Source organism: Zea mays, chromosome 2, assembly GCF_902167145.1.
Source record: "Zea mays cultivar B73 chromosome 2, Zm-B73-REFERENCE-NAM-5.0, whole genome shotgun sequence".
In the NCBI taxonomy this organism is placed as follows: domain Eukaryota; kingdom Viridiplantae; phylum Streptophyta; class Magnoliopsida; order Poales; family Poaceae; genus Zea; species Zea mays.
Genome location: NC_050097.1, coordinates 237,505,978 through 237,566,925, shown reverse-complemented (window position 1 = coordinate 237,566,925; position 60,948 = coordinate 237,505,978). Strand labels below are relative to the sequence as shown.

General features: G+C 45.1%; 2 protein-coding genes and 2 long non-coding RNA genes across 4 annotated transcripts; 3 read left to right on the top strand and 1 right to left on the bottom strand.

Moving 5' to 3' along the window:
- Nucleotides 1-1,584: 1,584 nt before the first annotated feature.
- LOC103648210 (uncharacterized) lies at nucleotides 1,585-1,948 on the top strand. The gene is made up of 3 exons (XR_563327.2): nucleotides 1,585-1,617; nucleotides 1,746-1,785; nucleotides 1,856-1,948. It is a non-coding gene; the product is annotated as an uncharacterized lncRNA (long non-coding RNA).
- A 3,394-nt stretch (nucleotides 1,949-5,342) lies between these two features.
- LOC103648209 (protein ODORANT1-like) lies at nucleotides 5,343-6,883 on the top strand. Its single transcript, XM_020549226.1, has 3 exons — nucleotides 5,343-5,435; nucleotides 5,518-5,549; nucleotides 6,352-6,883. Exons 1-3 carry the CDS (start codon nucleotides 5,343-5,345, stop codon nucleotides 6,881-6,883), a joined length of 657 nt encoding a protein of 218 aa, XP_020404815.1.
- A 4,659-nt stretch (nucleotides 6,884-11,542) lies between these two features.
- On the bottom strand, nucleotides 11,543-18,257 carry LOC100381583 (DEAD-box ATP-dependent RNA helicase 40). The gene is made up of 8 exons (NM_001349026.1): nucleotides 18,142-18,257; nucleotides 16,313-17,944; nucleotides 15,856-16,065; nucleotides 15,235-15,303; nucleotides 14,445-14,714; nucleotides 13,622-13,972; nucleotides 13,145-13,422; nucleotides 11,543-13,037 (listed from the first exon to the last, which is right to left on the bottom strand). Exons 2-8 carry the CDS (start codon nucleotides 17,873-17,875, stop codon nucleotides 11,717-11,719), a joined length of 4,062 nt encoding a protein of 1,353 aa, NP_001335955.1. The 5' UTR covers nucleotides 17,876-17,944; nucleotides 18,142-18,257; the 3' UTR covers nucleotides 11,543-11,716.
- A 38,404-nt stretch (nucleotides 18,258-56,661) lies between these two features.
- LOC118476447 (uncharacterized) lies at nucleotides 56,662-58,556 on the top strand. The gene is made up of 2 exons (XR_004856547.1): nucleotides 56,662-56,941; nucleotides 57,356-58,556. It is a non-coding gene; the product is annotated as an uncharacterized lncRNA (long non-coding RNA).
- Nucleotides 58,557-60,948: the final 2,392 nt, after the last annotated feature.

Sequence of the window (60,948 nt, the reverse complement as noted above, 5' to 3'; positions counted from 1 at the left end):
ATCGTTTGTTTTGGTCTGATTTCGGTGGGTCTATCGCAGAGAGGAAGAAGCAGAAGCTCTCTGAGATCCATTCCGACGTTGAGGAAGCTGAATCGCTGGTAAATAGATGTCGCGACGCGTTCTGTTTTGGGGATCCCCTTGGCTAACGAGACATATGACATTTGGGGAATGGGTAGAAAAGCAGAGATTAGGGATTTTTCGTTTCCGTCGGTGCAGTTTTGGTGTTCCAACGGAGTTGCGAGATGTTTATGTGCCTTAATCTTCAATTTGGGGGTTAGAGGAAAAGTAATTTTATGTTTTTGTTTTGTGTCTGCAGATTTGGAAGATGGACCTGGAGGCAAGGAGCCTATAGCCTAGCATTAAGGCTGGTTTGCTTGCAAAGCTGAGGGAGTATAAATCTGACCTCAACAACGTCAAGAGTGAGCTCAAGAGGATATCTGCGCCCAATGCCAGGCAGGCTACCCGGGAGGAGCTCCTGGAGTCTGGAATGGCTGATACTCTCGCAGTGAGCTAATGCTAGGACTTGACTGTGTCTACGAGACTGCTCCTAACAATAAACTGAAGAAAGCAAAAGAAATCATTCAACGTATTCGCCGAAGAGAACTCTACAAGGTAGTATGATGCTTTAATTGCTCATATACAAGTGTCATTTTGTCATGTCATTACACATGGTTAGGATACATAGGAGATTCTGTTTTTTAAGACATAGTTGTCCCATGTCCATGAATTCATTTGAATTAATTTACTCTTCGCAATCTTATACATTAAAATCGTGTGACATATTACATCACAACTTCATGAGAGCATGCTTGTTCTGTGTAGAAATGGTAGTCCTGGGAGGAAGAGCCATCGCCGCTATGTATGGCAGAACCACCCGCGAAAGCAACGACTCTGGTCTCGCGTAGCCAGAGCAGGAGCAGCTCGCTTGCGCGGCCGCGGCGCTGGCGGTCGGCCCCGCGTACGAGCGCCTGCAGGTAGGCCAGCTTCTGCCGCAATGCCCGAATCTCGGCGTCCACGCGCAGCAGCGTCGTCGCCTCCTCCTCCGTCAGCTCACCCAGCTTGGCCAGCACCCCCGTCACCCCCGCGTCCGCCATGGCTGTCGCCGGGACCGAAAGGCTGAAACTGTCACAGTGATGTAAAGTTTGGTTGGTGTTGGCGGCTCACGCAAAACCAGATCTTTCCAAGTTTTACTTTAGCGGAGTTTTTTTGGAACGAGAGCAAAGCAGCACAGTTTCAAGAATGTGGGGCAATTTGAATGTTCGTTCCTGCTGCACTGCTACTGCTTTTAGAATTGTAGTATGCCTCATCATTTATTTATTTCTAAAAAACTTGCATGAATTCTATCGTGACTTTTATTGAGAAAATAATGTATTCATGTATCTTCATGTTTCTGATAAAGGTATTTGTATATGCATCGGTGCTACATATGTGAATACAGGTTTTGTTTCAACTCTGAAGTCTCAAGTTGAATTCTAAACTCCAGTTTGTTTTCTACTGTGCTGTTGCAGGAACCCATTCGAACAAGGTCGCAATCATGATAAGCAGATAGAGCAAGCATATGATGATATTTTGAATTCGTCGAAGCATACTTTGGGCAGCATGATGGAGCTGCAGGAGGTTCAGTTATTTGCACACATTGTTTTTCTTTCACTCCTATGATTTTCCTCAATATGATCAAAATGTTTCTTTTGCAAATAATGATTGAAATGTTTCTCATTGTACTCAACCTCTTAAACTACCTATAGGCTTTGCTTGAGAGTAATCAGGCTACAAAGGATGCCAATGGTATTGCTGCTCTCTATATTGTTCTTGTTCTAATGTAAAAACTACAACACAACTCTTTACTTGATCCCAGAAATTCCTTCTGCCTCAAATGGAGACAATGACGAGTGGTCAGAAGTACAGAGATTGCAGACAAGGTAAATTTTGCAATAGAAATAACTAACCAACCATTAGTGCTTGAAAAAAACTGGACTGGTGACTGGGGCACGTAGTTTCATCAACATTTGGACCTCAACGGTCTAATCAGTATAACTTAGAAGTTGGCTAGCGCTTGAAAAACACTGCATGACACTAAGCATTTGTTTATTTTCAGCTGCTTACACCCCTATGATTTCAAGTAACTACTTGTGTACTTGTGATAATCATCTGAATATGAGTATTTGAAATGCTTATCACGTCTCGGCAATTGCATTTCTTTTATGCGTAACTGAAGTCTGCTCTAGCTTCCTAATAGAGTTCATTTTTTAATACAGAAACCACTCTGAGATAGCCACAATATAGTAAAAGTGGCACCTAAGGTACTAAAAGCACCCATGCAAATAAGAAAAAAATGAATCTTGTATTTTAGTTTTGTTAAATACCTCTATAGTTTGGCGATATGTTGTGTTACCATCCTGCTTGTAGCCTGTAGGTCATTATATGAGCCATCAAATTGTGATGACAGTTGCCACAAATCCAGTTTCATATGAAGGCATTAGCTGTGTAACAAGCTAACTGCTGCTCTCTGCCCAATAAGTTATTCAATTGGATTAGTAGGTTGCATCCAAGGTTATTCAATTGGATCAGTAGGTTGCATCCAAGGTATACTGCTGCTCTCTGCCCAATAAGTTATTCAATTCGATCAGTAGGTTGCCTGTTCCCTTCATTTTATTAAAAAATACATAATAATATAATAAGTACTTGTTTGTTCTAAAAATAATACTTCTGTAAATGAGGATATTAATTTTCCTTTTGGTAATAATGCAGGTTGATGATACTGAAGTCATCAGTTTTTTGCTGCAAACTGAAATAATTCCTCTATGCTTGCGAACCATGGAGATGGGTAGTGAGCTATCCAAAACTATATGTAGCTAGCCATGTATTCTCATTCAAATATCATAATTTATCTCTTCTGCTTAATACTGGCAAAGGTGTAATAGTTTTTTTAGTATTGATTTGTCACCTGAAGTTTATCTTGTGCACTACTACTTTGCCATCATCAGTTATCGCTAGAATATTCTTGTCCTGTAACATCTTCTCTCTGATAAGCCTAAATTTGTACAATTCATAAGCCTAAAAGGTGACTTATATAATATATAAAAGGACCCTCAAGAGTTGTTTGGCAATTCAGTTACTATCCTGGGTCCTGTTTTGGGGAGCTTCTGGTAGCTTTTGCTTCTCCAAAAGAAAAGCTAGAAGCTCCCCCAAACAAAGCAGCTTCTTCAAGCCGGTAAAAGCTTCAAAACCTGTAATTATACTAAAAACAGTGAAGCTCCCTCAGAGCAGCTTCCCAGCTCTCCAGGAGATGCTTTTGGAGAAGCTACAGTTTCCCCAAACAGGGCCCTGCTCTGTTGAACCCCCCTTCCTGATACATATTTGAATATGAGTTTATAGTGTGTGTGGGGGGTGTAAGTAGGGGGTAATGGGTTCTAAATTTTATACTATAAAAAGTAAGGATCGGATTAGAATTGAGCTCTATTTCTATTCATTTTTGAACTAAAATTAATTAAGGGCTCAAATGAATTATGAAGAAGCATTAGGATCATGATCCATTACCACCCCTACGTGTAAGATATTTTTTGGTGGTTGTGGTTGATTTTGAATTTTAAGGCCGCATATGTCTCATGGACCACACAAGCTCATATTCATCTACATTTGTAGCTGTCACTAACTTAGCCAAATATGCATATGTGGCGGCTAGCAACAGGTCCTTGGTTTCTTGGGTTATTTATTCTCTTTTTATCGTGTTTGAATGTTTTCGTGTTCATTTGCATAACATCTTAGGTCTACATCAGTATATGAATTGAGATCAAATGTGAATTGGACCACACAAACTCATATTCATCTACATTTGTAGTCGTCACTAACTTAGCCAAATATGCATATGTCCGTTTCTAATTTCATTGTCTTTTCTTCAGGAGTTTGGGGATCAAGGAGAGGACTCCATTATCTTGTCACCGCGACTGAAGGAGATTAGTACTCCTGGCCGCCCCGCTGCCCTCCGTTTCCTAGGTACACGCATAACAGCCATTGGTATGAATACATGTTTTATACGTGAATGGAGTTCCAGTTTAATTTAAAGATTCAAGTTCACTACAACAAGATTTTACAGTATTGAGCCCATTTGACTTTCCTTGAGAAATAGGCAGTGCTTTTTGGTCTGCGAGTTCCTGCACTTGGTTAATCAACTGTGTCGCCTGATCTTCTACTTGTTTGCGCGAGAAGGTCAAAGCCACTTTCGAAGCTATTAGTTCAAAACACACAACATCTAGCTAAATACATCACCTGTTTGAAGTCATTGATTGTATTCTTGATATCATCTTTATTCTTGAATGTCATTTGTGCCAGTTCATTTAACTCTTGTGCTGCAAACCAACCTGACATCGTCAATTCATTTAATCTCTCAATCTCAGTTTCCTTTCTTTTTGTTTCACATTGAAGCTCCCTAATTGTTGCTTCTCGATGTGCAGTGGCCTGATTAGCTACAAGAAGCTCTTGTTCCATGGACTCGATCTCTGGACCGCACTATCGTTGCCTCAGCCCCTAGGTCATGCTGCCCTCTGGCCTCCTCATCGTACAATTCACCAACATCTCCAATGTAAGTGCAGCAGGTTCAGTAATGAACTCAGAAGTGGCATCAGAATACTCCAAGAGTTTTTTGTTCTTTTTGCCTGGATATATACCGAGGGAAATGCATTCAAAACTCCTATAGATGACGAATCCCATCTCTCCCTCTTTTCCCGGACATGGATCCCCAGGTCCGTCTCCGTGCTTTACTCATTTGTTTTTTACCGAGGGAAATGCATTCAAAAGTCCTTGGGTTGGGTAATTCGATCATGTGCAAGTGGCAGCCACTTGGCAGCAACATTTTAAGAGAAGGAATAGTGTGGATCCTGCTCACTGCTTTGGCTTGTTTGATGATATAATCACCAATGGGTATTTCTGATCAGTACCCTCTTTTGCTGAATTTATATGTTGATTCTTCTGTTTAGTTTACTCAGTGCTTGTCGTGCAAGGGTTAACCTGAGTATTTAACAAAAATGCTTCTCTGCATACACATAAGGACATGGCTTTTGCACAGAACTTATATCCATGATTTTGGATTTAAAACCATGATTCTTGAGATTTCCTGGTATGCTCCGTGTTTTCTTATTTAGAATCAGGTCCCCAATGCTAAGATGTATATGATATATTGCAATATATCTTTACTATCTATTAAGGTTGTAAGGGTAGCCTGCCTTTTTTTGGTTCCGCCTCTCCCTGGCCGTAGGATCTTCTATCTCGGTTCTGCCGCTCCGACATCAATCGGAGGCACCACCGCAAACGCTGATGGAGGTGGGTTCCTAAGCTGCCTCTGATTGATGTCGCCGTTGACAGTTGCCATCTCAGTCCACACCAAGCCTGGTTCTAAGGTCGCCACCATCACAGGTCGTTCTGCCCTTTTCAGATTCTCGGTTGCTGCCGCTGTCTCTCTACTCAGACGCTAACCTTGAAGCATTTTGTATATTAATCCATTTCCTTTTTGTGCTATGGTAGAATAAGCTGTTTGCATCAGTTGCTTGGCATGGGTGAATCTACCTGTTTACGTTTTGAAGTGCTGAGGAAACCACAGAACATGTTGATGGAATGGAATACATTGCTAAGAGTAGCTAGCTGAGTCTACACGGAGTGTGGCACTGTAAAATGGTGCCACAAGTTAAGAACCAACTGAATTCATGCAATTAATAATAACAAAGTCACATGCACATGGTATTGCTGTCAAGAACCCCTGGTGTTCAATCGAAACAAAGTATAGTTTGGAGAAATAATTCCTGCAATACGTGGATCATCAGTTAAGCAAGTTTACCTAGAGTCCGAAAAGCGTTGCTTGTTGCATCTTACATATTATAACCGTATAATTGATGTCATTTTTACCTTGTTTTTTATCCTTATCCCTGGTTTAGCAGTAACCTCTTGGTTGTTTCATACTTTCAGCGCTCATTTGCAAATGCCAAGTTATCTCAAAAACAACAAATATAATGGTTATCTTTTCTTAGTTGTCGCACTTTGAATTGATAGTTAATGATACACTGATGTGGACTTCATACCTGCATGTGAGTTAAAGAGCGCATTAGAATTGAAGGGCCATAGTAATAGCACCTCTCAGGTCATTCTCAACGTCTTCAGTTGTAGCACAAACCCCAGTTCTAAACCATTTACCACGCAATTGCAAGAACAATATAAATTTGTGCATTTGTTTCAAATTCAGCTGGCTGAAACATGACTGAAAAGGGTTAGCTGCTCCTTTCCGCTCATGTGCTTCGTTCTCCAGAAACAAAATATTCCAACTACTTTATGCACTCAGCACTCCTATTGACTTAACCTACGCAGATGGTCCAAGATCGCTGCCAAGTTACCTGGGAGAACAGATAACGAGATCAAGAACCACTGGAACACGCACATCAAGAAGAAGCTCGTCAAGATGGGCATCGACCCAGCCACGCACCAGCCTCTAGCCAACTCGAAGGCGGCTGCTTCCTCGCAGTCCACTGTTACAGATGAATCTGCTAAAACCAGCAACACCAGAAAGGAGCTGAGCTTGAAGAATGATGGTAGCCGTAGGGAGGCTCCACTGTCCACTGATTCGTCGGAGCAGTCAAGCTGGCCAGAGTCAGGCTCATGCAGCAACGTCTGTGATCAAGGCCCTGAACTGCTGGAGAACTGGCTCTCGGAGACTGGCCTGTCGATGGATGAGCCATGGCTGGATTTTACGAGCAGAAACGACGAGCTTGGCAATGTCGAGGGGACGTTGCCGTGGGATGGAACAACCGACTGGCTGCTGGACTACCAAGATTTTGGCATGTGCAGCTCAAACTCAGTCGACAGTTCAGTGTTCCATGCCTCAAACGGATCGAACTTCTAAAACGTTGGAGAAGGATGACACTGAGGTATATTCATTCCATTTAAGGTTTAATTGTTGTTTGCCCTTAGAATAGGTTGACTTAATAGTTCATGAATTGTTGTATTTGGTGAATAGCTGATTGATAGATATCTTATTAATGCATTGTTTTTAACATGTGCAGTTCTGTGGCTTAGTTTTTCAATGAATCTCTTCCTTCTCTATGATCAGCCTACCACACAATCCCCATCCTCCACTTCAACAACTAATTTCTAAATGGATCCATCAACCAATTTCTAAATCGATGATATTTGATTGTTTGATTTTGGTGTAGACTCTCGATTTAAACAATTTCAAGTGTCTGTAGAATGTAGTTTGGATGCGAACTGAAGTAGTGATAGTTGCTACTGACCTTCATAATTTTTGCAAATGGTCTGGGATAGTTTGGTGATGCTGTTCATAATCATGTGCCTTCATATTGAGGAAGCATGCAACTCGATACGAAAGCATAGATGATGGGTAAGAGTGTTTGTGCTTATGCTCAAATGTTAGATATGCGTTTTTCAAATATCGACAGCCATATGGACACATATGTTAATGGATGCCAAAAAAATTTAAAGTACACATGTTAACTATAATTTTAGACAGCCGTGGTAGGACATTTATCATTTTAGATAGCTGCAAACGTAATTTAACTTTCAACTACCTATGTAGCAGACCCATCACATGTCTATGTTATCATTTTATTCAGATTGTTCATGATTTATAGTTAACATGTTGCCGTGGCTCAACATTCCATCTGGTCCAGTTATGGAAGGTCCATTTGATTCATGTGTGCTCCTGGATTATCATTTGCACCTGACAGTAATATGTGTCTGTACTACAATGATCATCTTCTGTTGCCAGTCTAGCGCATGTTATGCTTCTTGATGTTATGACTTCACATCAATCTATCCACCCATCTACTGTTAGTCATATGCCATTTTTACCACCGTGAATTTTACCGTTGCAAGTATGTCATAGCTTGTCTTTCTTGCTTCATAAGACATTGTTCTGCCTTTTGGCACTTATGGAAATTATTTTATCTAAATATTTGCCAGGATCATGATAAGCATTTGAAGACCCTTGCCCCAGTCTACGTGGGAACAAAATTCGTCAAGCTTGATGCTGAAGTCTGTATACTACCACTTGGCTATAAACTACATCCTTTTAATAATCATGGAGCCTAATTCCATATGTAACTAACTGCAGAATGCTCCATTCTTTGTGGCCAAACTAGCAATCAAGATACTGCCATGTGTAATATTGTTCAAGTAAGCGCACAAGTTTTATGTCGCTCCTGCCCATTTGGTAATGTTTCTTGCTGTTTGGTACATGCAATCTTCCTGCCTCACATTACTACCTGCTTCACCATACTATGACTGCTGCCATTTTTCAAGAAGGGTATTTTTGTTGACCGATTAGTTGGGATTCAAGATCTCAGAAGTAAAGATTATTTTCTGACAAGAGCATTGGAACATATTCTTATTTCAAGACGAAAGGTAACCATGGAAACCATACAACAACCCTTTACAATCTGGGACGACAAATGTGTTGACAGTCCAAAAAAAATTATAGGGATAATCGATGAGAAGAAGAAAGATGATGACGATGAAGAAAGCGAGGCTAAGAATAGGAGGGTTAGGTCCTCAACTGCTAAAGACTCTGACTCAGACTGAACCTAGGATGAGGATTGATGACTCATCGTTTTTGCACTTTGGATTTTGTTTGTTCTGTGTTGTGTTGTACTGTAATTGATTTGTGTAACCATGTATCGGTACCAGACACCACAACAAGAACATGTACAAGAGATTCTTTAGCATCTATTGTGTGTAAAAGCTAGGGTTTGTGGCTACCTTTTATTTCGTTTTCCCTCAGCTGTCATAGGATGGTACACCACAACAAGAACATGTATAAGTATGTCATAGCTTGTCTTTCTTACTTCTTAAGACATTGTTCTGCCTTTTGGCACTTATGGCATATGACTTTTTCACAAATGGATTACAAAACATTTTCTTATAACAGTATAACACATATTCGCACATAAATTATCTTAGTATTATATATGTTTCCGTTGCAACGCACGGGCACTCACCTAGTATATATATATATATATATATATAATAGAAGGTACATACTTCATTCATAAAGTTGCATATCTTGTCTACTGCTTTCTAGTATTACTAGTACAATGCGAGGAGGTGCGGTATGCCACTGCAGTTCACAATCATGGGTTGGATGAAACGTTGTATGTGACATAGTTTATCAGAGGATTGAAACAGGAAATTCAGAGTGGTGTGATTTCTCATTGACCAGCTGCAGTGGATCGTGAAGCTGTATTAGCACAAATCCAGCAGGCTGTGTTGGCGAAGCAGCGAATGTTAATCCAGAAATCAGGCAATGTTGATTTTGGTGGATTATGGCAGCTCAGCCAGTTTTATCAGTAAAGACCTTGTAAGCAAACTCGGTTTGCCTATGCAGCAATGCCCTACAGCTCAGGTCAAGATGGCAAATAGAGAGAAGATGGTGTGTGATAAGGTTGTGAAGGCAGTAGAAAGGTGGACATGTGGTTATAGTTACAGTCATGACATGAGAGTCCTTAGTTGGACGCCAATGATGCCATTTTAGGTTATGATTGATTGAAGCTACATAGTTCTATTTTGCGATAGAGATAGCAATACTTAGATAAAACCTACTTTGCATATTTTAGATTGATTATTTGCATAGGTTTTTGTTCTAGGGATTAATTTGTGATCTAATTTAGAGGTAGTTTTTAGAAGTCATAATTCATCCCATTTTGACACTGAACCAACACTGACGATGCATCTAAGCCAGCATCGTTACTTGACAAAATCGGACCCCTTATTTTTAGATAATGGAAATATAGTTCGACCTTGACCTCAAACGAGGTTATGGCCAATTATTACAACTAAAGGCAGCATAATGTATTGACCTATCACACGACCTCACCAAAGAACACCAACTACTAAATCCAAGCTACTACAAAGCTAAACACAACGAAGACCCCCATCCGAAATTGCGGGAAAAAACTGTGGTAGCACCATCTGCACATTACGACATAAAGACTATTAATTCTTGATCCTCCCTTCTAGGCTGAAGCTGTGTCTAGGGTCCTCCCTTCTAGGCTGAAGCTGTGTCCAGAAGTAGCACCAATAAGTTGCCCTGAAAGTGACCTGTGCAGACATAATTTAGGAGACGGTTTATTAAAAACCACACCATTCCTACTTAACCAAATAGCCCAACAATTGCCGATGCAACGGGTAATAGTGAGTTGCTTTTTTTATTAGGTAAGTTGTTTTTTTATTAGGTGGGTCAGTCATATGAATGCTTTTTATTTCTAGTGTCCCTTGAAATAGTGCAAACATATAGCACCGTAGAAATAAAAAAAAACATTCATATGACTGATCTCCCAACTTCCTCCCTTTATTTTACTTAACACTAGTGCAAATCTATAAGTGTCTCCATCCTTCAACGACAAAATTCTGTAAGTTATATACACACATAAGTATTGGAAAAGGAGGAACACGCTCAGGAATGAAACCCCACTGGGGTGATACGCACAATTTAAACCCCAGTAGGCTTCGGATCCTTCTCAAGAACCCACCTGCAGCAATAAACCATAAACCCCTGTAATCGGGGAACACCAAAGTAAACCCAGTAGAAAGACAAAGACAGAGAGATGGGAGAAAGAATAAGGCTGGCTGCAGCGGTGCAGCCCTCTCCCATTGCATGACGCCTGCAGGGGGGCACCCTACGCCCGCAGCGCTGCACCCCGCAGGGCTCTACACGTCGGTTCTCTTCTCTCTCCCTCTAGATATAGCGTGTTAATGTTCACACCCTGCAGCACTGTTTATTCCTGTAACAGTAGGTTTACGTACGAGTAATTGTTAGCATATGAAAAATTGATTGTAAATAAAAAGTAGGTATAGGAAATAATATTTTATGGTTGTAATGGAGTATAGAGGAGAAATATAGAGAAAACTACTGCGAAAGCTAAAAAATTAGGGATGAAATATTGATGATGTGACAAAAAAAATGATAAAGAGAAAAATTTAGAAGAAACCACCTCACCTCGGCCTAAGTAGTCGAAGCGGATGGTACCTCCTGTCGGCGGCGAGTGCTTCAGGGCTGATCGGTCGGTAGTGGCAGCACATTGTGACTAGAACGAGCGACGCGACCGCTGCATAAAATCCTTTAGATTTTGCCAAAATTTTATCGTATGTTCCTTTGAACTCATGTTTTCAACTATTCTTTTCAGCTCCAAAAAAAAAAATTGTATGTACCTCACATGCCAGAAAAACCGGTCGAACTAACAGAATTTAGCCGATTTTTTTTAAAAAAAAACAATGACAACACGAAGCGACAATTCAGTTGACCCGGAAACAACAAATTTTGAAAGAAAAATTTAAAATGTATCGACCACGTGTTTCGCTGAAAACCTGTTAAACAACTGGATTTAGCTGGCAACAAAACACAAGTACAAGAATGCAGACCAGGTCGCGCAATTGTACGCAAAATCAGGTCGCGCAATTGTAGGCAAAAATAGCAACAACAAAAGAATTCAAAGAAACACAAAATTGTAAAACGAGAAAACACACAAAACAAAATATAGTTGCACAACATAACTTTTTCTTGAATTCAGCACAAAAACACACAACATCCATACGTCAATTCACCACGAGATCAGAAAATTGCGGAAAAGCCGATTTTTTTGCCATATAAACTACTACCCGGAAACTCATTTCTCCTATTGTACACCGGATTACATATTTAGGGCACTGGATGTCGTCCGACTCATTATACATCAGGCGCGGGATGCTGAGCTGCTGCGCCTGGAAACGTTTCGCCTGCAGGAGAACTGGGGAATGCAGCGCCAGTCCCTTGGGAAGGTTGGCCACCAGCAGGTGCAGCAGCTGGCTGGACTAGGCCACCAGGAGACATCGGTGACATTGAAGATGTATTAGCCAGTGATTGTTCAGGTGCCGGAGCAGGAACAGGCGGTGCTGCTGGTCCAGGTACGGGAACAGGTGCAGGTCCAGCAGCTCCAGTTGCAGGAGGCAGCACATCGAAGCCGGATCTTGCTCGGGGCCTGCGCTCCGGTGCTGCCCCATGGTCACGACTCCTGCTCCTGCTGTGACTCCGGCTGCTGCTTCGGCTCCAGCTCCTGCTGCGGCTTCTGCTGCGTGACCAGCTCCTGCTGCGACTCCTGCTCCTACTAATGCTCCTGCTGTCACTTCTTCTGTCATAACCCCGTGCCCGGACTCTATCCGGGCTGCGGCTGTAGCTCCGATCCCTACCCTTGTCTCCAAATCCTCGACGGTTATCATATCGTCCCCGTCCATCTGAGACAAACCGGTCAGAACGTCCCCTGCCACCAAATCCACGGCCCCTGCCACCGCGCCCACCAGAAAAATCTCCCCTACCTCGTCCACCAAAACCGGAAAAATCACCCCTGCCGCGTCCACCAAAACCAGGAGAATCGCCCCTGCCACCACGTCCACCAAAGCCCCCAGGGCTTGCTCCACCTCTACTGCCAAAACCACCAGATCCACGCTGTCCTCTACCACCGAAACCACTTGACCCAGGGCCATCCCGTCCACCAAAACCACCTGGGCCCTTTCTGCCAACAAAGCCACCAGGACCCTCCCGTTCCCGGCCACCAAAGCCACCATGGCCCTCATGGCCACTGAAGCCACCGGGGCCTTCCCGATCACCGAAGCCACCGGGGCCACCAAACATGGCTGGGCTTTCTCGAACACCAAGTCCACCTGGGCCCTCACGACCACCAAAACCTCCAGGACCCTCCCTAACACCACCATAACCAACAGGGCCACCAACACCAGGTTCAAAACCACGACCACCAGGCCCATCCCAGCGACTCATCCCAGAAGCCTGGTTTCTTGGACCTCCAGAAGCACTGCGTGCAGCCATGTCTTGCAGCTGCGGAGGGACAAGCTGGTTGGCACCTTGCAAGAGTTTCACCAAATCACAAGCATATTTCCAATCTTGTTCTGAGAAAAATGTGTACGAGACTCCAGTAGCGCCAGCTCTTCCTGTACGCCCTATGCGATGCACATAGTCCTCTATCCCAGTTGGAAAGTCATAATTGATTACCACTCTGTAAAAAAAACACATTGTGCAGTACAAATGAGCAACAGAAATTTAGGTATTATTTGGACATTAAAATGTTTTAAAGAATTAATATCTCAATCAAATAAGCCTCACCTAATATCTTTGATATCAAGTCCACGAGCAGCAACATCTGTGGCTACTAATACTGAAGCCCTGCCAGTTCGAAACTGATTGAGAACATTATCTCTTTCGGCCTGTGATTTATCACCATGAATGCTTACAGCATTAAAGTTGCGACCAATGCCACGAGCAAGCTGATCGCACATTTTCTTAGTTGAGCAAAATATGATGATTTTTGAGCCCCTTTCTTGATCTCCAAGAATCTGCTCTAGACGCCGCTGCTTGTCCATAGGTGGAACCACCTCTACATACTGCATACATACAGGAGCCTTAAAATGGATCATAATAAAAATGACCACATAATGTATTACAGATAAAGGCTGACACAGAGAAATTAGGTGACAAAGAAATTCTGACACCAGTCATCAATGGCACTTCAAGGAATCTGCATCCTAGAGAAAGGCAAAACATAAAGTATGAAAAAGAACCAATCATAATTTCACTAGATACCTGAGTGATGGATTTGTTAGCAACAAGTTCATCGATACTGCCAATGTTCACCTGGACAGGATCTCTCAGTAAATCCCCAGCTATTTTTGTAACCTCCTTTGGCCAAGTGGCAGTGTACATTAGAGTCTGCCTAGCATTAGGAAGCTCATCCACAATCTTCCGTATTTGCGGTTCAAACCCCATGTCAAGCATGCGGTCTGCTTCATCAAGCACAAGTAATGAAACCTGATGGAGGTTAATCCTCTTCATCTCCAGGATATCATTAAGACGCCCTGGTGTTGCTACCACAATATCTGCTCCACGCTCAAGTTCTCTTAGCTGAGGGACCTTTGAAGTTCCACCATATAGGCACTAAAAAAGAACGTAACAACGATGATTTCAATGTAAGAAATATGGCATGTCATTAGTAAACATAGTACAGTGATGCAAATATTCTACAATGCACTTAGGTACAGAAATCTTGAAGGATCGATGCAAAGCAATATTGTTCAGAACTAAACAAATTCATATGCTAAGATAACTACTGCAATAAACAGACTAGGCCTAGTGCCGTGATAGCAATCTCAACCGCATCGACCTTTCTAAAGGTGAAGCTATCATAAACTTTTTGAAGGACAAGACTCGAGTTTATGATTCATGTTTCAAAGCCAATAAAGCACATTATTAACTTCTGACATCCAATAACTTAATTACTATGTGTTGTCTTACAAAACAGAAAATTTGTGCACATAGTTTCAGGATTATGATTGGTTGTGATCAATGCTTTATTATTATATGCAAGAAAAGATAAGGTCATAACAAAAGATATCAGGTCAGAACTTACTGTGCAAGAAACTCTAGATGATTGACCAAACTTAACTACTTCGGCTTGTATTTGTGAAGCAAGTTCGCGAGTAGGGGCCAAAACCAATACTGTAGGGCCCAGCATCGGATTATTGTGGCATCTCCTCAGATGTATAAAAGCAGGGATTAGGTACCCCAGCGTCTTTCCAGACCCTGTCTTAGCAATAGCTACTATGTCCCGGTTTTGCAGCGCAACAGGCCATGTTTGAGCTTGAATTGGAGTGGGATTTGAAAAACCAGCTGCATGGATCTTAAATGAAAAAACGAATAAGCATCATAAGGGCATGCCCACCTGCAGCAGATAATTGGTATTTTCCATAGCAAGTAAAAATTGGTTGCAAACAATGAGAAAGTGGTTAAATATCCTAAGTGAATATGGCTGCTTACTTAAGCAACTCAAGGCATGAAGAAGCTCTTTGTTGATTCAGTGGCAGAGACAAGAAGCAGGAAGCCTCAGCCTCATTTTATAATCTGAAACAACATCAATCCTCCCAATACTTGTCAGCAGAAAATAGCCACAAGTATTTCACTACAGTGCCCAGAAATTGAAAACCTATTGTTGAATTAGGGCACTCAGCATCACCGTAAATCCATTGTGCTACATCATTGAGCAATGCATACAATGCACTCACTATGAGAGAAGATAATTTTCCATTTCAAAGATATCATTTTCAACGGCCCACATTGTCAAGAATTTCTAGGTTAAGATAAAGTTTAGATAATGCATCCATGGATCCACAAGTAGCAAAGCCAAACTAAAGAGGACATACCTCTCTCAGAATCTCTGGAGGGAATCCAGTGGCCTCAAATGTCATAAACGGAGCAGGAACGTTCTCACCCTGAATATTTTTTAAAAAATAAAAGTCGAAAAATAAGTAATCAACAGATAGCAGTACAAAAGAATAATGAACAGATAGCAGCCTAACTAAAGAAGAAAATGAGCTTGTACACCTAGAGAAATATTCTAAAATACCCTGTTACCAAGCTATACACAAGGGAATAGGGCATAGTAAAGTATGGCCAACTGCAGAAGTGCATCTCTCAGGCTTTATGAGATTTTGGTATCTCGAATGTATTTCTCTGTGCAAAACAAATTAGAAAGTACCTCTGTCTGGTTTTCTTTAGTGGCAATTGGCCAGAGATGTATATATCATTCTTAAAATGTCTGATATGTGTGCCACAAAAAAATACATGTAAATGTTAGATATCAACCAGTACCACTATTATGCACATGGGTTATTAAATTATGCAGAGATACAGAGTACGTTACAAACCACATGTGGAACAGCATTTCTATAATGTTTAAGAAGTATAATGGCACACAGCCTCTGGAGAAATTTTGAACTGTCTTAGTTTTGCAACAAAATATGTCCATGCAATCAACTCCTTACCATGGCAGTGACTTCATGGTGTTGACGGTATGCATCAGCTGAAGATACGCTTGGAAAATCTGGAGGAGCAAACATACTTGACGGTGGCCTCACTGAAGTTCCAATAGGCAATGGACCAAGATTATATGGATTTGGTACTGAATGCGGAGGTGCCATGTTATGACCACCAAAATTGTCTGGCCGAGGATAAAGCGGTCCATTATGCATGACCTGACACAAAAATTTATGCAAATCAGAGTGAAGGTTAGAACTTTAGAATTGTTGCAAACACTTTTACAACTAGTTCCATTCAAATAGCAAGCATAATGAATTAATGATATGGTGCGAATATCATCAGATTTTATCATGTTCAAGAATGTTTATAGCTTACTGTTATGGTAGGGCACAAATTTAGGCAGTATAAGAGTGAGCTTTTGGCTTCATTAAGATTTAACATTACTGTACCAAAGATTATTACCATGGAATTTTGTGAAGTTGGGAGAGCAGCAAGCTTTGGCTGCTGCTGGAGAGCCTTTGCTCCATCAAACCTTCCATAAGAGTGAGGGTCATCTCTTTCAAAGTGTCCAACACTATTACCCATATCGAACCCCATTGGAGGTCGAATTGGTGATGGACCAACATGATTTGGAACTGTATGGCCACTAACTGGTTTTTTCTGGTAGTTTGTATCTGCTCCACCTTGATGCATTTGAGCAGGTGAGTTCATAAAACCCATGTTATTAGTCTCAGCAGAGGATGGTCCATCAGGAAGATTCCTGGCAGGATAAAATGGCCCACCGACTCCAGGTATATTTGGCTGGCTACTAAGGGCTCCAGGATGTTGATGAGTAGAAGGTAGCTGCTGATTTGGAAGAGGAGCTTGGCCACGCTGCTGACTAAGTGGTAACGGAAAGCCAGTCCGCTTGCCTTCATGAACTCCTCCATCATCATCCTTCAACAAAGGACTTTGTTGCCCATGTGACAATGGCGTTTTTCCATGCTGAGTGAACGGCAATCCATGTTGCAGTTGACCTTGTTGAGTCGGCATTTTAGGTCCTTGAGGTTGGGAAACTTGCGGCGACTGCGAAGCTTGGGCAGGATGATGAGAGCTCAAAGATTGTTGAGGATGTTGCCCTTGACCCTGGGGAATCCTATCTCCCAGCGGTTGCTGGCTTTGATTATAAGCACCATGTGGAATTTGAGGCTGCTGAGCTTGATTGTAGGCAGACTGTGGTATCATGGATTGCTGACCTTGATTGTAAGAAGGTTGTGGCATCGGTGGCTGCTGAACTTGACCTTGATTGTAGGAAGGTTGCGGCATTGGTGGCTGCTGACTCTGACCTTGATCGTAGGAAGATTGAGGCATTGGTGGCTGCTGACTCTGACTTTGATTGTAGGCAGCTTGAGGCACTGATGGCTGCTGAGCTTGATTATAAGCAGTTTGTCGCATCTGTGGCTGCTGGTCTGCCTGATATGAATATGGTGGAGCCTGCTGTTGCTGCTGAGGTTGCATGTAAAGACCATGCTGGTACGGCATGTGTTGAGGATGCGTGCTGTGGTATTGATGTGGCTGATTTGGCATGTGTGTTTGCTGTTGCTGATATGGCACATGCTGAAACGAAGCTTGGTGTTGCGCCTGGACATGCTGCTGAAACGGTTGCTGCTGCTGAAACGGTTGCTGCTGAGCTGGCTGTTGAGTGTGCTGCTGGCCAAGCTGGCCAGCCTGAGGATAAGCTGCCTGGTCAGGACGCTCCTGGTGCCCTGCCTGGCCAGCTTGTCCAAACTGCACGTTAAGCTGCGGAAAAGCCACTGGTGCAGATTCCGGAACCTGCGCAGGGGTTGCCGGCGGAAGACCTGCTGACAAAGGGGGCACACCTGCAGTTGCAGCCGGCTTCTCATACTGGGTGACATTCGTCTCAGGATTCCAATAGTACAGCGTCGCGCCATCAATCAGCCCTTTCCAAGGCGCAGGGAGCGTCGGGTCATCCGGAGCAAACCGAGGGCCCAAAGAATCAGCTGCCGCGGCCTCCTGAGCCGCCATGCCCAGCAACTCTTGTTGCCCCTCCTTCTAATGGCTCCCCACCTACGCTGCAACCATAATGCAAATGCCCTGCAAACCAGTAAAATTCAGTGGGGCGGAACCAGTTAAGGAAATTCGATAGATTTTGTAAGAAAAACGATGTTCGTAAGCATTGCAGATGCATAAACTTGCAATTAGAACACATCCGAACACAAATAACCAGATGGAAGTTAGGGTTTGGGCGCCCGGTCCTGCGCAGCAGGAAGGGGGAAGAAGGTCTGGCATACTTTGAGGGTTCTCGCGGACGGCTAAGGGCGCTACGGAGACCTGGCGAACGGCGCTACGAAGAACTCGCCACCTGGCGTGGTGTGGCGCGGCGGCGGCGGCGCTTTCCCAATCGTCGACGAGAGGGAGAGGGAGAGTGAGGAGAGAGCGCACGCGTGGGTGAAACGGGGAGGACTGAGACGGAAGTGTCGCTGATGGGCCGTCGTGGGCCGTTCCTCGATCCGCAATAACTAAATTATTACACATAAATGAACCGTTTAATGGCATGTACAACCTAGACACTGCTGCACGATACTCTAAGTATAAGACACAACTAAAATACAACATAATACTGTGGTCATGTCTAAAACATGTGTCTTACCATATCCATTCTACCAATTAGAGCATTCAATAAATTAAAGTGAGCAATCAACTAGTCTCTTGTCTCGAACATAGAGCTAAGACATTGTGTCTTCGTCAAGATACATGTCTTGAGTTTTTTTACATTCACCCCTCTAGACACAACTTAAGACACCTATTGTACATGCCCTAATACCGTGAGCACGGCTATTAATTATGGTTTCGTCAGTAGTTGTGGAAATCAGAGAAAATAGAATTTGTGTTCGGTGGATGATGCTAGCGTGAACTAACTCTTAAGGCCTAGTTTGGATACTTTAGAATTATAGTGTTTTGGAGGGATTGAAGAGGATGTAAATCCCCAATAGATCAAATACTCTCTTAATACATCTCAATCCACTCCAATCCCACTCATTACTAGAATACCCAAACTAGGCCTAATGGTGGATCGTAGGGATTCCAAAAAAGGGGTGTGAGACGGTGAGTTATACTGGTTAAGGCTTGGACCTAGTCCAGTGCAGTGCTAATCGTAGTATTGTCTAAGACCTGTGTTACAATTGGTGCGTGTGTAGGAGAAGGAGGGTCTTCCCTTTTATAGCTCAAGGGAAGAACCTTTACAGAGGAGACATGTTTTCTACTAGAGAGAGTGAGAGATTGGTTGCCCCGGAATAACGTGGTATCCCTGAGTCATCTGTAGGGTCATGTGTAGCCATACTCCCGTATGGTGTACCGCCTTGCTCATCTGTCGTCCAGGACCTTGTAGCGAATCCATATTGATATCTTCGTTGTAGTGCGTGGCGGGTCCCATAGATCAGTCTCATGGCGTTGCCGTGTGTGGCGCGGCTTTGTCCGTCATGAGCCCTACGTCACCTGCAGTTTGCGTAGGCATACAGTCATTATGGTGTACTGTCTTGTCCTTCCTAGTATATGGGTCACTATAGAGACTCCGGTGCTGAGGTCCTCCCACGACTGAGGTCGACTGACCCCAGTGGGATACGCCTGAGACCTCTTCGTGGGGACGTACAATCGTGTTGATGATGGTGACCTCCTAGTGCCCCTTCGGTATGTTGCCCGTATGTCTAGACATAGCTTTTGGTGATGATGTGTCCTGTCGTAGCTGACGCGGGTCAGTAACACTGGATTGGGACCTCCGCTTCACCGAGTTGCTCGGCAAGGACTTGGTCGGTCGCTCCATCTTGCAGGCTTGTTCGACGGGGACTCGATCAGCCACTCCACCTCACAGGCTTGTTCGATGGGGACTTGATCGGTTGCTCCGCCTCGGACCTAATCGGCCGCTTCGCCTCACAGGCTTGCTCGGCGAGGACTTGGCCGACCGTCCCACCTCGCAGGCTTGCTTGGCAGGGACTTGGTCGTCCACTCTCCTGCACAGTTTTGCTCAGAAAATGGGCTGGAAGAAGGTCACTAGCCTACTTCGGGTACCCTATTCCCAGTTACCCGACAATATCAGTTTTACACTCTACAGAGGTTGCATATCTTTATCCACAAGTCGTGTATCCCTTCTAGCCTAGGTTAGCTAGACACTTACACACTCCTAAGGTGAATTGCTAGGGATCCACTACAAGGCCTTTACAAATATCCACTAGTATGAGAAAACCGCTACGGTTTTAGGTAGAGGTGGTATAGGATTCTCTCGTCTGAAACGATATCACAGACACATCAGCCCGATAACCTCTCTATAATTGAGCAACCCCTCCCCACTTGCCTCTTTCAGGTAAGATTCTCCCACACTAGCTTCGCTAATTAATTAGCCAAGATTAGAGCTATAATAGTCTTATGGTAACACTGTTTTCCCGAGTTGTTACTTCATGTTCTAATTAAACAATATAATCTTGTTATGCATAATAAATCCACAATAATAAATCATGATCAATGTTTCATGTTTAACATTAACCCATAACCAAATAGAGCAATAGCATGTCTACCCAATAATAATAAGTAACCAGTTATAAACAAGGTATAGGATAAACCATGCTAGGTATGACCTATTAGGTTCCCATCAATTTAACCTAGTTGTGTATACATGGGTGAGAACATAGCCAGCTCCACTCGTTACTCGTAGTAGTCCGTGTGGTCGACCAGTCAAAGCACTGGCCAGTGGGCCTTGCCTATCTAATGCTAGCGCCGCGCACGCGTGGTGATGGGAAGTGGGCTGGCTAGGTGAATGCGGCCTAAGAGAAGGTAAGCTCTTCTTATTATTTTATTATTTTTTTGTTTTTTCATTTCTATTTCACTTTTATTTTCAAGTTTCAAATTCAAATCCAGTTTTGAAGTTGAGATTCAAAGTTTAAATGTACAATCAAAACTCCAACATGATGAGATGCATACATTTATATTTTCATTTAGTATTTATTTAAAGGAACATATCTCAATTGCAAAAATTGACACACAGTAAAATAAAATTCCTAATTTACTCTCTCTAATAAAATAAAACTACCTAGTCTTCTAAAACAAACTTTCGGGGTTTACAAATCCTACCCCCTTAAAAAAGAATCTCAATCTCTAGATTTAGTGAAAAGATAAGAGGACTCCAATTTATTGTTTATTTTCTTCTTCCTAGTTTTCTTAATTTTCCTCAGGCACAACTTCTAGGTCTTCACGAGTAGTCTTTGCTTCCATATAGTTAACCTTGCCACGCGAGAAGTTTTATTGTCCTCGATTGACAGACAGAGCCTGACTTCTATTTTCCGAGAGCTAACTCTGCTTTGCTTGAAATGGAGTAGTATAGGCATCCTTGTTATGGAAATTGTTGTCATAATATCTAACTTCTCCACATTTTAAACATGCTTTTCTTGTTGAAGTGTTAGGGGCAACTGGTCCCGCTGGAGTACCTATTGGTGTAGCCTGATGTGGACTTGGTGCCTAAGGTGTTGAAGGTTGGGTTTATTGATATGGGCTTTGGAAAGACTGTTGCCTAGAACGGCCAAAAATTAGGGTGCCTTGTGACGAAGCATAACGAGGACGAGCGCTGCTACCAACTTGTCCTTGGTTGGTAGCCTTCCTCTTATCTCTCCAAGTTCAACATGCTTATGTTCTAGCGTGATGGTCTTATATAGGAACCTTTGTGTCAGTGTTTGGACCACGGATCCTTAACCAACCAGTAAATGTGTCGTGTGACCGACTCTAGATGGTGTGCTTGTTCGAGCTACACAAGGCCCTACTTCCAGGAGAGAGGATGAAGCTTATATTACTCGCACCATGGTGCCTGTAGTAGGGGTTTACAAGCACACCGGGAGAGGAGAAGTCCCCAAATCCCTAGAGATGATTGAGGTAAGTGCCAATATCTAAGACAAAGTGATAAAGCGAGAGATCGTCTACGTGTGTCATGTGTCCCGTGGAGGGATCACTGCCCTATTTATACACCAAGGGGAGCGTCCGCAGTAAAGCTGAGTCTTGTATTCGAAAGAGAGATGCCTTGACGTCTGACGTGACAGCGAACCATGTGAAAGTCGCCTAGAGGGGGGTGGATAGGCGGAAACTGAAATTTACAACTTTAAACACAACTACAAGCCAGGGTTAGCGTTAGAAATAAAAGTAAAGTCCGGGAGAGAGGGGAAAACAAATCAACCAAAATAAAGCGGATGACACAGTGATTTGTTTTACCGAGGTTCGGTTCCAAAGAACCTAGTCCCCATTGAGGTGGTCACAAAGACCGGGTCTCTTTCAACCCTTCCACTCTCTCAAATGGTCACCTAGACTGAGTGAGCTTTCTCCTTAATCAAACGGGTTACCTAGACCCCACAAGGACCATTACAAACTTAGTGTCTCTTGCTTTGATTACAAGTCAGTTAGAGAACAAGAAGAAAGCGATCCAAGAACAAGATCTCAAAGAACACGAGCAAAACTCTCTCTCTAGTCACTAGGTGTTTGGAGTGTTTTTGGGACTTGGAGAGGCTTTGATTCTCTTGAATTGTGTCTTGTATTGATTGCACTAGCTCTTGTATTGAATGAGATGTCTGAAAAACTTGGATACTTGGAGTGGTGGTGGTTGGGGGGTATTTATAGCCTCAACCACCAAACCAACCGTTGGGGAGGTTGTCTGTCGATGGGCGCACCGGACAGTCCGGTGTGCCACCGGACACTATCCGGTGCGCCAGCCACGTCACTCAACCGTTAGGGTTCTAACGGTTCCGACCGTTGGAGCGCTGACTTCATGTCGCACCGGACAGTCCGGTGCCGCACCGGACAGCTACTGTTCAGTGTCCGGTGCGCTCTGACTCTGCCGTGCACTGTTGCGCACTGTAGCGTTTGGCAGTGACCGTTGTAGTCGACCGTTGCGCTGGGAGCCGTTGCTCCGCTTGGTGCACCGGACAGTCCGGTGGTACACCAGACAGTCCGGTGAATTATAGCGGAGCGGCGCCTGAGAAATCCCGAAGGTGAAGAGTTCAGTCTGTACGGCCCCTGGTGCACCGGACACTGTCCGGTGCGCCAGACCAGGGTTCTCTTCGGTTTCTTTTGCTCTTTTCTTTTGAACCCTAACTTGGATCTTTTTATTGGTTTGTGTTGAACCTTTAGCACCTGTAGAATATATAATTTAGAGCAAACAAGTTAGTCCAATTATTTGTGTTGGGTATTCAACCACCAAAATCATTAAGGAAAAGGTTTTAGCCTTATTTCCCTTTCAATCTCCCCCTTTTTGGTGATTGATGCCAACACAAACCAAAGCAAATATATAAGTGCAGAATTGAACTAGTTTGCATAAGGCAAGTGCAAAGGTTGCTTGAAATTAAACTAATTTATACTTTCACTAGATGTGCATGGATTGCTTTCTTTCTTTTAACATTTTGGACCACATTTGCACCACTTGTTTTGTTTTTGCAAATTCTTTTGGAAAATCTTTTCAAAGTCTTTTGCAAATAGTCAAAGGTATATGAATAAGATTTCGAGAAGCATTTTTAAGATTTGAAATTTTCTCCCCTTATTTCAAATGCTTTTCCTTTGACTTAAACAAAACTCCCCCTGGATGAAATTCTCCTCTTAGTGTTCAAGAGGGTTTTACCAATTTTTGTAAATGCCTATTGAAAGAAGATCAAATATTTTTAGCTACCAATTTGAAAGATCATTACCAATTGGAAAACATATCAATCTTGAAATATGTCTTATTAAAAGTTTTCATAATAAGATACCAATTGAAAAGACAAACATAAATCATTATTTTCGAAAATTTTGAAGATTGGTGGTGCGGTCCTTTTGCTTTGGGCTAATACTTTCTCCCCCTTTGGCATTAATCGCCAAAAACGGAGTCGCTTGAGAGCCCTTTTTCTATTTTCTCCCATTGGTATAAGTAAATATGAGTGAAGATCATACCAACCGAAGAGTGGTGTGGAGTGACGGCGAAGGGTAAACAATATCGATAGAGTGGAGTGGAAGCCTTGTCTTCGCCGAAGACTCCATTTCCCTTTCAATCTATGACTTAGCAGAGGAATAAACTTGAAAACACATTAGTCATAGACATAAAAGAGATATGATCGAAGGTATATAAAGAGCTGTGTGTGCAAAGTGTCAATCAAAGTTTCGAGAATCAAGAATGTTTAGCTCATTCCTAAGTTTGGTAAAGGTTTTCTCATCTAAAGTGTTGAGGACTTGTTCTCAAATGCTAAGAGTTAAGAACAAGGCAACATAGAAAGTGTTAAATGTTAAAGTCCTTCGTCCTTCGAAGCATTATCTCCCTTCGGATATAATGAATTTCGGATGAAGGTTATGAAGGAAAAACCTTCGTAAGCACAATAAATGATGAAGAAGGATTCATATGCAAGATATGAAAAATAACATAAACACTTTAAGCATTATTATCAACTTATTTTTATTTGCGTTACTATATCAACAATAACAAATTATAAATGTACCTTCGGTTTGAAGGAAAGCAAGGGTACAAGCGTGATGCGAAAGCGAATGCCAAGTCAACGTGAACAGTACGGGAATACTGTTCACCTATTTATAGGCACGGGTCGCAGTCCATGCAAAATTACATCTAGGCCCTTTGCTTTTGACAATAACTCTATAGTAATCTATCTGGGTCTAGATAGTCTTTTCCTCTTTAAGTCGGTTTTCTCTTTTCTGCCATCATGCCGAAGCTCCCTTGCGCACAACTTCGGCTCTGTTCCATCCTTCGTATTGTTTCCGTGCTTCTTCACACCGTGGGCTCTTGTTCGAAGATCCCTGTCCACACATTATACTCCAGAGGCATTGTTAAATCATGTTTTTGAGGACCTTCGGAAGCCGAAGGCCCCCAACATAAAGGTTTGGTAAAGATATTGGCTAATTGTTCTTTTGTGCTAACATAAGCAATCTTGATATCCCCCCTTTGTTGGTGATCCCTCAAAAAGTGATACCGAATGGCTATTTGCTTAGTGCGGCTATGTTCAACGGGATTATCCGCCATGCGGATTGCACTCTCATTGTCACATAGGAGAGGGACTTTGCTCAATTTGTAGCCATAGTCCCTGAGGGTTTGCCTCATCCAAAGCAATTGCGTGCAACAATGTCCTGCGGCAATATACTCGGCTTCGGCAGTAGAAAGAGCTACTGAGTTTTGTTTCTTTGAAGCCCAAGACACCAGGGATCTTCCCAGAAACTGACAAGTCCTTGATGTGCTCTTCCTATCAATTTTACACCCTGCCCAATCGGCATTGGAATATCCTATTAAATCGAAAGTGGATCCCTTGGGGTACCAAAGACCAAACTTAGGAGTGTATACTAAATATCTCATGATTCTTTTCACGGTCCTAAGGTGAACTTCCTTAGGATCGGCTTGGAACCTTGCACACATGCATACAGAAAGCATAATATCCGGTCGAGATGCACATAAATAGAGTAGAGATCCTATCATCGACCGGTATACCTTTTGATCTACGGATTTACCTCCCGTGTCGAGGTCGAGATGCCCATTAGTTCCCATGGGTGTTTTGATGGGCTTGGCATCCTTCATTCCAAACTTAGTAAGTATGTCTTGAATGTACTTCGTTTGGCTGATGAAGGTGCCCTCTTGGAGTTGCTTCACTTGAAATCCTAGGAAATACTTCAACTCCCCCATCATAGACATCTCAAATATTTGAATCATGATCCTACTAAACTCTTCACAAGTAGATATGTTAGTAGACCCAAATATGATATCATCAACATAAATTTGGCATACAAACAAATCATTTGCAATAGTTTTAGTAAAGAGTGTAGGATCAGCTTTTCCGACTTTGAAGCCATTAGTGATAAGGAAATCTCTTAGGCATTCATACCATGCTCTTAGGGCTTGCTTGAGCCCATAAAGCGCCTTTGAGAGTTTATAGACATGATTAGGGTACTCAATATCTTCAAAGCCGGGAGGTTGCTCAACATAGACCTCAACATAGCCCAGAACCGGTCCGAAGTCTTGTACTCATCAAGCATGGTCATTGCCATGTCTAGTAGAGTTCTATTCTTCCTCTCCACTACACCATTTTGTTGGGGTGTGTAGGGAGAAGAGAACTCATGCTTGATGCCCTCATCCTCAAGAAAGCCTTTTATTTGTGAGTTCTTGAACTCCGTCCCGTTGTCGCTTCTTACCTTCTTGATTCTTAATCCGAACTCATTTTGAGCCCATCTCAAGAATCCCTTTAAGGTCTCTTGGGTTTGTGTTTTTTCCTGCAAAAAGAACACCTAAGTGCAGCGATAATAATCATCCACAATAACTAGATAGTACTTACTCCCGCCGATGCTTATGTAAGCTATCGGGCCGAATAGATCCATGTGGAGTAGCTCAAGCGGCCTGTCGGTCGTCATGATGTTCTTGTGTGGATGATGGACACCAACTTGCTTCCTCGCTTGACATGCGCTACAGACCCTGTCTTTCTAAAAAAGAACATTTGTTAGTCCCAAATGTGTTCTCCCTTTAGAAGTTTGTGAAGATTCTTCATCCCAACATGGGCTAGTCGGCGATGCCAGAGCCAACCCATATTAGTCTTAGCAATTAAGCAAGTATCGAGTTCAGCTCTATTAAAATCAACTAAGTATAGCTGACCCTCTAATACTCCCTTAAATGCTACTGAATCATCACTTCTTCTAAAGACAGTAACACCTATATCCGTAAAAAGACAGTTGTAACCCATTTTGCATAATTGAGAAACAGAAAGCAAATTGTAATCTAAAGAATATACAAGAAAAACATTGTAAATGGAATGGTCAGGTGATATAGCAATTTTACCAAGTCCTTAGCCCAAACCTTGATTTCCATCCCTGAATGTGATAGCTCTTTGGGGATCTTCGTTTTTCTCGTAGGAGGAGAACATCCTTTTCTCCCATGTCATGTGGTTTGTGCATCCGCTATCAATTATCCAACTTGAGCCCCCGAATACATAAACCTACAAAACAAGTTTAGGCCTTGTTCTTAGGTACCCAAACGGTCTTGGGTCCTTTCATATTAGAAACAAGCACCTTGGGTACCCAAACACAAGTCTTGGAGCCTTTGTGTTTGCCCCTAACATATTTGGCAACTACTTTGCCTGATTTGTTAGTAAGCACATAAGAAGCATCAAAAGTCTTAATTGAAACATTAGGCTCATTTGATGCAATATGAGATTTCTTTTTAGGCATTTTAACATGAGTAGAATGCCTAGAGCTAGATGCCTCATTCTTATACATAAATGCATGGTGAGAAACAGAATGAGACTTCTTTGCATGAATTCTCCTAATCTTATGCTCGGGATAACCAGTAGGATATAAAATATAACCCTCGTTATCCTGAGCCATGGGAGCCTTGCCTTTTACAAAATTAGACAATCTTTTAGGGGCATTAAGTTTGACAATGCTTCCTTGTTGGAAACCAATGTCATCCTTGATGCTAGGGCGTCTCCCATTATAGAGCATGCTTCTAGCAAATTTAAAATTTTCATTCTCTATCTCATGCTCATTAATTTTAGTAGTTAGTTGAGCTATGTGATCATTTTGTTCTTTAATTAAAGCTAGGTGATCATGAATAGCATCAACATTAACATCTCTACATCTAGTACAAATAGAGACATGATCAACACTAGATGTAGAGGGTTTGTAAACATTTAATTCATCGATCTTAGCATGTAAAATAACATTCTCATTTCTAAGATTGGAAACAACATTATTGCAATCATTTAAATCCTTAGCCTTAGCAATTAATTTATCATTCTCAATCTTAAGGCTAGAAATTGATTCATTTAATTTGTCAATCTTAGCAATTAAACTAGCATTATCATTTTAAAGATTGGCAATTAAATCATCACAGACATTTGACTTCTCAACCTTAGCAATCAATTTGGCATTTTCAGTTCTAAGGTTTGAGATAGTGTCATGACAAATGCTAAGCTCACTAGTCAATTTTTCACATTTCTCTATTTCCTGAGCATAAGCATTTTTTACCTTAACATGCTTTTTATTTTCCTTAATGAGGAATTCTTCTTGGCTATCCAAGAGTTCATCCTTCTCATGAATAGCACCTATCAATTCATTTAGTTTTTCCTTTTGTTGCATGTTAAGGTTAGCAAAAAGACTAAGCAAGTTATCTTCATCATCACTAGAACTACCCTCATCACTAGATGTAGTATACTTGGGGGTGGTTCTAGCTTGTACCTTTTTTTCTTGTCGTCCTTTACCATGAGGCACTTGTGGCCGACGTTGGGGAAGAGGAGGCCTTTGTTGACGGCGATGTTGGCGGCGTCCTCGTCGGAGGAGGACCCGGTGGAGCTCACGCCGGAGTCCCATTCCCGACACACGTGGGCATCGCCGCCCTTCTTCTTGTAGTACTTCTTCTTTTCCTTCTTCTTTCCCTTCTTATCGTTGTCCCTGTCACTATCAATAGATACAGGACATTTAGCAATAAAGCGACCGGGCTTACCACATTTGTAGCATACTTTCTTGGAGCGGGGTTTGTAATCCTTCCCCCTCCTTTGCTTGAGTATTTGGCGGAAGCTCTTGATGATGAGTGTCATTTCCTCGTTGTCGAGTTTGGAGGCGTCGATGGGGAGCCTACTTGATGTAGACTCTTCTTTCTTTTCTTCTGTCGCTTTGAATGCACCGGGTTGCACCTCGGGTGTGGAGGTGCCGCCTTGCTCGACGATTTGTTTAGAGCCTTTGATCATCAACTCAAAGCTCACAAACTTTCTTATAACCTCCTCGGGAGACATTAGCTTATATCTAGGATCACCACGAATTAATTGAACTTGTGTAGGATTACGAAAAACAAGTGATCTTAGAATAACCTTGACCATTTCATGGTCATCCCATTTGGTGCTCCCGAGGTTGCGCACTTGGTTGACCAAGGTTTTGAACCGGTTGTACATTGCTTGTGGATCTTCTCCTTGGTTGAGGATGAATCGACCGAGCTCCCCCTCGATCGTCTCTCGCTTGGTGATCTTGGTCACCTCATCCCCTTCATGCGCGGTCTTTAGCACGTCCCAAATCTCCTTGGCACTCTTCAACCCTTGCACCTTATTATTCTCCTCTCGACACAGAGAGGCGAGGAGTATAGTAGTGGCTTAGGAGTTGAAGTGCCGGATTTGGGCGACCTCGTCCGAGTCATAGCCTTCATCCCCCACGGATGGTACCTGCGCTCCAAACTCAACAATGTCCCAAATGCTAGCATGGAGTGAGGTTAGATGATGCCTCATTTTATCACTCCACATACAATAATCTTCACCGTAAAAAACCAGTGGTTTGCCTAATGGGACAGAAAGTAAAGGAGTGCGTTTAGAAATGCGAGGATAGCGTAGGGGGATCTTACTAAACTTCTTGCACTCATGGCGGTTAGAAGTGACGGACGGAGCGTCGGAGCCGGAGGTGGAGGGCGGCGAAGAATCGGTCTTGTAGTAGACCACTTTCTTCATCTTCTTCTTCTTGTCGCCACTCCGATGCGACTTGACGTGGGGAGGTGATTCCTCCCTTCCTTTGGCGCCGGACTCCCTTGATGGAGCCTTCCCGTGGCTTGTGGCCGTTTCCATCTCCCTCTTGGTGGATCCTCCCGACATCAGTTTGAGTTGTTAGACTCTAATGAAGTATCGGGCTCCGATACCAATTGAAAGTTGCCTAGAGGGGGTGGATAGGCAGAAACTAAAATTTACAACTTTAAACACAACTATAAGCCGGGGTTAGCGTTAGAAATAAAAGTAAAGTCCGGGAGAGAGGGGAAAACAAATCAACCAAAATAAAGCGGATGACACGGTGATTTGTTTTACCGAGGTTCAATTCCAAAGAACCTAGTCCCCATTGAGGTGGTCACAAAGATCGGTCTCTTTCAACCCTTTCACTCTCTCAAATGGTCACCTAGACCGAGTGAGCTTTCTCCTTAATCAAATGGGTCACTTAGACCCCACAAGGACCACTACAAACTTAGTGTCTCTTGCTTTGATTACAAGTCACTTAGAGAACAAGAAGAAAGCGATCCAAGAACAAGAGCTCAAAGAACACGAGCAAAACTCTCTCTCTAGTCACTAGGTGTTTGGAGTGTTTTTGGGACTTGGAGAGGCTTTGATTCTCTTGAATTATGTCTTGTATTGATTGCACTAGCTCTTGTATTGAATGAGATGTCTGAAAAACTTGGATACTTGGAGTGGTGGTGGTTGGGGGTATTTATAGCCCCAACCACCAAACCAACCATTGTGGAGGCTGTCTGTCGATGGGCGCACCGGACATTGTCTGGTGCGCCAGCCACGTCACCCAACCGTTAGGGTTCTGACGGTTCCGACCGTTGGAGCGCTGACTTCATGTCACACCGGACAGTCCAGTGCCGCACCGGACAGCTACTGTTCAGTGTCCAGTGCGCTCTGACTCTAACGCGCACTGTTGCGCACTGTAGCGTTTGGCAGTGACCGTTGCGCTGGGAGCCGTTGCTCCGCTTGGTGCACCGGACAGTCTAGTGGTACACCGGACAGTCCGTGAATTATAGCGGAGCGGCGCCTGAGAACCCGAAGGTGAAGAGTTCAGTCTGTACGGCCCTGGTGCACCGGACACTGTCCGGTGCGCCAGACTAGGGTTCTCTTCGGTTTCTTTTGCTCCTTTCTTTTGAACCCTAACTTGGATCTTTTTATTGGTTTGTGTTGAACCTTTAGCACCTGTAGAATATATAATCTAGAGCAAACTAGTTAGTCCAATTATTTGTGTTGGGCATTCAACCACCAAAATCATTTAGTAAAAGGTTTAAGCCTTATTTCACTTTCACCATGCAGTAGATTCGTGCCTGCTGACTTCCCGTAGAGAGCCGAGGTCGATGGGTTGTCCATACGCCCGAGCCCTAGAGGGAGAGGCCACCCATGCCGTAGTGGTTGTAAACAGCATCGGGGTATGTGCCAAAGGCTGCTTACGAGGCGCGTCATCGTCCTGGCACGTGATGACGTCGAGATTCCCTTCAGCGGTCATCAAGATCAGAGTCCATGTTTGGTTGATGCAGAAGTCTTCCCAAGACGCTAGCCGAGCTGTCTCTCGACGTGCGCTACAGTCGGGCGGAGTGGCTGTCTGCGGAATTTGTGGCGCAGTCGGTGGCCGAGGCCGAGCTCGGGTGAGGTGGAGAACTTGCCTGAGGGCTGAGCCCGGGGTCGGGCGAGGCGGAGCGGTTGCGCCCGAAGGCTCGTCCGCTCGACTTGTCATATTAAGCGTCCCATCGAAGGGCGTCAGGCGGCGTGCGCACACTGTGATGTAGGTGTAATCATACCGCTGCGTTGAACGTGATTGATGTCTTGTCCACTACTGTGCTCTGCTGCCATAGCGTCGGTTGGCACACACATTAAATGTGCCTATCCCCCGCCTGTTTTTGAGTGCCCTTATCCTATTCGCTTGAGGCCAGCTCGGGCGAGACGGATTGGGTAGAGGTGGCTTCGAGCGAACTGGAGCGAGTGGTGTCGACCTCGGGTGAGTGGAGCCCTGCTCGAGGTGGGAGACCCTCAGGGGACGTCTCAGTTTTTTTGTAGGTGGCTCGGCTGTCACCCTTTAGGAGTTTGGACCTTATTTCTCTAAGTGCGTTCGTTAGGGGGATAATCAGGGTGTCCCTAATTATCGCCCCACGGTAGCCACTGAGCCTTCCAAGGAAGTGCTTTTGGTACTTGTTTGGAGGCTCTATCGCTGGCCCGCGAGCGTGCTGCTTTTTGAGAGATAGGAGGTGTTTGTTTCCCGAGGGGTGCGCGTGAGCGCACCCGTCGGTTTTAGCCCTTAAGGCCCCAAAGGAGTGGTTGACTCCTTCACGGGCTTTTGTTCTTTGATAGGTCCTGTTTGATCTTTGGTCAGACTGGGGGAACCTTTTTGTGTAATTTGCGAGGGCAGTCCTCGAACCCTTGCATAGAGCAACAGGTCGATCGAGGGATGTCTCGACTTATGGTTCATATGCCCCTTCGTCACCTCTCTGCGAGGAGGAAGAGGGGGAATGCGTCATGCTACCCTCGATGGGCGATAAGCATGACGTTTCCATTGAGCTGCTAATAGGTGATCCGAGTGGGGGTCCGAGCTCCTTTAGATTGGAGTTAGCTTGAGGTCCGGAGACACGCCCCAAAGGCACCTACGTGTGATTCGCCTGGTCCTAGACCCGTTCGATGGGGTCCGAGGGCTCGATGCCTCCCTACGATGGGATACCGTCACGAATCGCTCCCGGGGGTTTTCAGATATGTCTTAAGATACCTCAGGTCACAACCCCGAGTTGAGGCCATGTACGGGCGTACCTATAGTCATCGCTGACTCTATGCTCTAGGGCGGTTTTTGGAGCCCTTTCGAGGGGCCAACCTTCGAACCCCTGATCAGTATTGGGCTCGGAGCCCTGAAGTCCTAAGGCGGTTCGTATGAACCCTATTGAGGGTCGAGCCTTCAAACCTCTGAACAGTATCTTTCCTTGCCTTTTTTCCTCCTGATGTGATAGGCCAAGGTAGAATATGACTTTTTCCAATTTGCTGCTCCTTTTTCGAGGGGGGTTGCCCGAGGTAGAAGACGCTTCTTTCCAGTTCGGTTACCGAGAGGGTAAAGGGCAGTGAAGTCGAGGGGAGAGGGCATACCTTTTGAGGCGGAATGCGGAACGCCGCTCGACGTGTTTTTCCTCATAGGGTACACGGTCATTTAGTGCGACGGGACATCCTGCCTGTTGTCGACCGTTCGCGGCACGTGTGCGTGCGGAATTTGAAACGAATGTCGTCCAGCCATTTTTGAATCGCACCTTGGTGGCTCCGTCCATCCTATAAAGCTGACCGAGATGGAGGGCTTTGGACCGTTACCTTTGCAGTCTTAATCCTTTGCCTTCAAACACCCTTTCCACCTTCTACCCAAAGAGCCCTTCGCCTTCTTCTCGCTCCTTCATTCGTTTCGATGGCGGAAAAGATCATCGTCCTTCCTCCCCGTGTCACATCCAGATTTCGAGGGCACCAAGACCCGGGCACGAAATAATCACCAGGTGTGATGGGACCAAGTCTCACACACATGATGAATCACGGTTCAGAAATGAATGTGACATATTTACTATATAATAGGAGTTATGTACAAAATAAATAAATAAATACATCATATGGCGACAACGATCCAGCAACCCAGAGTTGACTGGGAGACGACGACCTAAACCTCTCACGAACTCGTCACAGCATCCTCCATGCGCTTCATCCTACGGTATCTGTTCTTGACCTGTGGGGGTGTGAGACAGCAAGAGTGAGCTCACATACGTTCATCGCTCAACAAGTTATGGGGAATAATATGCATGAACTTGCCAAAGGTGGGAGCTCATGTGAAGTGTAAGGCTTACCAAAAAGGATGGTTAAAGTTGAGCATTGCTTTTTAAAGTTAGTCAAAATTTTATTAGCAAGTACTAAGTATAAGTAAATACCAACCCAATTAAGTAGTAGAACAAAAGTGATAACAACACCTGCGATGCAATGCATATGACAAATTGAATTTTAGTTCCATAAGTTAATCATGTGAGTGTCCGATCTGCTCATGACCGTGAGCACGGCTAGCATACCAGTTTTACACTATGTAGAGGTTGCACATCTTTACCCACAAGTCAAGTTACCCATCTGCTAAGGGATCGCGACTTCCCATACACCTCTACCGAGGAGGCGAGGCAGAGTAACGCTACGAGGCCTTTACAAAGTTCCACTACCTTTAGAAAAATCCGCTACAGTTTCTAGAAAGCTCCAATGCAGGGACCCCTCGCCTGACCGCCATCGCAGCAAAATCAACCCAAGGGTCTCCCTACACTGACCACTCCCCTACTGCCCTTGCCCCTTTCGGGTAAGGTAGTCCTCCACTAGCTTTCCTAATTAGTCAGCCAAGGGCGTCCCATACCACACTTGTGGTAGCACTGTTTTCCCGGGTGGTTCTCCATGTTCCAATTAACATAATGATCTTATCATGAACAGTAAATAACAAACTGATAATAAAAGTGTGATCATGAATAATGTATATCTCTATACCCAAAACCACATAAAGCAATAGCAGGTACTACCCAAAAATTCAGTGGTAAACAAGGTATAAAGATAGTAAAACTAGGGTAACCTGTTGGGTCCCATCAAAATTAACATATGCAGATCATTATGATTAATAAGAAAATGATTGGGTAAAAAGAAGTGATCAAGGGCACAACTTGCCTGGGACTTGAGATTCCAAGTACCAACTTGCTCTACAGGTGACTCGTAACCTTGCTGCTAAACGTAGCAATACAGACAAACATGGTATAGGCAAAATTAACATCACACCAAACATAAGAATAAACTGCATAATAATATTCTACGCGTCGCTACAAGATCGTGGGTTCGAGAACCACTAAAATCAGATTTATGGTTACAGAGTTATGATTTTCTAAAGATTTGGGTGATCTAAATAATAAACTATGTTCTATGTTGAATATAATTCATGTGATAGAGACATTACAAATACATAACTCAAGTGGACCTCGTTCTAAGTTATAAATTAGTTAGACATCATGTCATAGTTAAATTATAGCCAAAAATCAGAATACTATATTAATATTAGAAAAGCTAATCCGATAAACATAGATTGATCCAATTAACATAGGGTAAACAAATTAATTATTTACAACATGTCTCTTGATAAAATAAGGTTACCAAAGTGTAGATAATTTTATTACGAAGCTAACACGAGTAGAATGAGTTAAATCAGAGTTAAAGTGTGGTAGTTATTATTTTCTGAATAATTAAGTGATTGACATGGAATAAATTAAGTAAACAACTATAGGCTATGTTTCATGCCTAAACAGAGTTACTAGGTGATAAATAGTATTAAAACACAATTAATGCCACTTGAATGGATCAATTTGGAGTTAGAATGGATTTTTTATGAATTAAATAAGTTTCTAGATTTACTTTTATAATAAAATTCATTTTCTGATTTAATTATGAATATCCTTATTAATTTTGGACTGAGGACATAATTTCTAGAAAACACAGGGTCTAAGTTACAAATTCCAGGGACTTAACCGCGCTTCTTTAACTCTTGGGTGGACGGCGGGTTGAATTGTAAATAACTTAGGGGTTCTTTCGCAAACGTCGCGAGGCCGAAGGGTTACGGAACTATCTGAGTCGTCCGATCTTAAGTGGGTGGCTCAGCGCGCCCAAGCCAATCGGTACACGTTACTGGCCGCCAGATCTTGGATCTACAGTCAGGGTTCAGTGTAGCACATGGGTATGCATCCTTCTAATCCCACCCCTCGACCGCCGATCCAACGGTGTACCTGCATCTTCCACCCAAGGTGAGGAACCGGCGGCAGCACGCACACGCCCACGGCGGAGCTCGCCGATGAGCTAAACAATCCATCGCACAGGTACCCGATCCACAAAATAGTGAAGTGCTACACCTAGAGGGGTGGACGGTGATGACGCGAAGAAGGATCTCACAAGATACTGGCGATGAGGAAAGGGTTGGCCACGGTTCCGCACGGACGCACCGAGCTTGCCCAACACCGGTGAGTAGTTACGGCCGCACTGAGCGTGAATCCACCCGGGCGAAGCTACGCACGTAACCCGCGTGGACTGGCAGGCACACCGGTCCGATTCCGTAAACTCGCCTTGCCATAGGTCTGAATCGACCGCGGCTGCATGCTTCCTATCTCTTCCCTCTGCTTTCATCGTTCATGAAGACGTGAGAGTTTGGTTGAGTACACGGCTTGATTAAGATCAGCAGTACAGGTTACAATATATAGCCACAGATATACCCAGCTTATAGAAATAGTATCTGGGTAATCGGGCAAGCAACCACAGGATTGATATCCTGGGATGGGTTTCCATAACAGCTGATAGCCTACTAAGAGTGACTGTCTAACACCCCCCGCAGTAGGAACGTCGGCTGGCCGAACATTCATACTGGAGCGAAACTCAATAAAGACTGTAGAGGGAAGGCCCTTGGTGAAAATATCGGTGAACTGGGAGGATGTCGGGACATGTAGAACACGAACTGCACCGGCGGCCACACGCTCACGAACAAAGTGAAGGTCAATCTCGATATGTTTGGTGCGTTGATGTTGCACTGGATTAGTCGAGAGATAGACGGCACTCACATTGTCACAGTAAACCAGGGTAGCCTGCTGCAAGGGTTGTCCCAGTTCCTGAAGGAGTTGCCGGAGCCAGGAAGCTTCTGCCACACCATTAGCAATGGCACGGTATTCAGCCTCAGCACTGGAACGTGACACGGTATGCTGTCGTTTGCTGGACCAAGAAACAAGACTGGTGCCGAGAAAGGCAGCAAAACCGGAGGTGGAGCGACGAGTCTCAGGACAACCAGCCCAGTCGGCGTCGGTGTAGATGGTGAGTGTGGTCGGGGAGGAGGCGCGGTCGATGAATAGCCCGAGATCAGGTGTCCCCTGGAGATAGCGAAGGATGCGCTTCGCGGCAGCAAGATGTGGTTCCCGAGGATCATGCATGTGGAGGCACACCTGCTGAACAGCGTAGGTGATGTCGGGACGAGTGAAAGTCAAGTACTGAAGGGCGCCAACCAGACTGCGGTAGAGGGTAGGGTCGGACACGGGTGCGCCAGAAGAAGACAACTTGGATTGGGTATCTGCTGGGGTGGCGCAGGTCTTGCAGCCAGTCATGCCGGCGCGCTCCAATATCTCAAGCGTGTACTGGCGCTGAGAGAGCAACATGCCGGTGGCGGAACGAGTCACGGTAATCCCCAGAAAATGGTGAAGTGGACCAAGGTCTTTCATCGGGAAGGACTGCTGTAGTGAACTGATGATCTGGCGAAGCAGAGCTGAGGTAGAGGCCGTCAGGATGATGTCATCAACGTAGAGAAGCAAATAGGCACTAGCAGTACCATGCCGGTAGATGAAGAGCGAAGTATCTGTCTTGGCCTCAATGAACCCCAGAGACCGGATGTGAGACGCAAAACAACTGTACCATGCTCGAGGAGCCTGCTTCAATCCGTAGAGTGATTTGTTGAGGCGACATACGTGATCTGGATGGTGAGGGTCAATGAAACCAACTGATGAATCGGCCAGTCCTGATGAAGCGCCAAGCTGAGGACGGTGCGGATGGTGGCGGGCTTCACAACGGGACTAAAAGTCTCGTCGAAATCAACGCCAGGGCGCTGAGTAAATCCACGAAGGACCCAACGCGCTTTGTAGCGCTCAAGGGAACCATCAGAGTGAAACTTGTGTTTGAATATCCACTTGCCTGAGACGACGTTGGCATGAGACGGGCGTGGAACGAGAGTCCAAGTGTTGTTGGTGAGGAGGGCTTGGAACTCGTCCTCCATCGCACGCCGCCAGAGGGGGTCGTCGAGGGCGCGACGGTACGTTGATGGTATAGGGGAGGCAGCAGGAGTCGTAGCTTGCAGGTTGAGGCGCGGTTGGTGAAAACCGCTTTTCGCGCGAGTGCGCATGCCGTGGCTGTTGACCACGGGAAGAGCTGGAACGGAGCCCACAGGAACAGGCGATGTCGTAGCAGCCGGATGACGAGCAGATCGGTGCCTGTCGGTAGTACCCCAACGCCAGGGAAGATTGTCGCTGGCGCCCGCAGGATGCAGCTGGGCGGCCGCGCGCGTCCCAGGTGAAAGCGGTAGCCCAGGCACGATGGGCCCAGACGACAGCCCCGGGGAAGTTGGCGGCCCAGGCGCGGGAGGCCCAGGTGGAGGCCGCGGCTGGTCGTTGAGGGGGCCAGGCGAGGCAGGTGTCCGGGCGGCCGGATGGGCAGCCTGCGGAAGCGGCCTAGGTGGAGGCTGCGGCTGTCCGTCGAGTGGGCCAGCCCTGGCGGCCGGTTGGGCAGCCTGCTGGAGCGGTCCAGGTGGTATGGCGCTGGTGCGCTGCCCAGCAGTGGACGAGGGCAATGCGCCAATGGGTGGAACCGGGACCTGTTCAGAAAATAAATCCAAAAAATCAAGGTTAGTGGGAAGAGCCGAGCTGGGAGGGGTCTCGGCAAACGGAAAGGAGGATTCGTCGAACACAACATGGCGGGAGATGATGATACGATTGGTGGAGATATCAAGACAACGGTAGCCTTTGTGTTCAGACGAGTAACCAAGAAAGACACACATGGTGGAGCGTGGAGCGAGTTTATGGGCGGCAGTGGCAGAGATGTTGGGATAGCACTTACAGCCAAAGACACGGAGATGGTCGTAAGATGGGGGGCGACCAAAGAGGGCAAGATGGGGAGTGGAGGAATTTAGGGTGCTGGTGGGGTGGAGATTGAGAAGATATGTGGCGGTGTGAAGAGCCTCAACCCAATAAGGAGCAGGAAGGTGAGCTTGAAAGAGTAGGGAACGGACGATGTTGTTAACAGTGCGGAGGACACGTTCTGCTCTACCATTCTGCTGGGAGGTATAGGGACACGACATACGAAGGTGGACACCGTGGGAGAGGAAGAAAGCTCGTGTGTGGGAGTTGTCAAACTCACGACCATTATCACATTGCAAGCTTTTTATGGTGGTGCCAAATTGAGTGGCAACAAAAGAGAAAAAATTAGCAATAGTGGGAAATGTGTCGGATTTGAGGCGGAGAGGGAATGTCCACAGGAAGTGGGAGCAGTCGTCAAGGATGGCGAGGTAGTATTTGTAACCAGAAATACTGGGTATTGGAGAAGTCCATAGATCACAGTGAACGAGATCAAAGTGACGTGGAGCACGAGACTGGGAAATGGAAAAAGGAAGGCGAACATGACGACCAAGTTGACATGCGTGACAGATATCGGGGGCAGTAGAGCCTTTATTACATGAAATAGAGGATGAACTAGTTAAATGACGAAGGGCGTCGTGGCTGATGTGACCAAGACGGTGATGCCAAAGCTGTGAAGAGGCGCTGGTGAGGAAGACTTGGGGGGTAGTGGTGGAGGACAACGGGATGGAGAGTGGATAGAGGTCGCCTGAGCTATTGCACCTGGCGATCACGCTCCGTGTCCTGAGATCCTTCACGGAAAAACCAGCGGGGTCAAATTCAACAGAGCAATTATTATCAATTGTGAATTGACGAACAGAGACAAGATTTTTGATAATAGATGGTGAGACAAGCACATTATTAAGGTGGATCGGACCCATATGTGTGGATCCCGTGGAGACAACGGGCAAGGAGGTCCCATCGCCGACAATAATTGAAGAAGGAGTGGAAGAGGAAGGGGGATGGCAATAAGTTAGGATACCGGAGGTGGAAGCCATATGAGCGGTGGCGCCGGAGTCCATGTACCATTCACCGGTTGGCGGGGTGAGTGTCATGGTGTTGAAAGCACCTGCTAAAGCATGTTGGTCCCATGGGCCAAAAGGACCAGGAGCCGCATGCTGCTGGGTCGGCGAGGCCTGCTGGACGGCCCAGGGTGCAGCCGGAACGGGAGCAGGCCAGGTGGACGCGTTTGCCGTGGGCCAGGTGAATGGGGCCCAGCCGGTGGGAGTGGGCGGGGGAGGCCCAAGTGCGCTCGGCGGCCCACCCACGAGCGCCTGGGGGGAGGCAGGGTGCCGATGCCCCTGGACTGGGCCGGGCCACATCTGAATGCTGCCGGTCCAGGGGTTGAAGATGTTGGGCCAGCTGCCCTGAGGCGTGGCCTGACCACGGGCGCCGCCAGGGGCACCGCGAGCGCCTCCAGGGTTGGAAGGACCGGATCCGCCGCTGTGCTTGCCTTTCCGGCGGCGGCGGTTGTAGCCGCCATTTGCTTGGGGAGGAGGAGGTCCCGCGGCGAGGGCAGTAGCGGTGCCGGGCGCGGAGGTTGGTGCAGAGGTGACGAGTGCGGATGGAGCAGCAGAGGCGGCGCCCGGTCCCATGGAGAGCTCTTCCAGAAGGAGCTCGGAGCGGGCCTCGACGAACGACGGGAAGGGGCGCTGGCGCTTCAGGTAGGAGCGCAGATGAGCGAAGCGGTCGTTGAGGCCGCGCAGAAGGTTGATGGTGAGCAGCCGGTCGGAGATGGGCTCACCGAGCTCGACCAGGGAGTCGGCAAGGGTCTTCATCCGCCGGCAGTAGTCGGAGACGGAGAGGGCGCCTTGGCACAGGGTGCGGAACTCGGTGTCGACGAGGACGATGCGGGTCTCCCGATTGCCCACAAACTGCTCCTCGAGAGCCAACCACGTCGTACGCGCAGTGGGGGCGGCGGTGGTGACAATCTCGTAGAGCTCGGGCGAGATGGAGCCGTAGAGCCAGGAGAGTACATGGAGTTCCATCCGGACCCAGGGCGCGACGTCGGGGAAAGAGGCATCGCACAGCACGTGGTCGGCAAGGGCGTACTTGCCGAGGACGAGGAGGAAGAGGCGGCGCCACTTGGAGAAGGATGGCGTCGCAAGGTCGAGGACGACGGGGACGAGGCCGCGGATGTTGAGGATGCCGAGAGCCTGGGCATGGAGCGCAGCGACGGGATCGGGGTCGGAACCGTCGCGACGCACGTCCCTACCCGGCGCGTCGGCGGCTGGGACTTCGTCGTGCTCGATCTCGCCGTCGTCGGCTGCGCAGGCGGTCTCAAGGCGTTGGCGAGCCGCGGCGAGGGCCTGCTCGTGGCGGGCGACGTCGGCAGCAAGACGGCGACGCTCGGCAGCGGCAGCAGCCGCGGCGTCTGCGCGGGCTTGGAGAGCGGCGGCTGTCTCAGCAGATCGACGCTGGGCGCCGTCGTTAGCCTCCTGCTGGAGTCGGCGGTCCTCGGCGGCACGAAGATCGTCGGCAGAACGACGGGCGTCGGCGGCGCGACGAGCGACGATGTCGGCGTCGCTGGGAGCGTCGGCGGCCATGACTGGAAGAGGGAAGCGGAGGGTGGGCTAGGCGAGGAACGTAGCCTTCTTTGATACCATGAAGACGTGAGAGTTTGGTTGAGTACACGGCTTGATTAAGATCAGCAGTACAGGTTACAATATATAGCCACAGATATACCCAGCTTATAGAAATAGTATCTGGGTAATCGGGCAAGCAACCACAGGATTGATATCCTGGGATGGGTTTCCATAACAGCTGATAGCCTACTAAGAGTGACTGTCTAACAGTTCAACATGGCTATGATGGATGGAGCCCAACCAACTCATGTTGGGATGGTGAGGGGGTCGCGGACGGCGCATATATATACACCCTAGAGACCGTATTCGGATGGAACGAGGTGGGAGAGGATCTCACGATTTGTTGGTGCCCGCGTTATTCGCGTGGCTGTTGCGAGCAATTGAGGAAGAAGGCCCTGACAAACCCTGGGCCACTAGAAAGAGAGAGTAAGAGTGGGGCAGTGAGGGCGACTGACGGGCCGGACCCACTAGTTAGCGTGTGTATATCCCCGGCTGGGCCGCGCGGTCCTGAAAGCTGATCTGGGCCGCACTGGGTCGAATGGTAGGGTGGGTCGAGGGGAGGAGGAACCGGCCCAAGCACGCTGGTTCCTTCTTTTCTTTCTTTCTTATTTCTATTGATATTCTAAATTTCAATTTGAATATGGATTTTGACTTTCAAACTTGAGTTATATGCACAATACAAGAATCTCAAGCATGTATGCATAGCCTATTATAATTTTTTTTGTATTAATCATTTATTCATTTGAATATTTACTTCTCATGAGTTTAATTCATGAAGGAAACGATTAAATAAACAAACTAAAATATTTCCCACTATTTTTTTGTACGTGTATTTATTTATTTTTATTATTTTTACTTTATACAAAATTTAGGGCTTTACACTTTACACCCTGCGACCCATGGCCCATGTCTTCCATCACCGATGCAGATCTGGAGGCGCTGGTTGACGCCGGCCTACTCCAGCCCCGAACCACCGGCCCGCAACCCGAGTGGATCGCGCCGCACGACGAGTAGGTGTCGAATCCGCCCGCGGACTACATCGTTAGTTTCACCTTGTTCCATGAACAGGGCTTCGGGGTTCCGGCGAGCCGCTTCATGCGGGCCTTGCCGTACTACTACGTGGTGGAGCTGCACAACTTCAATCCCAACTCCATTGCGCAGGCGGGCATCTTTTCCACCGTCTGCGAGGGGTTCTTGTGGATCGAGCCCCACTGGGACCTGTGGCTCCACCTCTTCCCCGCGGAGCCCTTCTCTCTCCGCAGCGAGGTGAGGAAGGTGCGACACGCCTTCCGTGCCGGCGGCTGCACGCTCCAGCTACGCTTGAACCATTAAAATTTATTGTATTTCGAACGCCTATCAAAGCCCGTCGGAAATACTCCTATGTACGACGGTTTGGGCTAAGGCTGTCGGAAGTAATCCTAGCCTTCGGAAATTTGTTAGCTTTCTGAAGTGGTACATTTAACAGTACCCATTGCCATAGTAAAGCTCTGTTTGGTTCTATTTGTGCTAGGAATAAAGTTAGTCAAGAGACTAAAGTTTAGTCCCTACACCTTGTTTGGTTCCAGGGACTAAATGGATTCTAAACACATTAAATAAAAGTACAAAAAGATCTTTTCCTTGTTTCCTGTGTATGGTGTCGGTTCTCTAGGCAAGGGCAATTAAATTAAATGCAGCCCTTTATTCCTTTGAGCACTCATGTGAGAGACTAGAGACTAAAGACAATTAGTCTCTACTTTAGTCATTCCGTTTGACAAAAAAAACTAAACTAGATTAAAAACTAGGGACTAAAAGATTAGTTGCTGTAACTAAACGGGACATAAGTTCTCATGTCCCTCCAACCATGCTCCACTCGCCATTTATTTGGGAAGTACTCCATACCTTTATTTGGTGTGGAGTGTGGACCCATTGAACCTGTGTTGTGCACAGATGCGTTGAAACAGATGCGTTGAACCTGTGTTGTGCACTAATAATTCACCAGCGGCCGTGAAACATGCATTATATGTGTATGTAGTGCCATGCCCTGATTGGACTGGACCCAATCAAAGTTGGAGCTACTAGCGATGCGTAATGGAGCGAATCTCTCTAGCCCACCACAGTTAGATCGCGCCTATCGATGGCTACCTTATATGCTCGTGTGAGCTATTTATGCTTAAAATAATGATTGAAGTGATGATCATACTATGATGTTATTTGGTTCACAAACTGTAGCGTAAATGACAACGATAATGGTTGACACTTGACTGACAATAATAATAAATTTGAATAGACCGGTATATGTTTTTAGTGTGGTATCTGATTACGATTGGATTCAAACAAACATGATTTAACGTTATCGATTACCCACCACGTTACAATTATGTGAACCAAACAATACTTATGATTCATTGATTCTTAGAATAATTCAAACAACGTGTTATTCAAATAGTGATTGAATTGAAGATTACTTGCTTAAGTACTATGATTATATGCAGCTAATTGGTGTATGTTTAGAATATGCAATGTGCTAATTGAATTTATCGTGCTATTATGTTGCTTCACATAATGCTATTATTTTGCACTAGAATTGTTTAGCTATCTATTTATGTGCACACTTGAAAATCGCCTATAGGGGGTGAATAGACAATCTGAAATTTACAAACTTAAGTACAAACTTCAACCCTAGATCAGCGTTGGAACGAGTATAAAGTCAATCGGAGTGAGGAAGAGGTGTTGTTCTTGCTAAAGTTGCTCAATCGATTGTGGAATTATTTTGGGAGCCAACTCAAATTGATAGAATATCATTACAAGCAAAAGAACAAGAGAGAGGGGAGAGGAAGAACCAAATCACAAAGTGAAGATCAACGCAAAGACATGGGCGATTTATTTCCCGAGGTTCAACTCTGAAGAGTCTACGTCCCCTTTGAGGAGTTCACTAAGGAAGGATCTCTTTCAACCCTTTCCCTCTCTCAATCGGTCACGAAGACGGGTTGAATTTTTCTTCTCTTCTCAAAAGGACACTAAGTCTCGCAAGGACCTCCACACAAAGAAACGATGTCTCTTGCTCCGCTTTGCAACAATGTGACAGTAGGGGTGAGAGAGAGAATGAAAACTCAAATCAAGAGCACAAGAGTTTGCAACACTCAAATGAATACAAGCACCAAGTCTCTCGTCACTCAAATCGATCAGATGCACACTTGTGAGGCTTTGAAAGCGCCAGAGTTATTGCACTTGAAGTATGGTTGATTGGAGGAGCTCTTGTGTCTTCAATATGCTACTTGGGGGTATTTATACCCCCAACCACCCATATAGTCGTTGGAGTTTAATGAGATAAAATCAGATTTTCTTGTATACCAGACCGTGCACAGTACCAGTCGAGTGCATATCAGACCATCTGGCCCCGTCTAGAGGAGGTGACCATTCTAAACTATTAGAGGCACCATACCATGAATAGTGAAGGTTCGGTGACCATCGGACCGTGCCACGTCGATATAGCCATTTGAAGAATAATCGACCGTTGAATCTTATCAGATGGTCCGGTGCGCCACCGGACCGGTCCGACGCCCCAACTTCAATCTGTCTATTTTACAACTTCTCTACAACTTCGTGAGAGCACCTAGAGGGGGGGGGGGTGAATAGGTGATCCTGTAAAACTTCAAAACTTAAGCCACAAAAACTTGTCAAGTGTTAGCACAATTATGGCCAAGTGGCTAGAGAGGAGTCAAAACACAATAACCACAAGAATTCAATCACAGAGATGACACGGTGGTTATCCCGTGGTTCGGCCAAGTACAAAACTTGCCTACTCCACGTTGTGGCGTCCCAACGGACGAGAGTTGCACTCAACTCCTCTCAAGTGATCCAATGATCAACTTGAATACCACGGTGTTCTTGCTTTTCTTTTCTCAATCCCGTTTGCGAGGAATCTCCACAACTTGGAGCCTCTCGCCCTTACAAAAGATGTTCACAGAGAATCACGGAGCAAGGGAGGGATTAGCAACTCACACACGACACAAAGATCACAGCAAATACGCACACACAAGACCCAGACTTGAGCTCAAGAGACTAGCACACTAGAACGGAGCTCAAATCACTAGAATGTCGAACAAGTGCGCAAGATTGATGTGTGAGTGATCAAGAGTGCTCAAGGAATGCTTGGTTATCTCCTCCATGCGCCTAGGGGCCCCTTTTATAGCCCCAAGGCAGCTAGGAGCCGTTGAGAACAATTCTGGAAGGCCATCCTTGCCTTCTGTCGTCGGGCGCACCGGACAGTCCGGTGCACACCGGACACTGTCCGGTGCCCGATTTCTTTCCTTAACAGGTGCAGCCGACCGTTGCCGACCACTGCAGATCTGGCGCACCGGACAGTCCGGTGCACACCGGACAGTCCGGTGCTTCCTTCCGACCGTTGGCTCGGCCATGTGTCGCGCGGCGATCGTGCGGCCGACCGTTGGCCCAGCCGACCGTTGGCTCACCGGACAGTCCGGTGCACACCGGACAGTCCGGTGAATTTTAGCCGAAGTCGCCGGAGAAAAACCCGAGAGCGGCTGGTTTGTTCCATGCTGGTCTGGCGCACCGGACACTGTCCGGTGCACACCGGACAGTCCGGTGCCCCAGCCCGAAACAGCCTTTGGCTGCACACAACCACTCTCCACTTCTTTTCTTCTTCCTGTTTCTAACACTTAGACAAGAATATTAGTACACAAACCAATGTACTAAGGCTTAGAAACATACCTTAACTTGTGATTTGCACTTTGTTCATCCTTGGGCATATTTTCACATTTAAGCACTTGTGTTTGCATTCAATCACCAAAATACTTAGAAATGGCCCAAAGGCACATTTCCCTTTCAATCTCCCCCTTTTTGGTGATTTATGCCAACACAACATAAAGCAAGTGGAACAAGTGCAAAACTACTTCAAATAAAAACTTAACTTTGAGTTTTATTCAATTTTGGCATATATGGATCATCCTTTTGCCACCACTTGGTTTGTTTTTGCAAATCAAACTCAAATCTCTATCTCTAAGTCAAACACACATGTTGAAGCATAAAGAGAGTCATTCCAAAAGAGATTGATCAAAGATTTCAAAAACTCCCCCTATTTCCCATAATCAATACTTCTCCCCACAAGAAGCCAACTTTTGACAAGAGAGACAATAAAAGAGTTTAACAACAAAAACTCTATTCTACTATTTTCAATATTTTCAAAATCTCTCAAGTGGTAGCTGATCCATTTAATCGCTTTGGCCTTTATTTTCTCCCCCTTTGGCATCAAGCACCAAAACGGGATCAATCTTGGCCTTTTAACCCCATTGCCTCACCAAAGTCTTCAATTAAGAGCAAATGGCAATAAGATTTCATGAGATGAACTTGGAATTAGTTACCCTCTCATCGGAGTGCAGTGGAAGTCTTTCATGGTCCAAGTCCACCTTTTCCCTTTCAATCCTCCTTCGAGACTAAATTACCAAACTCAAGCACATGGTTAGTCTCAAAGGGTCAAGTTGTAACACATCTCCCCCTAAACATGTGCATAACTTTGCAACGGACTTGTAAGGTCCAGGGAGTGTTTGTACAACTTGAGCACCACAATAAGCAACAAAATGCAGAATGAACATGATCAAAGGCATAAACACATGTATGCTACAATTCAATCCAAGTTCCGCGAATCTAAGACATTTAGCTCACTACGCAGCCTGCAAAAGGTCTTCTCATCTAGAGGCTTGGTAAAGATATCGGCTAGCTGGTTCTCGGTGCTAACATGAAACACTTCGATATCTCCCTTTTGCTGGTGGTCTCTCAAAAAGTGATGTCGGATGTCTATGTGCTTTGTGCGGCTGTGTTCAACAGGATTTTCCGCCATGCGGATAGCACTCTCATTATCACATAGGAGTGGGACTTTGCTCAGATTGTAGCCAAAGTCCCTGAGGGTTTGCCTCATCCAAAGTAATTGCGCGCAACACTGTCCTGCGGCAACATACTCGGCCTCAGCGGTGGATAGGGCAACGGATGTTTGTTTCTTAGAGTTCCATGACACCAGGGACCTTCCTAAGAATTGGCACGTCCCCGATGTACTCTTCCTATCGACCTTACATCCAGCATAGTCGGAGTCTGAGTATCCAACTAAGTCAAAGGTAGACCCCTTTGGATACCAGAGCCCGAAGCAAGGCGTAGCAACCAAATATCTAAGAATTCGCTTCACCGCCACTAAGTGACACTCCTTAGGATCGGATTGATATCTAGCACACATGCATACGCTAAGCATAATATCCGGTCTACTAGCACATAAGTAAAGCAAAGAACCTATCATTGACCGGTATGCTTTTTGATCAACGGACTTACCTCCTTTGTTGAGGTCGGTGTGTCCGTCGGTCCCCATCGGAGTCTTTGCGGGCTTGGCGTCCTTCATCCCAAACCGCTTTAGCAGATCTTGCGTGTACTTCGTTTGGGAGATGAAGGTGCCGTCCTTGAGTTGCTTCACTTGGAACCCAAGGAAGTAGTTCAACTCGCCCATCATCGACATCTCGAATTTCTGCGTCATCACCCTGCTAAACTCTTCACAAGACTTTTGGTTAGTAGAACCAAATATTATGTCATCGACATAAATTTGGCACACAAACAAATCACCATTACAAGTCTTAGTAAAAAGAGTTGGATCGGCTTTCCCAACCTTGAAAGCATTAGCAATTAAGAAATCTCTAAGGCATTCATACCATGCTCTTGGGGCTTGCTTAAGTCCATAGAGCGCCTTAGAGAGCTTACACACGTGGTCGGGGTACCGTTCATCCTCGAAGCCAGGAGGTTGCTCCACGTACACCTCCTCCTTGATTGGCCCGTTGAGGAAAGCGCTCTTCACATCCATTTGAAACAACCTGAAAGAATGGTGAGCGGCATATGCTAGCAAGATACGAATTGATTCTAGCCTAGCCACAGGAGCAAAAGTCTCCTCGAAATCCAAACCTGCGACTTGGGCATAACCTTTTGCCACAAGTCGAGCCTTGTTTCTCGTCACCACCCCGTGCTCGTCCTGTTTGTTGCGGAACACCCACTTGGTTCCCACAACATTTTGCTTCGGACGAGGCACCAGCGTCCAAACTTCATTGCGCTTGAAGTTGTTGAGCTCCTCTTGCATGGCCAATACCCAATCCGGATCTAGCAAGGCCTCCTCTACCCTGAAAGGCTCAATAGAAGAGACAAAGGAGTAATGCTCACAAAAATTAACTAATCGAGATCGAGTAGTTACTCCCTTGCTAATGTCACCCAGAATTTGATCGACGGGATGATCCCTTTGAATCATCGCTCGAACTTGGGTTGGAGGTGCCGGTTGCGCTTCTTCCTCCATCATTTGATCATCTTGTGCTCCCCCTTGATCAAGCGCCTCCACTTGAGGTACCTGTTTGTCATCTTCGGTTGGGGGATGCACCATAGTTGAGGAAGAAGGTTGATCTCGTTCATCTTGTTCCTGTGGCCGTACTTCTCCAATCGCCATGGTCCGTATAGCGGCCGTCGGAACATCTTCTTCATCTACATCATCACAATCAACAACTTGCTCTCTTGGAGAGCCATTAGTCTCATCAAATACAACGTCGCTAGAGACTTCAACCAAACCCGATGATTTGTTGAAGACTCTATACGCCTTTGTATTTGAGTCATAACCTAATAAAAACCCTTCTACAGCTTTGGGAGCAAATTTAGAATTTCTACCCTTCTTCACTAGAATGTAGCATTTACTCCCAAATACACGAAAGTACGATACATTGGGTTTGTTACCGGTTAGTAGCTCATACGACGTCTTCTTGAGGAGGCGATGAAGGTAGACCCTGTTGATGGCGTGGCAAGCAGTGTTAACGGCTTCCGTCCAAAAGCACTCGGGGGTCTTGAACTCTCCTAGCATCGTCCTTGCCATGTCGATGAGCGTCCTGTTCTTCCTCTCTACCACACCATTTTGCTGTGGTGTGTAGGGAGCGGAGAACTCGTGCTTGATCCCTTCCTCTTCAAGGAACTCCTCCACTTGAAGGTTCTTGAACTCGGACCCGTTGTCGCTCCTTATCTTTTTCACTTTGAGCTCAAACTCATTTTGAGCCCTCCTGAGGAAGCGCTTGAGGGTCCCTTGGGTTTCAGACTTATCCTGCAAAAAGAACACCCAAGTGAAGCGGGAAAAGTCATCAACAATAACTAGACCATACTTACTTCCCCCTATGCTTAGATAGGCGACGGGTCCGAAGAGGTCCATATGCAGCAGCTCCAGGGGTCTTGAAGTGGTCATCACATTCTTGCTGTGATGCGCTCCTCCCACCTGTTTCCCTGCTTGACAAGCTGCACAAGGTCTATCTTTTTCGAAATGAACATTGGTTAGACCTATCACATGTTCTCCCTTTAGAAGCTTGTGGAGGTTCTTCATCCCCACATGTGCTAAGCGGCGATGCCACAGCCAGCCCATGCAAGTCTTAGCCATTAAGCATGCATCTAGACCGGCCTCTTCTTTTGCAAAATCAACTAAATAAAGTTTGCCGTCTAATACACCCTTAAAAGCTAGTGAACCATCACTTCTCCTAAAGACAGACACATCTACATTTGTAAACAGACAGTTATATCCCATATTGCACAATTGACTAACAGATAGTAAATTATATCCTAGTGACTCTACTAAAAACACATTAGAGATAGAGTGCTCATTAGAAATTGCAATTTTACCTAACCCTTTTACCTTGCCTTGATTCCCATCACCGAATATGATTGAATCTTGGGAATCCTTATTCTTGACGTAGGAGGTGAACATCTTCTTCTCCCCCGTCATATGGTTTGTGCATCCGCTATCAATAATCCAGCTTGAACCCCCGGATGCATAAACCTGTAAGGCAAATTTAGGCTTGGGTCTTAGGTACCCAACTCATGTTGGGTCCTACAAGGTTAGTGCAAATATCCTTAGGGACCCAAATGCAAGTTTTGTCTCCCTTGCATTTTGCCCCTAGCTTCCTAGCAACAATTTTCTTATCCTTTCTACAAATTACAAAGGAAGCATTCAAAGCACAATAAATTGTAGAAGGTTCATTCACTATTTTCCTAACAACATTTCTCCTAGGCATTTGATGAACAACATTTCTTCTAAGCCCATTTCTACCATGCATAACATGAGAACTAGAAGCAGTCATAGCATAAGAGTCATAAGCATGTGAATCAAAAACATCATGACCTCTAAAAGCATTTCTAGAATATCTCCTATCATAGTACATGAAAGCATGATTCTTCTTAACATTATTAGCCATAGGAGCCTTCCCTTTCTCCTTGGTGGAGATGGGAGTCTTATGGCTTGTTAAGTTCTTGACTTCCCTCTTGAAGCCAAGCCCATCCTTAATTGAGGGATGTCTTCCTATTGTGTAAGCATCCCTTGCAAATTTTAACTTATCAAATTCACATTTGCTAGTCTTAAGTTGAGTATTAAGACTAGCCACTTCATTATTTAACTTTGCAATAGAAGCTATGTGTTCACTACAAGCATCAATATCAAAGTCTTTACATCTATTGCAAATAACAACATTTTCTACACAAGTTGTTGATTTACTAGCTATTTCTATCTTAGCATTCAACTCATCGTTAATGCTCTTTAATTTTGAAATTGTCTCATGGCATGAAGATAATTCACAAGTAAGCATTTCATTTCTTTTAACTTCTAGAGCATGAGATTTTTGAGCTTCTAAAAATTTATCATGCTCTTCATACAATAAATCCTCTTGTTTCTCTAAGAGTTTATCCTTCTCATTCAATGCATCAATTAATTCATTAATTTTGCCAATCGTAATTCTATCTAGACCTTTAAATAAACTAGAATAGTCTATTTCATCATCGTCACTAGAATTATCATCACTAGAAGAAGCATAAGTAGAGTTTCGAGTACTTACTTTCTTCTCCTTAGCCATGAGACACGTGTGACGCTCGTTGGGGAAGAGGGCCGATTTGTTGAAGGCGGTGGCGGCGAGTCCCTCATTGTCGGAGTCGGAGGAGGAGCAATCCGAATCCCACTCCTTGCCTATATGCGCCTCGCCCTTGGCTTTCTTGTAGTGCTTCTTCTTCTCCCTTTTGTTCCCCTTTTCCTGGTCACTTTCATTATCAGGACAGTTAGCAATAAAATGACCAAGCTTACCGCATTTGAAGCATGATCGCTTCCCCTTGGTCTTAGTCTTGCTCGGCTGTCCATTGCGACCCTTCAGCACTGTCTTGAATCTTTTGATGATAAGAGCCATCTCTTCATCATTGAGCCCGGCCGCCTCAACTTGCGCCACCTTGCTAGGTAGCGACTCCTTGCTCCTTGTTGCCTTTAGAGCAATGGGTTGAGACTCGTGGAGTGGACCGTTCAACGCGTCGTCGACGTATCTTGCTTCCTTGATCATCATCCGCCCGCTCACGAATTTTCCAAGTACTTCTTCGGGCGTCATCATCGTGTACCTGGGATTCTCACGAATATTGTTCACGAGATGAGGATCAAGAACGGTAAATGACCTGAGCATTAGGCGGACGACGTCGTGATCCGTCCAACGCGTGCTTCCGTAGCTCCTTATCTTGTTGATAAGGGTCTTGAGCCGGTTGTAAGTTTGAGTTGGCTCTTCTCCCCTTATCATGGCGAATCGTCCAAGCTCGCCCTCCACCAACTCCATCTTGGTGAGCATGGTGATGTCATTCCCTTCGTGAGAGATCTTGAGGGTGTCCCATATCTGCTTGGCATTGTCCAAGCCGCTCACTTTATTGTACTCTTCCCTGCACAAAGATGCTAAGAGAACAGTAGTAGCTTGTGCATTTTTATGAATTTGTTCATTGATAAACATAGGGCTATCCGAGCTATCAAATTTCATTCCATTCTCTACAATCTCCCATATGCTTGGATGGAGAGAGAATAAATGACTATGCATTTTGTGACTCCAAAATCCGTAGTCCTCCCCATCAAAGTGTGGAGGTTTACCAAGAGGAATGGAAAGCAAATGCGAATTCGAGCTATGTGGCATACGAGAATAATCAAATGAAAAGTTCGAATTGACCGTCTTCCTGTAGTCGTTGTCGTCGTCCTTTTGGGAAGAAGAGGACTCATCGCTGTCGTAGTAGACGATCTCCTTGATGCGTCTCGTCTTCTTCTTCTTCCCATCTTTTCGCTTGTGGCCCGAGCCCGAGTTGTTGGACTTGTCATCCCTTGGCTCGTTGACGAAAGACTCCTTCTCCTTGTCGTTGATCACAATTCCCTTCCCCTTAGGATCCATCTCTTCGGGTGGTTAGTCCCTTTCTTGAAGAGAACGGCTCTGATACCAATTGAGAGCACCTAGAGGGGGGGGGTGAATAGGTGATCCTGTAAAACTTCAAAACTTAAGCCACAAAAACTTGTCAAGTGTTAGCACAATTATGGCCAAGTGGCTAGAGAGGAGTCAAAACACAATAACCACAAGAATTCAATCACAGAGATGACACGGTGGTTATCCCGTGGTTCGGCCAAGTACAAAACTTGCCTACTCCACGTTGTGGCGTCCCAACGGACGAGAGTTGCACTCAACTCCTCTCAAGTGATCCAATGATCAACTTGAATACCACGGTGTTCTTGCTTTTCTTTTCTCAATCCCGTTTGCGAGGAATCTCCACAACTTGGAGCCTCTCGCCCTTACAAAAGATGTTCACAGAGAATCACGGAGCAAGGGAGGGATTAGCAACTCACACACGACACAAAGATCACAGCGAATACGCACACACAAGACCCAGACTTGAGCTCAAGAGACTAGCACACTAGAACGGAGCTCAAATCACTAGAATGTCGAACAAGTGCGCAAGATTGATGTGTGAGTGATCAAGAGTGCTCAAGGAATGCTTGGTTATCTCCTCCATGCGCCTAGGGGCCCCTTTTATAGCCCCAAGGCAGCTAGGAGCCGTTGAGAACAATTCTGGAAGGCCATCCTTGCCTTCTGTCGTCGGGCGCACCGGACAGTCCGGTGCACACCGGACACTGTCCGGTGCCCGATTTCTTTCCTTAACAGGCGCAGCCGACCGTTGCCGACCACTGCAGATCTGGCGCACCGGACAGTCCGGTGCTTCCTTCCGACCGTTGGCTCGGCCACGTGTCGCGCGGCGATCGTGCGGCCGACCGTTGGCCCAGCCGACCGTTGGCTCACCGGACAGTCCGGTGCACACCGGACAGTCCGGTGAATTTTAGCCGAAGTCGCCGGAGAAAAACCCGAGAGCGGCTGGTTTGTTCCATGCTGGTCTGGCGCACCGGACACTGTCCGGTGCACACCGGACAGTCCGGTGCCCCAGCCCGAAACAGCCTTTGGCTGCACACAGCCACTCTCCACTTCTTTTCTTCTTCCTGTTTCTAACACTTAGACAAGAATATTAGTACACAAACCAATGTACTAAGGCTTAGAAACATACCTTAACTTGTGATTTGCACTTTGTTCATCCTTGGGCATATTTTCACATTTAAGCACTTGTGTTTGCATTCAATCACCAAAATACTTAGAAATGGCCCAAAGGCACATTTCCCTTTCACTTCGGTCCGACGCTGCATTGGGCTAGGTCCTTATACACCGGACCAGTCTGACACAATATCTAGTTGAAGTCCTGTTGTAGCCCTCCCTGCGCACTCGATCCGGTGCACCATGGACCGGTCCAGTGTGACTGAGCACAGATCAGTTTTTGCAAACTTTGGCATATCTTCTTCAGTTGAGTTTGGCTGTACTTGATGGTGTTCCAATGACTTAGACAAACATATCTAGTGGCTTTCAACTAGTCTAAGTCATGGAACTTGGTTGTTTTAATACCTTCAACTCATATTCCTTTTCTATATCAAATTGGCTCCAAAATGGTGTTTTATTGAAACTTAGCTATCCAACCTCTTTTCATGAGTTACATAGGTTCATAGGGGTGTTTACACCTTATCCAAAGTATAGAACTAGACAAAATCTAAGTTTTACCCCTTATTGGTTGGTTTTGAGCTGATTATTCTGACTTAGAAACTGAACTAATGAACTTGTGAATCAAAGACTGCGCAAACTAGTTAGTTTGATTGGCTGTGATGGCCAGCAAGCACCAAATTTAATATAAGAAATTGTTTAAGGTCATTTTCCTTTCAACCCCCCCTTTTTCGGTGATTGTTGCCAACAAACCAAAGCAAATATGAAGTATGGAATTGTAACTAGTTTGCAATTCAGACAAGTGTCCATAAGCTACTGAAATGGAAGAAATTCTAGGTGAATATGAGTGTTTTTGACATAGTTAAAATTTTGGACCATATTTGCACTACTTGGTTGATTTTTGCAAATCTTTTTGATAAATTCTTTTCAAATACATTTGCATTTGGCTGAAAGTATAATAATGGAATTTTCAAAAGCAAATAAATCATAGGGAGATAGACTAGGAGATGTAGATATATTGGGCAACCTCTATGCTTATTTATAGGGCTATTACATATTCGAAGGCTACCACTAAATATTTTACTTAAACCAATTAACTACAAGGGCATAATGTTCTAACTTGGGTTCCTTGCATTAATTGAATGGTCACATATTCATCACAAAGTCGCTTTGCCTCTACACAAGCTCTTTGATGATGCCATGTGCCTCTCTGAGATCCTCTATGGGTTTGAGGCCCAAACCTAGCAAACATCCTACATACTTATCATTGGCGTGTGGTAAGCCTTGATGGCGAGATCTATAAAATTGGTTGGAAGCAAATCTACCGACAATGTTAGTTCCTATTAGAGCCACCTAATACAATCACCAGTATTGAAATATCACTGTCAGTTCAAGGTATAAACCAATAGTGATATATCCATACTAGATAAAGCTACTACACAAATAGTAACATTTGGCATCTATTGATTTTTTGTACCAACTCATCAATGTTTGTTTTAGTCGTTGGATGCGCCTAACTATCACATTATTGATTCTCCACCATTGACCCCCCCTTTACCAACATTGCTCTTGCTTATAAAAGCGACATTCGATCACCTCAACAACAAAAGATGAGTTTCTCGGTCGCCCAAGCTAGCCAATTTAGTATCGAAGGTACCTCACCATAATGTTTTTACCACTTATAGTATCTACATACACATTTCAGTACACGTAGTCAATATGATGCACATGAAAGGTATACTACTAGAATGTTTATGAAGATGGAGAGCCACACTGAAGGTTGGCTGCTATCAGCAATGTAATGCTATTAAGAACCCTAGTTAGTTTTGAGGCAGTGACGCCTTGTTGCTCATTATAGATCTAGATGTTGTTCGCCTGCATTGTGATAGCATCTTCACTTTCTCATCACAGGGTCCAAACAACCGGTTGAATCTCACCACCCTCGATCTCTTTGGGGTGCTCTTGCACCTCTGGGACCATGCTCGGGTGTTAGAAGAAAGTTTATGGTGAGGTTATATTGTAATTTATTTGTAGGAAGACTGCCGGAGACATGGGTGGATCTACAAGGTATGTCATGGCATACCCTGTAGACCCACTTGTGTGTGTGTGTATGTATATATGACCTGGACCACCCTTGTGCGTCCCCCCGCTCGACCGTGCTCCCCGCGCGGCTCATTTTGTAGCCACGTGTTGACTCCTCCCCTATGTGTGGCTCCCTTCCTGCGTACATTAAGTCATTCTGTCATTTTTATGTTTCTCAGACATCCTTTGTTATTGGTTCAGTCATTCTAGCGTCCAGACAACAATAAGTCATTTCAAAGTCCAAGCAAAGCCATTCAGGCATTCAGACAATGTTAAGTCATTCTAATAAACATTAAGTCATCCTAGTAAATATTAAATCATTTTTGCAGAAAACATTAGTTATTATTGGTTTTCAGCATTTTTCAGGGGTTTCTCATACATTTCTTATGTTGTTGGTTCAGTCATTCCAGAAAATATTAAGTTATTATTGTGCCATCCAAACCACATTTAAGTCATTTTAAAGTCTACGTAACATTTAAGTCATTAAGTAAAGATGAAGCCATTTCAGAGGTGGCTCGGCTCGACTCTAAGTGATGGGGCGCGGGGGTTCGGTCGCCCGGCTAAGATGGGACGCGGGAGGGAGGTTGGCTCAGCGGGTGGACACGCCAGGATGGTTGGTCCAGGTTATGGTCTATCATCCTAGGTGATAAATATATATCACAATGTTTTGTCTGTCGACACGTAAGGTTATGGTCTATCACACTAGGTGATGAATATATATCACAATGTTTCGTCTGTCGGCACGTAAGCGCACATGCCAAATTGTCTTTGGCTTGTTTTGTGAGTTGTGGTCCCAAATTCTAGACCCCTCGTTGGCTGAATGCAGGCTCAACATTTAATCAATGTGAACACAAAAGCAATGATACCCCCAACAGCATGCATGTAGCAACCATTGTTGTCATCTGTACGTCTCACTCATGAATTATTGTGCCTGGGATCTCAGAGCAGCGACGACGTTGCACCTACCTCGATGAATATATATCTCATGAATTATCTGCTCGTCGATGATTTTTTTTTTGGTATGGAGTAATAATGGCGAGATCTACACGAGGGCTTAGCGTAAGATAATACTCCACGTGCAGTATTTTGTGGCTATATATTGCTTATGATCTTTTCTTCTACCCTCGCCTTTGAGGCGCCACGTTGCTTTCTCTTTATAGTTCAATGATTGGCTACAAAAGACATATATAGTACTAGATAATGACATATAGATGGAAACGTGAAATAACTCTCCATACAAAAACTAGGAGGCGTGTATTAATTGGTATCTATTAAACAGAGACCCGGCCCCTTAAAAATTAAAATATAGTGATGTCTATAACAAACAAATGGGGGGAGGATCATAGGTTTGTATATACGACAATTTTTATGAAACAATGTTAAATTTTTATATAGTAATACCTACGTGTGGAGCCCATAGAGAGGGCCTAACCCAAGACCATGCACACGGTGCACATGTACAATTATTTGTTAGGGAAGTTAATATATAGGCCATACCAAATTTGTGCCTTCAATGATTGCCAAATGGGTGCCTTCAATGATTGCTTCGATGTACAAATATTTGCATATATATATAGGACAAATGCCATGGCCGGGACAAAATTGCTCATTGCATAGGGTCCCGTCTCCCGTGTCGTTTGTTGGGATGGAGTCCCAGTATTCTCCAATTCATTCGTGTGTGGGAGTATGCATGGGTTGAGGTCAACGACTTGGCGCTTCCCACATCAAGATTTACCCCCCATTCATGTCCTTGGTCGAACGAAGTTGAATCTTAGTGAAAATTGAGGTTGTACCCCCAGGCTTCCCACATCCCCCCCCCCCCATCGAGGTAGCATCATAGAGGAGAAAAGAAGGAAGTATCGAGGTAAGAAGGGAAAATAGTGGAAATCAACTTGTATGCATGTCTTGGAGCTTCAAGACAGGGAAAAGTAGTGATTGGAGCTTCAAGACAGGGAAAAGTAGTGAGCGAGTAGCCTGTAGTGATGCTCCTTTCAAAAATAACTCGAAATTTATGCAGAACTATAGCCTTTTTCCACTAAATAATGCTAGATGCTACATTTTCCATTCATCGATTCAAGTAATGATGGGTCAGTGATCATATTGTCTTTAATAGTATATAGACTGATGTATATGTGATTGTCTGCCATCGCGTCGTTGATATATATGTGCTTGTCAGCCATCGCGTTGTTAGTTTTATTTGCAGGTTTTGGAAAGATCATCATGCAGGGGAGGTGCTGTCGAAATTTTGTCTTGACAGACTTGTGCTCATTTTTTGCAGAGAAGATACTTATCTCCTAGCCGCCGCGGGTCTTCCTGCACCACGACACGTCACCACTGCATCGACCCGCCACAACACCGCTAGCCTGACTTCACCGCCACCGTAGGTATAACCTCTATTTCTTTATCATGGTCGTAGATCAGGTAACCCAGTTAAGCGTCTCTTGTTCGAAAGAAATACAATTGCAAATATGCAGATCTTTACATATCGATAATCGTATCTGTTTCGAATTGTCCACATTTTTTGGACAGCCCGCTAATGCGTAGATGGGGTTAGTTTCCATGTTATGCTCCTGTCCGAGACAGAGTTTTGGCAGCACCTCCTTGTTGTTCTCTAGATACACACACTCCCTACAAGGATGTATATTTGGAGAACAGCGGGGATGTGCTACCAAAATTCTATCCCGAATCAGAGTAGAGAATGGAAACTAACCCCACCTATGCAACCGTGGGTGGAATTACGACCTATCCTCACCAATTAGAAGGTAGGAACATACTGTAGATGCATTACATGTTTATATTACACTATGCTATTATCTATGTTAGAGGATGGAGGACCGTGAGTAGATGTACACAGGCCACATAAGAAGAAAAGATGTCACCCTTGAATGAATTACAAAGACCAATGCTTTCTTGGAATGAGTATTTGGCAAAGCTGCTAAAGGAGCGAGTCTAGTCCCATGTTCGTGCAACAAATGTGCAAATAGGAAAAGACAAACAAAGAATGCCATGGGAGAACATATTTGGAAGAATGGATTTATGACAGACTATACCCGGTGGATCTTCCATGGTGAAGCATATCGTACGAGAGAGGAGGTGGTGAGACAACGCATCAAGGATTATGATGCTGATGCAGGGGTAGCGGACATGTTGAACGACTATCACGAGGCATAGTTCGCTGAAGAACTTATGGAGGATGAGCCAGAAGCATATCGTACGAGAGAGAAGGCGTTCTACGACATGTTTAATGCGACACAGAAACCCCTTCATGGCAAGACAAAGGTTTCTCAACTAGATGTCATTGGATGAATAATTGCGTTAGAGTTGTTGTATAGTTTGAGTCGAGACGCCTTCGATGGTTTGTTGACAGTTATTGGTAGTTTTCTTTTGGAGGATCATGTTCTGCCAAAGAGCCTGTATGAGGCACAGAAACTCCTTCGTGCACTCAAGATGATGTATGAGCAGATACATGCTTGTTTGAAGGGCTGTGTTGGGGGCCTTCGTCTTTCGAAGGTCCTCAAAAACATGACTAACATGCTTTCCAAGTATAATATACTGTCACAGGAACCTTCGCCTTTGAGATGAAGGTGTGCATGATATGAAAGGCGCGATCTGGGAGAAGGATGAATCAATTCCGAAGCTACGAATGAAGAAGCTTCGGCTTAGCACAAGGGCGGTGATGGAGAATGGAACCAACCTAAAGGGGAATATACTGCCAAGTCCTCGACTGATTACTCTTTAGTCAGTAGTAAGTGTCAAGGACATGGATGTAATTTTACCCAGGCTGCGTCCTGTGCCTATAAATAGATGAACAGTAACACCGTACTGTCCACGCTGACTTGTATTCACTCGCACGTCACACTTGGATTCTTACCTTCTGTCAAACCGAAGGTACAAATGTAATTCAATATCGTTAATGTTTATTCATGGTTATTCAATAAGAACATAAATAATCTAATGATTTAAGATGATTATTCGTATTCTTTATATGTAACTCATGCTTCTGCTTTCCATTACATATTGAGATGATGAAGGTATGCCCTTCATGACCTTCGTCTGATGATCATTATATCCTGAGGGAGATAATGCTTCGGAGGACGAAGGCCTTTAACCATTAACATTTGTGTTGCCTTGTTCTTAACTCATAGCATTTGAGAACAAGTCCCCAACATTGGCGCCCACTTCCGATGAACTCATTCGACCACCTTTAGCAAGCTGTGACCTTCGTCATGCTACCAAAGAAATCTTCAGCGCTGGGGGCTGCATTGCAGCCACTGGACGTCAACCAAGAAACACTACGCAAAGCTAGAAGTCAAAAAAGGAAGGCTACAAGTCCAACACCTCAGGAGGAGTTGGACCAAGAAATCAGGGACCTCGAAACCATCCATCAATAGGTCCAGAGGAAGAAGGAGAAGATGCTTCGTCTTGCCGATCTTCAGAAGAAGATCGATGTGGCCGCTGAGGAAATGCGTCATCTCACTCAAGATGACCAGGACCGAAGACCTCAATGCAGAGAGCTTCGTCAGGACAATTCCTACGATGATGACGAATGGTATGATGATTTCCATCATGAAAATTTTGCTTTTGATGATGCTTCTCCTCTATCAGCAGAACTGCAAGCTACCCCATGGCCCCCATCATACAAGCCACCCCATCTCCCTATTTATGATGGGCACTCAGACCCGAAGCAGTTTCTAATGAGTTACGAAGCAACAATATCTTCATATGAGGGCAACACAGTAGTCATGGCGAAATCCTTCGTCATGGCAGTAAAAAATGTCACACAAACCTGGTACTCTTCTCTCCGGCCAGGAACAATCACATCGTGGCAGAAGCTGAAGGACATGCTGATCACTAGTTTCCAAAGGTTTCAGACGAAGTCGGTCACTGCTCAGGCTTTGTTCTAGTGCACACAAGACCACAAAGAATACCTCCAGGCGTATGTCCGAAGGTTCTTGCGTCTGAGAGCACAAGCGCCCACAGTGCCCAATGAAATTGTCATTGAGGCCATGATCAAAGGGCTTCAGCCAGGGCCTATGGCTCAATATTTTGCCAGGAAGCCCCCTTAGACCCTGAAGAAGCTCCTTCAAAAGATGGATGAATACAATCGGGCTGATAATGATTTCCGCCAGAGAAGGGAAGAAGCCTACAGGTTTTCTGAAATGACTAGGGGCTTCGGAGGAAGAATCCACCCTAGGCATGTAAGATCAATCCATAACTCCAGCCAAAGTGATGACAGAGGAAACCAGCTTCAAAGGCCACAACACAGCTCTCAATCCTCAGGGCAACAACAAGGTTCTTTCAGGCCACCAACCCCAAGGGGCAGAGGCGGCAGGGGCTTCGAAGGAAGGTACGGGGATCAGCCCAGAAAACTTTACTGCTTATTCTCTGGTGAAGACAAGGAGCAAGCTACAAGAACATGCCATGTCACTATTCAGAAGCAAAAGGAGATTGCCGAAGCAGAGGTGCGACAGAATCAGCCGAAGCAGGTCTTACATACTGCTTCATGCTACTCTCCCTATGTACCAGAATACGTAGGTAATCAACCTGCAGCTTCTGTCGCTTCGACAAGTCATTCACAAGCTTCCTGGGCCCAACTCCCATTACCACCACCATTGCCACCTACCCACACCCGAAGCCAGCAGCTAGAAGGGCACCAACACGCCCAACAACAGCGCGACTTCCGGGAGGAATCCAAAGCTCGTACAGTCAAAAGCACTGTGCCAGAATCCAAGCATATATACTGAGGATTATCCTACTTTTGATGTACCTTTATCTCTTATGCCATTTTATTTTTTGTACGAGAAACAAGTAACGAAGGACTTAATTTTGATTTCTTGTAATAATTGTGCCTGCATCAATGAGTAAAATATA

Coding starts and splice junctions, on each gene's coding strand:
- LOC103648209 (XM_020549226.1), top strand. CDS start 5,343: ATGTCGCCGTTGACAGTTGCCATCTCAGTCCACACCAAGCCTGGTTCT. Junction 5,436..5,517: donor CTGCCCTTTTCAGATTCTCG/GTTGCTGCCGCT, acceptor GTGCTATGGTAG/AATAAGCTGTTTGCATCAGT. Junction 5,550..6,351: donor GCATCAGTTGCTTGGCATGG/GTGAATCTACCT, acceptor TAACCTACGCAG/ATGGTCCAAGATCGCTGCCA.
- LOC100381583 (NM_001349026.1), bottom strand. CDS start 17,875: ATGGCGGCTCAGGAGGCCGCGGCAGCTGATTCTTTGGGCCCTCGGTTT. Junction 13,973..14,444: donor CATCTAGAGTTTCTTGCACA/GTAAGTTCTGAC, acceptor GTTCTTTTTTAG/TGCCTATATGGTGGAACTTC. Junction 13,038..13,144: donor CTTGATATCAAAGATATTAG/GTGAGGCTTATT, acceptor TTTTTTTTACAG/AGTGGTAATCAATTATGACT.